This window comes from Pinus tabuliformis, chromosome 5_2, assembly GCF_031772625.1.
Source record: "Pinus tabuliformis cultivar Carrire ecotype Pingquan chromosome 5_2, CPIR1, whole genome shotgun sequence".
NCBI classification, from domain to species: domain Eukaryota; kingdom Viridiplantae; phylum Streptophyta; class Pinopsida; order Pinales; family Pinaceae; genus Pinus; species Pinus tabuliformis.
The window spans coordinates 555,687,176-555,759,264 of NC_142306.1; the positions used below are offsets into that span (position 1 = coordinate 555,687,176).

The 72,089-nt window shown below is 39.4% G+C and overlaps 3 protein-coding genes across 4 annotated transcripts; all 3 read left to right on the forward strand.

Moving 5' to 3' along the window:
• The first annotated feature begins 15,639 nt into the window (after positions 1-15,639).
• LOC149160172 (protein DETOXIFICATION 41-like) lies at positions 15,640-22,530 on the forward strand. Of its 2 annotated transcripts, none has more exons than XM_089436649.1 (6): positions 15,640-16,531; positions 20,490-21,427; positions 21,537-21,655; positions 21,848-21,934; positions 22,072-22,128; positions 22,394-22,530. In XM_089436649.1, exon 1 carries the CDS (start codon positions 16,095-16,097, stop codon positions 16,509-16,511), a length of 417 nt encoding a protein of 138 aa, XP_089292775.1. In that variant the 5' UTR covers positions 15,640-16,094; the 3' UTR covers positions 16,512-16,531; positions 20,490-21,427; positions 21,537-21,655; positions 21,848-21,934; positions 22,072-22,128; positions 22,394-22,530. The 2 variants fall into 2 exon arrangements, with proteins under 2 accessions (XP_089292775.1, XP_089292776.1); XM_089436650.1 differs by having other exon boundaries at positions 15,646-16,531.
• On the forward strand, positions 22,097-24,706 carry LOC149160173 (protein DETOXIFICATION 41-like). Its single transcript, XM_089434529.1, has 9 exons — positions 22,097-22,128; positions 22,394-22,632; positions 22,742-22,860; positions 23,093-23,138; positions 23,257-23,332; positions 23,598-23,836; positions 23,946-24,064; positions 24,233-24,319; positions 24,398-24,706. Exons 1-9 carry the CDS (start codon positions 22,097-22,099, stop codon positions 24,476-24,478), a joined length of 1,038 nt encoding a protein of 345 aa, XP_089290655.1. The 3' UTR covers positions 24,479-24,706.
• Positions 24,554-25,665, forward strand: LOC149160174 (protein CYPRO4-like). Its single transcript, XM_089436651.1, has 2 exons — positions 24,554-24,712; positions 25,441-25,665. Exons 1-2 carry the CDS (start codon positions 24,554-24,556, stop codon positions 25,648-25,650), a joined length of 369 nt encoding a protein of 122 aa, XP_089292777.1. The 3' UTR covers positions 25,651-25,665.
• The last annotated feature ends 46,424 nt before the right edge of the window (positions 25,666-72,089 follow it).

Consider the following 72,089-nt stretch of genomic DNA (forward strand, 5'->3'; position numbering starts at 1 on the left):
CTGAATGAATTAAAGGACAAGTTGGTGTCTGCCCCAATCTTGAGAGGTCCAAACTGGGCCCTACCTTTCCACATCCACGCTGATGCTTCGAACAAAGCCATAGGGGCAGCCTTAGGACAAGTTGAACAAAAACTTCCATATGCCATTTACTTTGTTAGCAAAAACTTATCCAAGGCAGAACTGAACTACATTGTAACCGAGAAATAATTCTTGGTCGTGGTCCATGCACTGAACAAGTTCCGACATTATATCACCGGCTATCAAACATTTGTACATACTGATCATGCTGCAATTAGATATTTAATGAATAAACCAGATGTGAATGCTCGTATTATTAGATTGTTACTTTTGTTGCAGTAGTTTGATTTGACTATCGTTGACAAACCAGGTAAAGAAAATGTTGTTGCTGACTTTTTGTCTAGATTGGATTTATCTGCAGATGAGGATGGAACAGTGGATGACCAGATGCCCGATGAACATCTGTTTGCTATTTCAGTACTCTCTCCATGGTTTGCTGATATAGCAAACTACCTTGTTTCAGCACAGTTCCCTCCGCACCTATCCTCAAGAGAGAAGAGCATAATCATTAGAAAAAGTGCCTCATTCACTTGGATCGGGGGCAACCTGTTCAAGCTTGGCCCTGATCAGATCTTAAGGCGTTGTGTAAGGGAGGAGGAAGTCTTTGATATCCTCCTCACCTGTCATGATGGGCCTTGTGGAGGACATTTTGCAGCAAAGAGGACTGCCTTCAAAATCCTGCAGGCAGGCTACTATTGGCCCACGCTTCATCAAGATGTCAGAAGGTATATCAGCTAATGTGACCGATGCCAAAGGATGGGGAAACCGACTCCGAGGGATGAAATGCCTCTCCAACCTCAAGTGACTCTTGAGCCATTTGAGAAGTGGGGTATGGACTTTGTGGGTCCAATCAATCCTCCTTCGAGGCAGAGATCTTACATCATTGTGTGCACAGACTACCTGATAAAGTGGGTAGAAACCAAGGCAATCAAAGCAGCAACAGACGAAAAGGTGGTTGAGTTCTTAAGAGAAAACATCTTCTACAAATTTGGCTACCCAAGAGAGCTAGTCACTGATCAAGGAAGCCAGTTCACCTCCAACTTAATTGAAGACCTACTAGCTCATCACAAAATCAAGCATAGGACTTCCACCCCCTATCATCCTCAAGAAAATGGGCAGGTGGAAGTCACCAATAGAGCATTGGAAGGGATCTTGACTAAGGTGGTGAGCAACAGCAGGAAAAATTGGGCAGATCGCCTGGTTGAGGCCACATGGGCTTACAACACCACTTGGAAGACCACAACCGGCTTCACACCTTATGAGCTGGTCTATGGGAAGAGAGCTTTGCTGTCAATTGAATTCGAGTACAACACTTTGAGGATGGCAGCTCAGCTGGACCTAGATCTTAGCCATGCCCAACAAGAAAAATTATTGCAGCTGAATGGATTGGACGAGCACCGAATGCAGGCCCTTCTTCACTCAGAAGTGGTTCAACTTCAGAGGAAGGTGTGGCATGACCAACACCTCAATGACAAGAAATTTCAGCCGGGAGATTGAGCACTGTTGTATGACTCTAGGCATAAATATTTCAAGGGAAAGTTGAGAACCAGATGGCTAGGACCATATGCAGTGGAAAAATGTAATGACAATGGATCTGTACTTATTCGGACCATTTATGAGGAGGCCATCCCTATGCTTGTCAATGGACATCGGTTGAAGATCTACAGAAAGCCTTTGTCAAGACAAGAATTCATCAAAACGGTGGAAAAATCAGTGCTGGTCATAGAGAAGGGTTTTGCCTCTGTTTTGGGCACACCCTAAAGATCTTAAAAAAAAAAAAAAAAAGAGAGAGAGAAAAAATAAATAAATAAAAATAAAGATCCTTGGGTGAAAACCTTTCTAAGGCGCCCAAGGCAGATGGTAGGGGTGAAAACCTCATTGAGGCGCCCAAGGCAGATGGTAGGGGTGAAAACCTCATTGAGGCGCCCCTGCTGTTTTAAAAAAAAAAAAAAAGGTTTGAAAAAGACCCTTGAGTGAAAACCTCTCTAAGGCGCTCAAGGCAGATAGTAAGGGTGAAAACCTCATCAAGGCGCCCCTGCTCTCTTCCAAAAAAAAAAAAAAAGAGAAAAAAAACAATAAACAATAAAAACATGGACAGCAAGTTCACAATGTGGCAATGCATGCAGGTTGTAGGTATTCTATGAAGGAAGAGAGGTCCCTCAACTCAAAGACAAGGGTCCTTATTATGCTACCAGGTGACCTCACGAGCACCTCCTCCGGAAACACTCATCTTCTCCAAGGTATGGGCACGATTTGATCACAGTTTAGTCTTCTACAGGAAGCTACAGAATTTCTACAGGAAGTTCTGTATTTCTACAGGAAACTTCCTGTAGGAGTTTTGGACGGCCCAGAACTGATTATGTGGGGAAATCTAACGACCGAGGTCCGGCATGGAGGCATGCAAGCTACTATTTTCTCCATCACACACTGCTGTCACCTCCTTCTACCACCCCAGTCGCCATGCAATGGAGATACCTGCACAATCAAAACAGATCATTGAATTATCAGAGGAAGCGCTTCTCAAATGAAGAAAGATGCAGGGATACCATGCAATACTTATCCAAGGGCCCTGCGTTTATGGCTGAGATGCCACCGTCTCCACTGTTCAGCATGCACCCGAGGAGGAAAAACTGCTACAGGACTTCCTACAGGAATCCCGTAGCAGTTCATCCAGCTAGAGTATACACCATTAAATCGTCTGCAACATGCAATAATAGAGCAGGCACATGCACCACCCGCAGCCAGGTAAAAAGCATCGTAACCATCAGCAGCCTGCGGAAAGGAAGGACCTCCGGGCCTGTGCAAATAGCAGCAGCAAGCAAATCTAATCATCATCGTCCTGAAGCCTGGAAAATCATGTCGCGGCCGCACAGGTAAGTGCCTCGCCCTTTCTTTCGTCGAATTACATGAATAATACTTTGAAATGTTTGCAAGTGTGAAATGAATGGGTTGAGCAGTCGTATGGCCATTCGACTGGCTACGTCGACCAGTTAGATGGTCTAGTCGGATGGTAAAATAGTGGTCGTGGCAAGAAGAACGGGTAGTGGACACGTGAGAACCCTCTAGTTGGGGAGAAGCGCGTTGTAACAGAAATGACGGCGGCGGATCTGCGGAGAATGATGCGGCAGTCAGGGAACTCGCAGTAGAATGATTATGTGACGTCGTCCAACGGTCCGGCAGGGACAGCTCACCCCCGCGCCACGAATTCCGCCGGATTCAAATCTATCGGCTAGATCGCCACCCCACGCATTTATCATCAGCCGTTTAGAAGTCGAGTGAGAGTCTGAATTTATCTGAAGCTCGTCACTCCAAGTCTTCGGCTTGTTCGAGCATCTGGTAGCGGCACAGAAGGAGCAGAACCACTGCAGTGCTCTTCAGAACCCGTGCGTTGTTTCTACAGGAAAGCTACGCTACAGGAAGCTCACTGCCACAAGGAAAATTGGGCTCTTCACGTCAAAGGTGGCGAATTGGAAAAGGTAAGCCTGACCTGTGCCTCCCATGCAATTGGTTTCGAGGGTGGTGGAGTCGACGTGCTACAGTCTGATCATAAAAATTGCAAGTATTGTCTTCCGTTTGCATGAATTGTCGTCGAAGTGTATGTAAGGTTTTCTACAGGAGGTGATTTTTAAGGCTCATCTGTAGATAGTCTTCGCGAATTGTGTGCGTGGCTCTGTCCCAAAAGGCTAGTTTTTGAATACGCACCCGCCACCTCCAGCTAACAGAGCAGGTTTTCACCATGCCGGGTGGATTCATCAGAAAAGAACCGACCGACTCAAAGAAACTAAGGGAGAACCCTGAAGTGGTAGAGTTGTTCACTCGCGCGCAATGGATGTCGTTTTGCGACAAATTGCAAGGATATGATGATGAGGTGGCAGAGGAGTTCTTGCGAGCTCTGAAACCAAAATCCAAAACACTGGCCACTGTCAATTTTAGGGGTTTGAGTCTCAGACTCACCCCACAATTCATCAGCCAAGTCACTGAGCTCCCAATGGGAGTACCGTGGGACAAGGAGGAGAGGAAATTAGGCCAGAAAGCTAAGAAGGAATTCTTTCCACCAGAAGAGCAATTCTCAGAGGATAAAAACGAGGTTCGCAGAACTAGCTTACTGCCACTTTGGAGCGAGGTCAGCCTCCAAATTATGAAATACATCACATGCGAAGGTCGGTTCAGCATTGTGTATGGGTACCATTTCCGGCTACTCACTGAATTGAGACATCAGATGGACCTACCTGCAGAAAACAAACTAAGTATTCCCTAATTTCTACTGCAGTCTATGACAGAATGTGCCACCAAGTTGAGAGAAGGCACACCAGACCAGGTAGCCCACCATGGGCTCATTAAGCTCCTCGTGGAGGATGCACTTCACACATACAAAGTCCCCCTCTCGTGGGAAGCCTTCCGAAATCTGACTAAGGATGGCGATATAAAAATGTTGACCGAAGAGCTTGGTTCCTCCAGCAGCGAGGAGAAGGATTCAGTACCCACAGAGAAGAAAGAAAAAGGCCAAAGACCCACGGCCAAAGTACCGAAGAAAGAGCAAAAGGAGAAACAAGAAAAAAAGGTTGCCAACGAGAAGGATGACACACCCATATTAACGCCAAGAGAGAAAAGATTACAAAATAGGGTGGATAGGACTGAGCCAGTCCATGTCAGTAAAGACACCTCGACAGCAGCCTCGACCAAGTCAAAAAGCAAAACACACTCAGCAAAACAAACTAAAACGGTGCCACCTGTTTCTACAGGAAAACCAAAATCGGCTTCTACAGGAAGCCAGAAATCAGCTGATAAAGGGCCTTCTACAAGAAGCCCTGAAAAAAGAAAATCCAAGGAAAAGAAAGCCGACATTCTTGCAAGGGAGGCAGCAGCTGTGCTGGCCGCCCTCAGTACACCTCCTAAGCCGAAGGAAAAGAGAAAGTGGGAGATCCCTCTGTATTTTAAAGCCCGGAGAAGTGTAAGAATAAAAACAGGCAGGCCACAACCTCCGTCCAGCAGCCCAATTACTATAGAGGATACCCCTACTTCGCCCAGGGAGAAGTCCCCCTCAAAAATATCAGTCACCTATGAGAGGGGGAGCCCGAAAACAACTACTTGGAAAGAGAGGTTAGACCAGTTGGCTTCAAAAGCCCGGCTACAGGATGTTGAGGCTGCTCTATAGGAAACCTTAGCCCGGCTTAAGGAGACAGAGAGGATGGAGGGAGAAGCACCCTCATCATCACCGAGGGAAGACGAAGTAGAGCCACCAAGAGAAGAAGAGAAAGAGCATATTCCGGAGCCTAGTCCTCAGCCAAGTCTGAGATCATATTATAATTTCTTGGAAGCTGGAAAAATTATACCACAGAAATTCACTGTGCCACTTTTCTTTGCGTTGGAGGAAGAAAGAGTGAGAACGCACACGTGGATGAAAATAGCTAAGTCAAAAGGCGTGGCAGATATAGGCCCCTTGGAGGAACAACTCAAGGAGGCACAGAAGGAGTTAGCTATGGCCAAACACGTGGCAAATTGCCAGCGGGTGTTCCTATAGGAAGAGAACGAAAAACTTAGACTGCAGCTACAGGATCTGAGGAAAGGAACGGGCACATCCTCAGGGGACATCACAGCAGAACAGCAAGGTAGAGAAAGACTGCAAGTCGGTCTTGGGGAGCCAACCTCGCATCTACAGGAAACAGAACTGCAAGCACAAATTGAGATACAAGCTCTCAAACAACAGTTGCAGCAGAAAGAGGCAAAATTTTCCTGCATGGCCAGTTGGGCCATGGATGCTATACAATGCAGACAGCCGGCCAAATCCTATGGGCTGTACCTGAGAGACCAATGGCTAAAATTTCAGATTAATACATTAGCACAAAGGGGTATCTCTCAGCTCTAAGATCCGCAGCAGTTCACTGAATTATGCAATACCAGTTCATCAGAGGATAAGGCCAAACTATCGGAGTTATATCTCCATAATTTGGCCCTTCCTAATGTGACTTCATGGGATCCCAACACGGTCTTAGGGGATATGCAGTTAATGGAATTTGCCTCATGGTTGAACCATGAAGACAAAAGAGCAGCAGAAGTCAAAGAGGTCATGAACCGAGAGCTGAACGAGCCATTACTAATTAGAGCAGAGCCAGGGGATCCAACTGCATTAATATCGACACACCAACACTTATCCACTGACCCTCAAGCTTCACTGAAATATATGGATCAGCAGGCCCAGGCCATAGCGCATTTCGAGGATATGGAGAGACTGTTAGGGGACAACTGTGTTCAAGCTTGCACCCGCCGATGGAACACATTGGCCCACAGTCTAAATATCAGAGAATATCACACTCCAACTCGAAAGAGGGAAGCTCTAGTACGGGTGCCCCTCTATAAGAAATCCATGCAGAACCTCCAAGCTAGCTGGATTGGCCTCAAGCTAAGCCCACCTCTGCTGTTAGGATTGATGGAAGGCAGCACAGAGAAAGATGAGCATGAACAGTGGGAAGAGGTGGAAAGAAAGGCTGGGTTCCATGTCAGGAAGGAGGACACTACTGCAGAAGCTTGGGATGTGAGGGTGGCAGTAAAGGCAATGAAGGACGAGGAGCTGGATTAGTTTCTCAAGGATGAGTAATCATTTTCGCTAGGGGGTGATGATGAGCCCCAAATTTGGTAACATTTTGGGCTCATTTGGCCTAACTACCCTTGCTCAGCCCTTCATTTTTCATGAATTATGCATCATTTTTAGGTATATTTATGTCATTTGTACGAATGAGGACAGTCACTATTCGTAGGTGGCTAACACGTGCTTATTTCAGGTTTTTTGACATTTAATGGAGCAAAACCACGCAGATGAGGGCTAGGAGACAGCCAAGATGGGATTGAGATTTTGTAGGAAGGTTGTCCATAGCATTGAATGGCCTTCCTCGTGATCTTCACCCCCAACTCTGAGCTCCAACAGCCACCACCACCGAGTTAGAAGGCAGCCAAATGGATTTTGAGGAAGCAGCAGATCACTCTTAGTTTGGTCAGCCAAATCCCACTAATTTAGGAGGCCAGCTTGGCCCTCGTAATGTATAAATGATGAGGCTGTAGTCTTTGAAAAGGACTTTTGAAACCTTGTTGCATATTCTGGATTATGAGCTGTTAGCTCTGTTTTGCTCTTTTGTAAGCCATTTTTGGCATGTTATTGGACTTATGATTATTATATTTTAATGGAAAGCAGGCACATTTGAGTTCCGTTTTGACTTCTTAAAGGAGCCATAGCTCTCGGGGTTGGGCCCAACCTGAGAGCCTAAGGCCTCCTTCCTTTGTATCGTATTGCTTTTCCTTTAGATGCATCTGGAAACGCAGTTAGCTGAGTTGAATTTCTTGGTGTGGTTAAGTAGGTTAGTTTTATGAACAAGAGTTGCTTCAGTAGTTTAGAATAGAGTAAGGAGATTGGAGTTAATAATAGTTTTAAAAAGGGTTGACTGCACACTCCTTTTCACCTCTGCTTAGGGGTTGGAATTGCAGACAGTGCCACCCACCAAAAACAGTGTTTTACATGTTCATGCAATCTTTGATACAATGTTTTCGCTGTAATAGTTGTCCATGCGTTCAGATCTTGTGGAGTGATTCTTTGCTTCAGTACCATGCATGATTTTCCTTAGCAATAACGTTGTTGTTCATTGGTTTTATTAAACAGTTAGAATAGGATCATGATATTTCGGTTATGTTCAAGACGTGGATGATTTGTTTCGTTTACACTGTGCAGTACTACTCCCTCACTCCCTTATCCTTCTAAGCCGTGCCTAGGCCATCTACTCATCTCCCAGTTAGACCACTTACCTCCCAACTCTTCTATTACCCTCGTTATTCTACCTTTTTCGACCTTCCATTCCCTCTACCCTCCTTTAGACCAACCAGCTTTGCACACCCCCTCTTCATCTCATCTCTCTGTCACTGAGTCACTACAAACTCCTCCCCTACCTCCCTATACATCCATGCAGCCTCTTCCACTCATCCATCACCCAAAAATCCGATTATAGGACATCCTGTAGGAATTATTGAACTTCCTGAAGAAATTCTGAACATCATGTAGAACCCCTGCAGACTTCCTGTAGAAGCTCATAAACACGGTTGCCTGGCATCCAGACTTCGTGAAACTCTCTGGAAGGATGTTAGGGACTCCTTAGACCCTCTTTGAGCCTTCCTGACCTCTTCCAAGCATTTCTCCCCTTGACCGACCCCTGCACAGTAAAGACCCAGTTATAAGCACATGCATAATAATTCCAACAACTTGAGCAAAAATACAAAAATATGTTCTCTTCAGATGAAAGTAGTCTAGACACATGCTTCTCACCTTAATAGAAGTAATGGCATCACTTTCATTAGTTTGCGTTCTCACCGTTGCATCAGTAGGACTAGCTGGTAGAATTAGGGTTTGCTAGGGTTTTCATTTCTTGTTAGCTTTCAGTTCATTTTTGCAAAGTAGGTTAATTTCCTTTGAGTTAGCTTTCGTTCATCGGTTAAAAAGCTTCTTCTGAGAGCTCATAGAAGTTGGCTTGAGCCCTAGCGGACTTGTGCCAGCTGACCAAGTGACAGCTACGACAAGAGCTAGTACTTGTGCATACAGCACTGTCGCTTCCAAGTTTGTTACGAACTACCGGGTTGATAAAATTAGAGAAGGAAGCTCCAGGAGTTGTAGCATTATTGCTACAATACTGGTGCTCACCAGCGGTGCGGGCAGCTGGTGGGTGGTTGATTCCAGCCCGGCTGGTGGCTGGTTGATTCCGGGAATCAAACGGAATCAACTAGCTACAAGATGGCCGCCCGAGTGGTGGCTGATTGATTCTGGGAATCAACCAGTCACCAGCTGGCCGCCCGGGTGGTGGCTGGTTGATTTCGGGAATTAACCAACCACCAGCCGGGCGGGTGGCTGGTGGCTGGTTGATTCCGGAAATCAACCAGCCACCAGCTTGCCGCCCGACTGGTGGCTAGTTGATTCCGGGAATCAACGAGCCACTAGCCGCCCGCCCGGCTTCACCCAGCCACTAGCTGGGCGGGCGGTTGGTGGCTGGGTGAAGCCGGGTGGGTGGCTGGTGGCTGGTTGATTCCGGGAATCAACCAGCCACCAGCCACCCACCCGGCTAGTGACTGGTTGATTTTGAGAATCAACCAGCCACCAGCGGGGTGGCTAGCTGGTGACTGGTTGATTCCGGGAATCAACCAGTCGGCGGCCACCAGTTGGTGGATGGTTGAATCCGAAAATCAACCAGCCACTAGCTAGCCACCCAGCCACCAGCTGGCCACCCTGCTGGTGGCTGGTTGATTCCGGAAATCAACTAGTCACCAACCGCCCACCTGGGTGGTGGCCCGCCCGGCTGGTGGCTGGGTGAAGCCGAGTCGGCGGCTGGTGGCTGGTTGATTCCCGGAATCAACTAGCCACCAGCCGGGCGACCAGATGGTGGCTGGTTAATTTTTGGAATCAACCATCCACCAATCGGTGGCCGCCGACTGGTTGATTCCCGGAATCAACCAGCCACCAGCTAGCCACCCCGCTGGTGGCTAGTTGATTCTCGAAATCAACTAGTCACTAGCCGGGCGGGTGGCTGGTTGATTTCCGGAATCAACTAGCCACCAGCCGGGCGGCTCGCTGGTGGCTTGTTGATTCCCGGAATCAACCAGCCACCACCCGGTCGGCCAGCTGGTGGCTAGTTGATTCACGAAATCAACCAGTCACCATTCGGGCGGCCATCTGGTGGCTGGTTGATTTCGGGAATCAACCAAGCACCCGCTGGGCAGGCGGCTAGTGGCTGGTTGATTCCCGGAATCAACCAACCCCCAGCCGGGGGGGAATAAACCAGTCGTCCGCCCGGCTGGTGCCTGGTTGATTCCCGAAATCACCCAGCCACCACATGGCCGCCCGGCTGGTGCCTGGTCGATTCCGGGAATCAACCAGCCACCAGCCGGGCGGGCAGCCGGGCCGACGGCTAGCTGGTGGTTGGTTGATTCCCCGAATAAACCAGTGGCCGGCTGGTTGATTCCCGGAATCAACCAGCGGCCGGTTATTGCTAGTTGATTCTCAGAATCAACCAGTCACCTACCGGGCGGGCGACTAGTGGTTGGTTGATTCTCGAAATCAACCAGTCACCACAGGGGGGGCAGCTCATGGCTGGTTGATTCCCGAAATCAACCAGCCACCAACCGCATCAACCCGGAATCACCCAGCCACCAGCCGGGCGGTCGGCTGCTGGCTTGGTGATTCCGGGAATCAACTAGCCAGCAGCTGGCCGCCCAGCTGGTGGCTGGGTGAAGTCGGGCAGGCGGCTGGTTGATTGTCGGAATCAACCAGCCACTAGCTAGGCGCCATCGGACGGCTGGTTGATTTCGGGAATCAATGAGCCACTAGCCGCTTAGTTGATTCTGAGAATCAACCAGCCACCAGCCGGGCGGGCCGCCGGCTAGTGGCTGGTTGATTCCGGAATCAACCAGCCACCAGCCGGGAGGGCGGTTGGTGGCTGGTTGATTCCCAGAATCAACCAGCTAGGTGGCCGGCTGGTGGCTGGTTGATTCCAGGCGGCTGGTGGCTGGTTGATTCACCGACCGGCTGGTGGCTGGTTGATTCCCGGAATCACCCAACCACCAGTCGGCCGCCCGGATGGTGGCTGGTTGATTTCTGGAATCAACCAGCCACCAGCCGCCCGTCCGGCTTCACCAAGCCACTAGCCGGGCAGTGAAGCCGCGTGAGCGGCTGGTGGCTGGTCGATTCCGAGAATCAACCAGCCACCAACTGTCCTCCCGGCTGGTGACTGGTTGATTCTGAGAAGCAACCAGCGACCAGTCGGCCACTTGGCTGGTTGATTCCAGAAATCAATCAGCCGGCCACTTGGCTGGTCCATTCTGGGAATCAACCATCCGGCCACTTGGCTGGTTGATTCCGGGAATCAACCAGCCACCAACCGCCCACCCGGCTGTTGGCTGGGTGAAGTAAGGCGGGCGGCTGGTGGCTAGTTGATTCTGGAAATCACCTAGCCACCAGCCGAGCCGCTGGTTGGTGGCTGGTTGATCCCGGAATCAACCAGCTACCACCCGGGGGCCCGGCCAGTGGCTGGGTGATTCCGAGAATCAACCAGCCACCAGCTGGCCGCAAAGCTGGTGGCTGGTTGATTCTCGGAATCAACCAGCCACCAGCCGAGCGGGCGGTTAATGGCTCATTAATTCCCGGAATCAACCAGCCACCAGCCGAGCGGGCGGTTAGTGGCTCATTAATTCCCGGAATCAACCAGCCACCAGTTGAGCTAGCTAGTGGCAGGTTGATTCCGGGAATCAACCAGCCGCCTGCTAGCTACCCGGTTAGTCGCTGGTTGATTCCGGGAATCAACCAGCCTCCTGTTGGTCGCCCGGCTGGTGGTTGGTTGATTCCGGGAATCAACCAGCCACCAGCCGCCTGCCCGGCTTCACCCAGCCACCCGCCGCCCGCCCAGCTGGTGGCTAGGTGATTCCGGGTTGATGTGCCAAGTGGCTGGGTGGTTCCGGGAAGCAACCAGCCACCAGCTGCCCACTGGTTGATTCCGGGAAGCAACCAGCTGCCCGCTGGTTGATTCCGGGAATCAACCAGCCGCCCGTTAGTTGATTCCGGGAATCAACCAGCCACCAGCCAGCCGGTAGCCCGGCTGCTCGCCCTGCTGGTGGCTGGTTGATTCCCGAAATCAGCCAGCCACCAGCCGGGCGGCCATCTGGTTGCTGGGTGATTTCGGGAATCAACCAGGCACCAGCCGGGTGGGCGGCTGGTGGCTGGTTGATTCCCGCCCGGCTGGTGGCTAGTTGATTCCTAGAATCAACCAGCCATTAGCCGCCCACCCGGCGGGTGCTTGGTTGATTCCCAGAATCAACCAGTCGCCAGATGGCCGCTCGGGTGGTGGCTGGTTGATTCCGGGAATCAAGCAGCCACTAACTTGGTGGCCATCTGGTGGCTGGGTGATTTCGGGAGTTAACTAGGGACCAGCTGGGCGGGCGGCTGGTGGCTAGTTGATTCCAGCCCGGCTGGTGGCTGGTTGATTCCCAGAATCAACCAGCCACCAAATGGGCGCGCGGGTGGTGGCTGGTTGATTCCGGGAATCAACCAGCCACCAGCTGGCCACCCGGGGGGTGGCTGGTTAATTCCAGGAACCAACCAGCCACTAGCCGGGCGGGCAGCTAGTGGCTGGTTGATTCCGGGAATCAACCAGCTACAAGCTGGCCCCCGGCTGGTGGCTAGTTGATTCCGGGAATCAACCAGCCACTAGCCGCCTGCCCGGCTTCACCCAGCCACCAGCCGGGCAGGCGGCTGTTGGCTGGTTGATTCCTGGAATCAACCAGGAATCAACCAGCCACCAGCCGGGTGGTGGCTGGGTGAAGCCTGGCGGGCGGCTGGTTGATTCCCGAAATCAACCAGCCACCAGCCGGGCGGCCAGCTGGTGGCTGGTTGATTCTCGGAATCAACCATCCACCATCCGGTGGCCGCCCACTGGTTGATTCTTGAAATCAACCAGCCACCAGCGCCTGCTAGTGGCTAGTTGATTCCGGGAATAAACCAGCCAGCAGCTGACCGCCCGGCTGGTGGGAATCAACCTGCCACCAGCCGGGTGGAGCCACCAGCCGGGCAGGCAGCTGGTGGCTGGGTGATTCCCGGAATCGAGCAGCCACCACCCGCCCGCTTGGCATTGTGGCTGGGTGATTTCGGGAATCAACCAGTCACCGGCCGCCCGTGGCTGCTGCACCACCCTGGCGGCCTGCCTGCCCAACCGGCTAGTGGCTCGGTGATTCTGGGAATCACCCAGCCACAAGCCGGGCGGAGGGAATCACCCAGCCACCAGCTAGGCGGCCGCGCTGGCCGCTGGGGTGGCGCGGCCTAGGCTGGCGCCACCCCGATGGCCCGCTTGCCTGCTTCGCTAGTGGCTGGGCCGGGTGGGCTGCTGGTGGCTGGGTGATTCCCGGAATCACCCAGCCACCAATCGGATGGGTGCGAGCAACTGGTTCCTGGGCGATTCGCGAAATCACCCAGCGACCAACCAACCGGGCAGGCAAGGTGGCACGAATCACCCAGCCACCAGCCGGGCGGGCAGGCGGGCCGCCGAGGTGGCCCGGCCTTGGCTGGCACCACCTTGGTGGCCCGCCCGCCTGCCCAGCTAATGGCTGGGCGATTCCGGGAATCACCCAACCAGCAGTTGAGCGGGCGGCTAGGCCGCCGGGGTGGCACAGCTTTGGCTAGCGCCACCCCGACCGTCCACTCGGCTGGTGGCTGGGCGATTTCGGGAATTGCCCAGCCACCAGCCTCCCGCCCGGCTGGTGGATGGGCGATTCCGGAAACCCAGCCACCAGCCTCCCGCCCGGCTGGTGGATGGGCGATTCCGGAAATCACCCAGCCATCAGGCGGGCAGGCCGTCGTGGTGGCGCGGCCTAGGCTGGCACTACACTGACTGCCCGCCTGGTGGCTGGTCGATTTCGGGAATCACTCAGTCACCAATCGTGCCACCCCGGCGGCCTGCCCGCCCGCCCAGCTAGTGGCTGGTCGATTCTCAGAATTTCCTAGCCAGCAGCCGGGTGGGCAGGCTGGCCACTCGGGTGGCGCGGTCTGGGTTGGCGCCACCCTGGTGGCCCGCCCACCCAACCAGATGGTGGCTGGGTAATTCCTGGAATCATTTTTCTTTTCTATCTAGCATGTTATGGTTGAAAACATGTTTAATTTATACTTAAGAAAGAAAAATGATATCCTACCAAAAACATTAATGCGTTTTTTTTCCTCATAAACAACTTTCATGGAAGCCTCGATGAGCTGAGGTGTCAATATTGTTGATCTTGTAATGTTTATCAATGATGGTCAGATGCAGTTACGTTTTAAATGGAGGTCAAGTGACAACTGAAAGATGTAGTGGTGAGAGAGCGGTGCTTGTGAGATTCCAGAGTGGATGTGAGCATTGATGAAGACCAGTCATACATAGATTATTCTTCTTGTTGTAATATGTGTTTTCATTGTTTTCCATGTAAGCATTAATAGAGGGTGTTGGAGGTAATGCTTCCATGTGTTGTTGTGAGTTGTCATTGTGAGTTCCCAAACGTCAATTTAGATGATGTTGTTTCCTATGTCTAAGTTGTAGTTGTGTCATTTCTTAGTGATAGATCCACTTTCTTAGGATCTAGATTCGTCGAAGTCTGTGATCTATGTCCTATATATTTGTAACAATTTTGATAAATAAAAATATAAAGTGATTTGTGTGTCATAATGTGCTCTATATTTTTCTGAAAATAGATGAAACCAGATTGTTTTTAATGGATTTCTTCAAAATGTAAACTTTAAGAGTAATTAGGCATTTGGCCAAAGAGATTTGCACCAAAGATTTTAATAACAAGTCTATAATTCGAATCTAATGGACAATCAAAAGAAATTCTCAGTCATTGAGCGATGAGTCATGTTAGTTTTCAAGAGTGTCGGTTGAAATGAGTACGGCGGGAATTGAAATGAAACAAGACAACCGTTCAATTCCAATTGGCCTAATGAATTTGCTTGAAATCAAATCAAATCAAATCTTATTTATTCATCTATTAAAATTCCAAAATTCCTCAAACTTATTTCCATGAAATAGTTACCTCTGTAATTATTTGAATAGTAATGAAAAGCATATATTTTAATTTATTAACATACCATTTTTAAGTATGATTTTTTTTCCAAAAATATAAACAAATCATTTTAAATATTTTGTTGGTCATTTGTAAAGGTAATAAGAATAATTTTGAAATACCTATTTTAAAATGACTAGTTGTTTATTGTTTGTTATCCAATTTAAGAGTCGCGACCAAGCCAAACACTAAATTGGTGTATGAGGCCCTCTTGTTTGTGGGCCAAGGGACCCACCAAATTGGTGTATGAGACCCTCTTCTTTGTGGGACAAGGGACCCACCTCTGGCAATGATTTGACCACTAAGTGTACAAAGGCATACATACTCTACCCCTTTGGTTTTGAACTTGTAACCTCTTAAGAGGAGATACATGCTCTTAACTATTAGACCAACTCAAGCTGTATAAGCTGTATAAATATTGTGAGCCTAAATATAAGTAATAAAGTTATTATATTAATTATAAAAGTTAAATTATAAGTTATATATATTGTGATGTTGTAAGTTATTATATTAATTATAAAAGTTAAATTATAAGTTATATATATTGTGATGTTGTAAGTTATTATATTAATTATAAAAGTTAAATTATAAGTTATATATATTGTGATGTTGTATATGAAGTAATATTTAAATGATATTATTTATTTAATATTTTTTTAAATGAGCAATTATTGTTAGTTCTTAATTAATTTTTAAAATTAATGTTATTGTGATATATAAATTAAAATTAAGTAAAAATAATTTTAATAACTGGTATAAAATAAAAATTTTAAATAAGCGGCTTAAAATAAATTTTTTAGGCTACTTCTTGTTAGGCCGATAGGCCTTCCTTTGGAAGGGACCTTTCGTCGTCCTTCTCTTTCTGAGGCTGACACCTGGCGAAAACTTCGTCTTTGTTCAGGTTTCATTGTCATTTGACACCTGGCGGAGTTCCCGTAATTGTTCAGGAAACGACTACCTCATTACACACACTCTTCTCTACGCCATTTTCCCCGACTTCGCATTACCAGACTCTTCAGCATTACCGGACTTCGCATTACCAGCAAGTCAAGATTCACAGTCAGGTATTCGTAGGGTTTCAAACGAAAACATAGGCAGAACATCGCCAAAACAAGCTGAGAAGGCAAACCCTCCGCCATATTTCCAGAAGCTTGTTGGCATTCTGGGACTAGGTTCTGGAACTTCTGTTACCGAGGCAACCAATAATTTTGACAAACAGGCCTTAATCGCAATCCATAGCAAAGGTCTCAGGTATTTCACACAAGTAGCCATGGAGAATATTTTTGTATGCATCACAGTGTTGAAGAAGAATCCCAACCCGTTCAAAATGTTCAAAATGAATGTAGAGATTTAGAGGCCGCACAAGAACTCGTTCCAGTGCATCTGAGAGATTTAATTGTTGGAAAGCTCAATGAATGCGCGGTTTGTTGCGGAGAACTCTGCGTCGTTCCGTTCAAATTTGGGAAAATTCAGACTGTAATGAAAGAGGCCGCACGGGTGGTTTTGTGCAAACCAGAGCTAGCGATGTTGTTCAGAACGCTCTAAACAGTCGTATTAAAGGTCATCCCGATAAAGCTAGGGTTAACATGCATAGGGTCAGGGTTCGAGTTTCTCTAAGCATGGCTCAGGTTTTGAAGCACGATGAGCACTTGATTTCTAAGGCGGTGGAGGACTTTTATGAACGGGACGTGGATTCCATGAGGGCGGCGTCTCGGATGGAGAAGTTTAGTCATCTGCCAGAGGTCCATGATAATAATGACTGGAACTGCAATACTCCTGGGCATCCTCTACTATTTTGCAGATCCAGTATTGATTGCCATAGGGCAGAGTAAAGAAATCTTTGCTGCAGGAGGTATTTTTGCCAAAGGTCTTATTCCTCAGTTGTTTGCTTTTGCGGGTTCTTTTAGTCTCCTCAACCTACATTATGCAACAATGCGCGTTTTTTGTTCTGTATTTTAGAACAGAGGCTACATAACACTAGATTTGCAATTTCGATTTGTTTCATGTGTTCACAACTGTTATTTTTATTGCATTTTGTGCTTTTTTATTCATTTATAGGTGAAGCATAAAATGATACTAGACAGATATTGTATTGATCTTTTAGACAAACAAAAGCTACAGTGGGGAAACCTTTGCTACTGCTAATAGAGGGTTTCTAACAACAAGAAATCCGAGCTAATAACACGATTATATGATGCTTTGATAAAACTGTAAGTGGAGATTACATTACAACATTCAAACGGCAAACAGGTTTATGAAGAAGCCCAGAAACATGGAACTGTCCGTTTTTATTTATTTAATTTTCAGTATACCATGCTCCAGAAATAAGGAGCAGCAAATCAAAGCACGAACAGTAACATCTATTGTAAAGTGAAAAATTGTTGATTGCTTTATCGAGAGGGATGGTACAGAGTGTTTCACAGATTTACAGTCCTTGCTCTCTGCCACTGGCAGCAAGGTTTTAGTGCTCCGTCTGTGTCTGCAGTTCTGTGCGACTGCAGCTTTATCTGCTCTTCGTCCCCACTCTCTTCCCTCCAGGGAACAGACATTATCAAAATCAAAGACGGAAATTTTCGACCCATTTCCTTCAAACTGTCTTTTGATGACTCATTTTGCCAATGTGGCTTCAGTGATTAGGTGGCTACAATTTTTGGACAGATCATCTATGGTGTGGATTTTTTTAGGTTGTTACTGAAAAAATACTAGCATATTAAAAAGGTCAAGTACTGTACGAGGCATGGCTCTCTTTCCATCCAAGCTGGAATAGGCAACATATTTAACCGGGTACCATATTCCAAATGTCTGATGTTCTTGTAAAGGAAAAATCCATTGCAGCTACCTGAATCAATGTCGGTTTTTATTTTCATTGTCTTCTCTTTTTAGACTCTGGCTAGAATGTGGGTTATGCCCAATTGAATCTGTGAGATTGTTCATCTCTCTCCATTGTTCTGTCATCCCATACACATTGACTGAATGGGGTATGGATTAGTGTACTTGCGGTACTACTTATTTGGGCCTTTTTCTCTCTTTTGGAGGTGTTAGCGAGCTGACCCGGAGGCTTGCAATGTTGGATATTTGTCCCTCTTCCATTCAAAAAATGACTTAGCTTGGCACTCTAAACTGAAAAATGATAAAATTAGTGTATGCTTAAAACTCTAAACTGAAAAATGATAAAATTAGTGTATGCTTAACTGAAAAATAATTGAGTTAGTGTCCAGTCAGTGTCTGAGGTGTATTCTATGCCTCATACTGCTCACAAGTTATGTTGCAGTAAATATGATCCAGTGTTGTTTCAAAAATTTGCTTTATCTTGTTTTGATTATCAATGTTTCAATGTTTCTGACCATTTTTTTCCGCTTCTAATTCAATGAAGTTACAAAACTCACATATTGTGTTTGAAGACTGTTACTGAGTTTATGATTGACCTCTTTTTTTTTTTTTTTTTTCAGATGTGTTGCTAAAACATAAGTTGATTCTATCTAGTGTCTACATATGGGAGATGGTGTAAACATGTAATTGTTGTGAGTACTAGGTTCTGATTGTTAGATATTGTATTTTTCCTGTTAAAACTGGTTCTGGTCTTCCTTAAATCTATCTACAGATGCGGGAGGATGGAAAATTGATTATGTATACCTTTTGTCACTCCCAAGTTCTGGTCTTTAGATCCCGTGATTCTTCTTCTGATGTCTAGTTGTTGTTGGTACTTGGTTTACTGTCTTTAGATCCTGTAATCTTTTCTTTTAAATGTGTGATTTTGATAACACTTGGGGTTCTAGTGACAAAGCCACATAGATTTTTATTGACTTAGTCAATAACTTGTAGATTGGATCTTAAAAGACCTAGAAAATAATGGTCCGCCTAGGAGAATTTTCAAATAATATACTTCCATGGTCAATCTACAAGCATACTGTTTGTGAAGTCACTACCTTGTTTGGTTATTGGTATCGATTTTAGATTGGCCTCGGATGTTAGGAGTATCCCTCGCTTCTACATCCCTCCCAGGATCATGCAGCCAGAGTCCTTGTTGGATCCAGGGGACTGTGATAGCGAGCCAGTGCCACTGTTGCCGTAAGAGGAAACAGAGTCTAATCAGCAGAATCTGAATCAATCCCGATACTCCAAAAACATCACACTACGTACCTGCATTAGCTAACCAATGCCCATTGCTAATTTTCCTGTACATTTGTCTCTTAAATTATATGGTTAGCGGGCTTATACCTAAGGTTTCCTCTTTGGGTTCAGTAGCTTTCATTTGGATTCGAAGCTTGACACGCCAACAGTGCCAAAGGCATTCTTCATTTCTTTTAAAGAATCTTTTTGATGTAAGGGCTGCTTCACACAGACTCCATGTTTACAGAAATGGGAAACAACAGCGTAACTAAAAATGGGGACCAGAGTGTTTTGGGATGAGTAGTTCTTCTTGCACACTGTGTATTATCAATGTAATAGATAATTTAGTGAATTCAAATCCATACAAGACTGAAAAATAATCTACCATATCTAATTTTCTAGGTTTTGGTGTTATAAATCATACCACATTCATTTCTTAATGCTCAGTTATTTTTTAATAAAATATGGTTCTTTTTTTTATCAAGTGCCAATCCTGTGCAGAGAGATCCCCAAGAAACAACATTTCCGTATCATTTCTGTTCCGTTTCTGTTCCTTAGATAAAGTAGGACACAACACCATTTGTTGTAACTTGTAACATAGCACAGACCTATATTTCCAAGAAAATTACATGAAATAGTTCCAGTTAGGTTCTGTTTTCTCTAATGCTTGGGCTACTTTGCTTACCCATGTTTCCTCTCTGATGCTAGGGCTACTTTGCTTACCTATGTTTCCAAGAAAATTACATTGAATAGTTCTGACAAGTTTCTATTCTTTCTGATGACAGAGTTACTTTACTTTCTGGTGTTAAGGCCACTTTGCATAGACCAGTCTCTTCAATTTTAATAGATTGAAGGTCTTCACATAGAGATTGAATTAGTAGGCTCACTAAAAATTATAAAGCAAATCATTAGCTAAATTTTGAATGGTTAGTAGTTTCAAGTTTCAACTAACTCCAATGTCCAGTAAGCTACTTTCTGTCAACATTAGCTAAAATAAGTTTCGTTGTTTTATTTAAAGTAGGTCTTAACCTTCTTTAGTATTTGGGAAAACTCGGTTAAACTTTGGCAAACCTATTGGAACTAACATAACTCACTAACAGATGAAATGACAGGTTTTGACTGACGGCTATTTTAATTTAAGTTTAACTAATATATAAGTCTGAAATGGCCCTTAGTGCAACCAAACGGATTTTTTCAACAGAATCATGTATAATGTTGAACCTTCTTAAAGGAAATGCTGGGCAGATTCTTGATTAACGCATAAAGTGGTGTGATTCATCTCATTATGATCCGCAGTACATAGTTTTTTATGTTCAATTTTTTTGGTCTATTTATGTTCATTTTTTTGGTTTATTTGATTAAAGAATTTGAGGACTTAAGTATGTAAAACAAAATACTTTGAAAAATACAATACATGAATTTAAAATCGGTTTCAAAATTTTAATAATGTTAATGTTTTACTTCTACTGTCAACCAGTAATGTAAGTGATTTGTTTTAACATTTGCAAATCACAAATTTCTCCACTTTTCATTTACCATGTACAACGTTGTAATTTACTTTTTATTTAGAAAAAAACCGTGCTGCCAATAATCTATTGAACCTATTGAGCTTTAAGTATGAACGCGCTCTACACTTACTATATTAATATGAATGGTTTGGTTTTGGTTCTGTTCTTCTAATATCAAATGTACTGGTACAGGATGGTCAACGTGGTTATTGCCTATATTGCTGTTGGGACATGTCTATTCCATACATTGATCACCTGGGTGGCAGTAGACAAGCTAGGATTTGGCCTGCTAGGGATAGCCCTAATAGTGAGTTTGACGTGGTGGGTTCTGGTCATTACTACTGCCTTGTATATATTCTATAGCCCATACTGCAGGCATACATGGACGGGCTTCACCTTGAAGGCCTTCACAAGACTCTGGTCATACTTCAAGTTAACTCTGGCATCGGCTGTTATGCTAACATATGCCTTAATACTCTTTGGAAGATACACAAACTATCTAAATTATATCTGGGTGTTTACATTTTTTTTGATGTAATGGGGGGAACGCTGGGAGAGACTTTGAAAATGGGTACACCAGTGCAGTTCAGGTAATTCTTTCACTTTGTAAGAAAGAGAGGTTAAATATAGTTGGTATGCAGGTTTCACTGGGACAAATTGGTGCCACATTTTTTAGTTCACTATCAAGTAAAAGCTTTACAAGAGCAAACAATTGTCCATTTTCTGCAGCGTCCTGATTTCATGCTATACTCCATAGTTTTCGGAATTAAGAATTTAATTAACAAACTTTGGCAGCAGAATAGCTCTGCAGTTGTCCTGCCTCATGAGTGTCTGGATGTGAGCGCTATGTGGCAACAACTATTTATTTCAGTTGCATCTTCCTGTGCGTTGGAACATTGTGGGTAATGAGCTGGGAGCCAGGAGACCTAAAACTGCAAGATTTTCAGTTATAGTTGTGGTGGTCACTTGCTTCATAATAAGTGTCATACTTGCCATTGGGATTCTGATACTGAAGAAAGAACTCGCCATGGCATTCACAAGCACCACTGTGGTTATACGCGCAGTCTATGCATTGATACCTCTACTTGCAATATCTATTCTCTTGAATGGCACCCAACCTATTCTCTCAGGTTGGAATTTTCAGTATCAACAATTTATTTGCAGCAGAAAGCTGGTAGTTGATGTTTGCTATATTTAGGTTATATTTTCGTTGACATCATAAAGGTATTGTGATTGCAGGGGTGGCAATTGGATGTGGATGGCAAGCTGTGGTGGCATATGTGAATTTAGTGACATACTATTTTGTTGGCTTACCAGTTGGAATTGCTTTAGGATTGAAGACCAGTCTTGGAATCGATGTAATTATTTGAAATACATAGCTAGCTTTTTCTACTTTTATTTGTTTTTTTCAATATAATTAGATTGTCCATGCGCAAAGATGCAAAATTAAAAGATAACAGAGGAATAACCTTATCCTTATATCTGGGTGTTTACATAATAGCTTAGCCTGTTTTCACAAGTTTTGTTTTGTTCCACACCTGATTTTGCAGTTTGGAAATATGGTACATTGAAGTATTGGTGCTTGTATCGGGTTGGCTGCCAAATGCAGAGGTCGCTCTGGATTCCATTTCTGTTTGGTATGAGACTTTCCCATTTAAAGCTAACTAATTTAAAGCCAAATACAAGCTCCATGCCTATGCATTGTCCCAACTTTGTTAGATAGCTATGCCAGTTAATATATCTCTAACGTGCCAGGTTTTGAACATATATGCAGCATGAATTATTACAACTGGGAGTTGATGGCAATGTTGGGTCTCAGTACAGCTGCAAGGTATACATTTATGATTTATAGTAATATATTGTTTTATTGGGGCATTTTTATGGCTATTGCAGATTTTGGGAATATCTTTAGATCTGACCATCGCCAGAGGGGTCAAACAATTGACCCCTCTCCTGGAGGTAGGATTCTCGAATATTGGGAAAAACTGCAATTCACATAAATTCAGCAGTTTTATATAGCATGGTATACCTTTTTTTTCCCATTTGCTGTATCTAGAAATTGGTTTTCTTTATTGTGGTATTTATATTATTTGCAGTATAAGAGTGGGTAATGAGCTGGGAGCCAGGAGACCTAAAACTGCAATATTTTCAGTTATAGTTGTGGTGGTCACTTGCTTCATAATAAGTGTCATACTTGCCATTGGGATTCTGATACTGAAGAAAGAACTCGCCATGGCATTCACAAGCACCACTGTGGTTATACGCGCAGTCTATGCATTGATACCTCTACTTGCAATATCTGTTCTCTTGAATGGCACCCAACCTATTCTCTCAGGTTGGAATTTTCAATATCAACAATTTATTTGCAGCAGAAAGCTGGTAGTTGATGTTTGCTATATTTAGGTTATATTTTCGTTGACATCATAAAGGTATTGTGATTGCAGGGGTGGCAATTGGATGTGGATGGCAAGCTGTGGTGGCATATGTGAATTTAGTGACATACTATCTTGTTGGCTTACCAGTTGGAATTGCTTTAGGATTGAAGACCAGTCTTGGAATCGATGTAATTATTTGAAATACATAGCTAGCTTTTCTACTCTTATTTATTTTTTTCAATATAATTAGATTGTCCATGCTCAAAGATGCAAAATTAAAAGATAACAGAGGAATAACCTTATCCTTATATCTGGGTGTTTACATAATAGCTTAGCCTGTTTTGACGAGTTTTGTTTTGTTCCACACCTGATTTTGCAGTTTGTAAATATGGTACATTGAAGTATTGGTGCCTGTATCAGGTTGGCTGCCAAATGCAGAGGTCGCTCTGGATTCCATTTCTGTTTGGTATGAGACTTTCCCATTTAAAGCTAACTAATTTAAAGCCAAATACAAGCTCCATGCCTATGCATTGTCCCAAATTTGTTAGATAGCTATGCCAGTTAATATATCTCTAACGTGCCAGGTTTTGAACATATATGCAGCATGAATTATTACAACTGGGAGTTGATGGCAATGTTGGGTCTCAGTACAGCTGCAAGGTATACATTTATGATTTATAGTAATATATTGTTTTATTGGGGCATTTTTATGGCTATTGCAGATTTTGGGAATATCTTTAAATCTGACCATCGCCAGAGGGGTCAAACAATTGACCCCTCTCCTGGAGGTAGGATTCTCCAATATTGGGCAAAACTGCAATTCACATAAATTCAGCGGTTTTATATAGCATGGTATACCTTTTTTTTCCCATTCGCTGTATCTAGAAATTGGTTTTCTTTATTGTGGTATTTATATTATTTCAAGTATAAGAGTGGGTAATGAGCTGGGAGCCAGGAGACCTAAAACTGCAAGATTTTCAGTTATAGTTGTGGTGGTCACTTGCTTCATAATAAGTGTCATACTTGCCATTGGGATTCTGATACTGAAGAAAGAACTCGCCATGGCATTCACAAGCACCACTGTGGTTATACGCGCAGTCTATGGATTGATACCTCTACTTGCAATATCTGTCCTCTTGAATGGCACCCAACCTATTCTCTCAGGTTGGAATTTTCAATATCAACAATTTATTTGCAGCAGAAAGCTGGTAGTTGATGTTTGCTATATTTAGGTTATATTTTCGTTGACATCATAAAGGTATTGTGATTGCAGGGGTGGCAATTGGATGTGGATGGCAAGCTGTGGTGGCATATGTGAATTTAGTGACATACTATCTTGTTGGCTTACCAGTTGGCATTGCTTTAGGATTGAAGACCAGTCTTGGAATCGATGTAATTATTTGAAATACATAGCTAGCTTTTTCTACTTTTATTTGTTTTTTTCAATATAATTAGATTGTCCATGCTCAAAGATGCAAAATTAAAAGATAACAGAGGAATAACCTTATCCTGTTTCTGAGTATATTGTAGTATGTTTCTTTCTGACATTGGCAATGGCAGGGAATCTGGTGGGGATTAATCCTGGGAGTGGCACTGCAGACGTTAGTACTCATTATTCTTACAGCACGTACTAATTGGAACAAAGAGGTTTGTTGCATTTTCACTTCCTGAACATTTATAGAAAATAGATAAGAAAATGAATGAGCTAACGAGGTTTAGTTGCAGGTCCAATCGGCGTCGGAGAGAGTTGAGCGTTCCCAATACGGGGAGTCTGCAGATAACTCAAACGGAGTGGTGGTTCCATAAGTTGCATTATTGAAATTAAGAGTGAATCGCATTGCAAAGAAAAGGGCACGTGTGCTCGGCTTTGCGTGACATTACATGTTCCCATCCGAACTCCACTGTGGTGAGCTCCACTGTGGTGAGGGAGGGCAGAATATCCATGGATTAGTACCAGGTGGGGTGACCCCTGAGAAGTTCCTTCTGCCTTCTGCTCGCTCGCGCTTCAACATTATCATACATGTTTTGTTGCAATCACAGGTTGGTTAATTCTATTCTGTCATTTATTTGCTATTCATCTGCACAATTGGTCAAAATGATATTTTTTAAACATTTCCCAAACGTTTTATTAAAAGTGGTGTATCATGTGTGTGATCTGTGATCATATTGTTGTAGGATGAAATCCCCGACATTTAATAAGCCACATTGGTAGTTACTAAGCTTGGAAATAATAAGGCTTCACAATGACAACAATCAAAATGGGATTAACAAACATTTCCCTACCAATTTATTAAAACTGATGTATATGTGTGTGAGTGATCATATTATTAATGGCTGAAATTCTCAGCAAATTTCCAATGTTAATATTTATCAAGTTTGTAATTGCTTTTTTTAATATTGCAGAGAACCTTTGTTTGCCCAGTAGATGGTTGCTACATGGCTCATCACCTTTCTTTCAAGAAAAATGAATTCCCCGAACTGTTCCATTAATTTTTAATAGGTCTTGATTCTCCCAAACACAAATTTTAAACATGGCCTTACAGATACACAAAAATTTGGCCATATGCTTTTTCAATATCACCACTATAAACAAATAATAATGTATTAAAAGTTAGCAATTGTCTATGAAGGGATAAGGCACACAAAAAATGACTTCAACTTCATAACATGTAGCAATTGAACTTATAGGACCGTTGGCCTGCAATATAACCTTTATTAGCTCTTCAAGTGTACTAATTTCTGACATCTATTTCTCTTCATCACTGCAGGTTACTGAGAGTGGAAGGCAGGAGCGCCATGTAGTTGCCACTGTTGGTGAATTTTCTGTCATCTGGAACTTCCGTCAAGTAAAAAACAACGATCATGTGTGTTACAAGGGCCAGAATGGGCTAAAAAGCTGCTATTGCTACAAGATTGTTCCAAAAGATGTATCCATTGTGGATAGCAAATTTATGCTTGTTGTAATCTGTGTAAACTGATGAACAGGAGTTATGCTGCTTCTAAGTCTGTGTAAAGTTATGAATTGATTTTGACACCAGATGCTAACTCTGTCACTTAATTCTTATTTCGGTCAGTATTGACATTTTATATAACTATTGACAGTTTATAATGGAGAAATTCGAGGAAATGGAGAGGCTTTTGAATGGTATGCATATTTTTGTCGTGAAAATTCAAAAGAGATGCATTTGATGGCGATCTGTTAGATTGAGTAGCATGCTATTACTAACTATAAAAGCGGGGAGCTATATTTTATTCTATTGATTTTTTTCTGCTTCTTAACCGAAGCCTCCATTCTGCCCGATTTTATAAGAAAATAAGCTTGAGTGGAAGATTTCATTGCTGTGATCGACTCATTTTTATTGAACAGTTTGTTTATACACAATTTATCCTATTAATATATTCATTGTTTTTAAGGTTTTATCTTTTAATTCTATGAGTTTGGTTATGTAATTTTTTATTTCATATTTGTTTGTGTAATTTTTTACTCCATATTTGTTTGTGTAATTTTTTACTCCATATTTGTTTGTATAGGTCTAAGAAATGTGTATGCCAAAAATTCTTAAAGATGCATTTAATTACTTAAGATCTGTTTCTAGTGCTTGTTTTGTCACTGCAGAATGATGATATATATGTGGTAAAAACACATATGATTCATGTATAATGATAGTTTTAAATATAATATTAATAAATTTATATGTTATGAGTAATAGTTTAATTATAATATTAAAATTTTAGAGGTAAGATTGCTATTTTATTTAATAGAATTGACAGGTTTTTTTGGTTGGTTTATTTGTTTTTTAATTATTTTCTGTTGATGATCATTATCACTTTATTATTGTTATTATTACATATTATTATTGCGTTGAGAGACGTTCTACAGTTTAGTATGGGGTAGATTTCAGCATGCTCATCCGTTAGGTTTGAACTAACATTTCTTCTAGAGAAATTCAACAATTTTAATTTAATAATCCTATCGGCCTCTCTTTGTACCTTTTGGGACAATTGCTAGTAAAATAAAACTTTGAAATCAACGCTACCGACTACACTCTTTTCTTCATGTCACATTGTTCCATAACATGATTTTAATAACTAATATTATGCAACCTAAATTCCATAATTCAACGTCAAATAAAAAGTAAATGTCAATTTGTTTATTTTTTAAACATAAAATAATAGTATAACAAAATTATTAAAATAATAACAAATTATAATATATAGAAATAAAATTAAAAAAAAAATAAAAAAGAGGATTTTTTTATTAAATAATTTTCTTTTAAACACAAGTAAAATTTACTTTAAAAATACATTTAAAAAATGTTATAAATTTTAATTATTAAAAATCTAAAAAAAATGATAACCTTTAATAATAATTAAAAAATAAATTATATATATATATAAAAATATAAATATAAAGAGAAGTGAAATATTTATTATTATTATTATTCACACATATAAGAGTTTGGAGATGATGGTAGTGGGAATTCTCACTTGGGAGACATGGTTTGCGAATGTAGTTACTCTTGGAGATGATGGAGGAAGAGGTTATTAGCTTCCTCCTTCATGACATGGCCAAATGTTGATTAGTTGGACAAGGACCTTTCACAGCACATCATGTGAATGATCGAAACAATGGAAACAAATGAGATAATAAATACTTGTGATGGAAACTCAGTAGCCATGAATATGTTCGGTCATCATTTGAGGCACTAGGAAGACGTTTTATGTGTTGTGGAGGAAAAAATCGTTGATTTAGATTTTCGTCTGGTTCAATCTCAGTCGGCTTTGCATGTTTTGGATGGAGCTCTGGGAATTTAGTTCCATCCTCCACTCCCACCTTTGGCTTCCTCCAACTCCCCGTACAACTCGAGCTCCTCTTCTTTGAGTCCATCGTACTTGATCTTTCAAGGTGTAAATTTGCCAATCCTAAGAAATTGGGGTCTCTACAAAGGAGAGAGAAACAAACAGAAAAACTAGGTACATCAAGCTATGAAGTGAAGGAGTGAGCCACTGCCAACATGGTAGCTTTGGCAGAACAATCCAATACTAGAGACACCACAATGAGATGCCAGCATAGGCAGAGGAATGCATGTTCAATGGGAAATACCACCATGGTTGTTCGAAGGTCAAGACGATCCCTTAAGTAATTGTAATTCACAATATAAACTAGCTCGCTATGAAAAGCATTCCTAGTCTATTATTTTATTGATTTTCTTGCACACTAGTATGGTCTTTTGTGTTAAAAGTTGGTCTCACGACACTCAGGGAGACCATCTGGTTTCCCACCTAAGGGCATATCTCTCCCAAGCTCACTCTAGGTAAGAGAGGTTCTTTTTGTTTCCTGAACAAGCTCATTCCCACCTAAGGGCATATCACTCCCAAGCTCGCTTTAGGTTAGAGGTTCTTTTTGTTTCGTGAAAAAGCTCAATTTAGAAACGGTCCACCAATGTTTTTACATGACTATACTCTATGCAAATTTTTGGTAATCTAATGAAATTTAACTTGCCTAATGTATATACCATATGACAAATACATGTTGTTAATACTATCAACATCTATCATGTCACTTTTTAAAATTGAATCTATGTGGGGAAGATTTCATTCCTTCCTCCCAACCACTTTAACATCGTAAAAATTATTATTATTATTATTATTATTTTAATATAATTTATTATGTTCTATTTATTTTTAATTTTTTTCATAGTTATTAATTTAAAATTTAAAATGTATTTTTAATTTGATTTTTTCCTTTTTTAATGTTTTCATCTGTAATAATAATGTTTGTAATAATAATGTTTTTTAAAATTATGATTTTAAAATTAATGTAATTTTAAATTTGTAAAATGAAGGAGGTGGCCTTAATTAATATATGACTCTTGATTCTAGTTGTTAATACTATAGTTTTAAAAAATGTAATTTTAATGTTTAAAAATTTGGATGAAAGGAGTAACTATGAGTAGAACTACTTTTTTTATTTAAAAGTTTTGAAGGGTTTTGGTTATGATTTAATATTATTTTTTAAGACCATGGCGTGAATACGTTTTAATATTGATTCATATGGTGATTGGTGATTTTAGCAACTGTTATGATTAAATATGTTTTATTGGACCTTAATAAAACAGAAATTATTTTAAAATTTTAAAATTTTATTTTTAGGTCAAAAAATATAAATTAAAAGAAACATTTCAAAATCACTATAATTTTGTGAAAATTAAAATTTCTTTGTATCATTCACCTAACAATTTTATATTAAAACTTATTTGTATGATTCACATAACAACTGTATACTAAAATAATGTAGCATGTAGTGTTACTTTTTTATTTGCTAGTTGATTTTAAAATTATAGTTTTAATATTAGAAGAAGGACATTGTTGGTATCCCCACCTTTAGATTAGAGTTTGATGTTACTAATAACATCACTTTTTCATTTATGAGTTAATTTTAGTATTTTTTGGACATCTTAGTTTTAGGTCATAATTTTCATAAACTTAACATCTACAATATAATCTTACTTCCATACATAAAATCAAACCTTGTTTGCAATTTAACCTCATAATTAAATCAAACTTTGTTTGTAATTTAACCTCATAATTAAATCAAACTCTGTTTGTAATTTAACCTCATAATTAAGAAAAAAAAACCATAACTCAATTGTCATCCAACAATGAAAATAACCATAACTAATTACTTTTCATAACCATAACTAATTACTTTCTATAAATATATATTATGTTATCATTTATTAATTAAAAAAACTTTTCCATTTTAAATAGCATATCAATACTTTATAAAGAAAAAGAAAAAATCCCATTATCTATATATATATATATTAATGAACTCTTATTAGCACCAGAGTATATTCAGTGTTTTTCCCAATTTTAATTATTTAAATAATTTTAAAATCAAAGTGTTATTTAATAGAATAAACTATAATTTGAACTTAAAAATTATTCTAATTTATTTAATAATGGAAGATTTTAACTTAAAAGAAATTGAATTTTCCCATTTATTCACTTGCCTTTAAGTTGCTACCTGATCGATAATAATTGATTGCTTCCATTCGGTTGTTGACATCAGACCGCGGTCATATTGTTGACATCATCATTTTGGCATCAGGTCCACAGCCGCCTGATTAGTTCGACCGACAATCACTAGATCAATTATTGGATCTAGAGCGTTGAGTTGTCGAGATAACCAGAGTTTTCGCGGAAACAACCCAAATTTAAAGGCGGTTTTATGGGTTTGTGGATTGTTTCGATAACCTTGGGTAAAGTTCAAACCCCCTCTGCATACCTCGCCTCCGTTTCCGAACAAACCGCGCAAGAATCGAGAATTCGATCAACTTTGATTTGATGGAACAACAAATTCAGAAAAAGGACCAGATAAAAGTTGATCCGTGAGCAGCACAAACTGTTGCATAGTGTACAGAATTTAGAGATGTTTTGGAGTCTAAAAAAATTGACGAGAGATCGCACAAGGACCATTCACGAATCGGTGATCTCCCCATGAAAACTCCGCTGCTTTGGGCTCATTCAAAAGCACACACGTCGAAATTATCAAACTAGTAATTGCTCTTAAAGGTGTAAAGTATATTAAAGAAATAGAAGATTTGGGAAGATCATCTTGTCACGAATATAGTCCATTTTTAAATGCATGCACATAAGGTCTGCCAAATTTTCCATAAAATTTTCATGAGCTTGTTGCCAGAAGAGCTTGATCAGCATTTTGTGTCCATAACAAAGTTCCTCGTCTTATGTTGAGTAATTGAAGTTGGTTTAGTGAAAAGATGAGCACACGAAGGTTCAAGGTGTAATGTCATAAGATTTTCATGGGCTTGACAATAGAAGAGTTGGATAGGATCAAGAACTTGTGTCTAGAGCAAAGCTTATGGTCCTGCATTTTGTAATTCAGGTCGGTTAAGCAAAAGCAGAAGCAGACAATGGCTATAGTCACAAGGCCCTAAGATTTGCTTGAGCTCGGCATAGGAAGTGTTTGTGAAGAAAATCATTGATGTCCAAAGTAAAGCTTGTGGTCCTAATTTATGTAATCCAAAGTTGGTAAACAAAGGTTTGAGTTGCAAGCCCACAAGATTTTCAAGAACTCGGTAGCGAAAGATCTTTTCAAAAAAAAATTGTATCCAGAGCAAATATCCTCGTCTTCAGTTATGTATTTCAAGTTAGTTAAGGGACAGGAGCAACAGACAAAGCTTTGAGTTGCAGGATTTCCACTGTTCAGAGTGCCACGTCGAGAACCCCAACATAAACGTCGATCATGGTTTGTGGCCATTTGAAGCCTCAGTGAATCCAGAGGGCTCCCATCAACAGCGGGATGGTGATCCTGGTCCGGGGATTTCGGTCCAGTAACAGAAAGACGGGACCCAAGCTTGGGAAGAAAACCATGGCGGGCACTATTCAAAGTGCCACATATAAAAAAATGGTTTGATGGTTTGATGGAGGAAGACGAAATAGATGTATCTTATTGATTGGGATGAATAGTGTTTACCCAACCCAACCTTGGAGAGAAACACCTTCAATATAATTACAATGTAGAACAATCAAATATTGATCTATTAATTCCACTTCGATTTTTATTATTTGTCCAGATATATTTTTCATAGTTCAATATAATTTTCATTCCATACACAAACACAACCCAAGACAAAGGCATTTATCAAAAGTTGATCTCTTCTTCCTTATCAAGCATCAATGAGATATTTCATGTGGCTGAATTTTGTTTACATACGATGCCACTGCATGTAAAAATCTCATTCCAATAATTCACTTCAGGTGGCCAATTTTTTTTGGATTCAACAATAATATGGCATAAAAAGTGAAAAAAAAATACTAAACCAATATCTTAAATATTATAAACTTTTCTCATTTTAAAATAATAATATTATTGTAGTTTATAACAAAAAGAAAAAGAAAATTTTAAAACTCCTCAAAACAATAAATAATACACCTACATTATATCATAATTATCCATTAAATCTCCTATTCATTTCCGAAGTCCAAGAAATTATAGATAAAAAATGACATAATAAAAACATATAATCTCTATCTATATATCTATCAGCATTGCTATAGTTTTTATTGATTTTTTTCGATCATATCAAACTCTACATTTCATACATTCAACTACAATTTGTAATTTCCATTTTTCATAATATATTTGATACTATCAATGATTGATTATTCTATTTCATTCAAAGTGTGTATATGAATTCGCCTCAAGTCACTTCCAACTTGTAGCCACTTGGAGATTTAACTCCCACTTGTCTTGTGCATTCTGAATGAGATTCCTCATCATAAATGTAATTGTTATGTGAATTAGTTAATTATCAATTAGTTGGATTTGAGATATCTAGTCCAACTAAAATAGTTCCAAGTTTAATGTTTGGTTGAGAGACTGGATCAATAAAGTGATTGTCTGATTAAGATATAATTTCTATCTTCAACCAATAATTGATATATTTATATGTGTGTTTAACGTAACGTAAACTGAGTTTTCTGGCATGCAATTTGTTCTCCAAATTGGTATCAGAGCCAATGGTTCTATGGGTAACTCCCTTAAGGGAGGGCCCAAGTATCTGTGAGAGAGACGTGAGAGTGATATTAGTGATGTATATTAAATTGGCATATGTGTGAAAACTTGTATGTGCGAGCTATGGATGCATTGAGTTGCTTCAGTTTGCACATCCTGAGAGGATTCCTTTGGAGTTTTTTTTGTGGCTCTGCTTGGTGGGTCGGTGGAAAAGAGGAATTGTGGCTCATTAAGGTTACCTAAATCGCATACGCTCAATCAACTACAATCGTCTATTTTACAACATAGTCTGGTAATGGCTATGTGCAGATCTGGGATTCTAATACACATTTGAGGTCTTTGGCGACAATTAGCCCAAACACAATAGCAGGAAATGTCGACTTCATCAACATCAATATCACAAACTTGAAAGGGAGTAAAGTGGGCTTCAACCTAGAAGCAAACTAGTCAATTCTCTATGTAGGTACATTAAGGTCGTGAGGCTAGAGTCGAGGTTCAAATCAACTCAATCGACATTGAAGCTCGAGGAGGTTGCGAAGCTGTTACGATTCAGGTAACAAAGAAAGGCGACTTCAAGGTGAAGTTGTATGGGTCAAAGTAGGACTGTGAACCCTAGGAATTTCCCTTGAAATCAATGTCATCTACTAAGGAAGTAGCAATAGTGTGTTGACAGAGAAACCCACATGAACAAAGGACCCATGACTCTTTGTGTTTCCAGAATACTAAGGTTACAACACCAAACCATTTGCAAGATGACCGGGGTTATCACTATCATTTCTTAACTATATTTCTAGTCGTATGAATAGATGAGCATCAGTTGAATTGAAATCCTTGAGAACATTCATCATAATCAAAATTGTCACCATTTATTGTTAAAGGTTTGGGTGAGGAGGAGTCAATTTCTTCATGCGCAAGTGCTATGTGACTGGGTTGTGATTTTGCCTAGTGCTAGGAAGGCACTATGACTATGAGAAAGAAGTATGCATGTCTTGTAGGAGCAACGAAGGAAAGTTGGGCATAATTTCCCCTCCAATTTAGTAATACCAGGGTGGATCATGATGATTCAGAGTACATATCATTGCTTCAGTTCGATGCAAGCTTTGTGTCTATTCAAACTCTAAGTTCTTGTTCTATTGATTCATAAGAATGACAAACATGCAATATCCATTAACAGCTTGGTGGTGGTGTAGTAAAATTACTTTTAGTACTAAAATTTTGTACTATTTTTTGTAAATTAAGTGATGATGAACTCTTAAAATTAGATAAAGAGATAATTTTGTAAAAGTGGCTCTAGATACATTCAATATCTAGATGAATTTCCTATACAACTAGTGATTACAACAGTTGACACCCATGTGTCTCAATAGATGGAAGCTCTTCCATGGAATGACTAGAAGTTTAGTTTTGCAAATAAGTAATTGATTGTGTCTAAAACTATTATTTAAAGAGATTGAGTGGAAGTAAAACTTGATATGGATTGTTGTCCAAATAGTTTTCTAGTTATGGATCTAGGGAAGGATCCCTCATTTGTTGAAGACATGAGAGTGGTCGTCTAGTGATATTCTGCGACAGCTTGGGACTTTGTTCAGTAATTGACTTTGGGAGATTTGTGATTCGGTAGTCCAAGAGTGGAACTTGGGAATCCAACATTACGAATACACCTTTACGAGGGTTATGAGACAACTTGATGGAGTTCACTCAATGTGATTCTGAAGATATTTAGAGAAGCCAATGAAGACTTTGCAGACAAGAAGATAAAATACAAGTACTCGTTAAGGGAGGAAGATTTAACTCCTATTTTTGTTGTGCACATTGAATGAGATTCCTCATCATAAATGTAATTGTTATGAGTTTGTTAATTTTTAATTAGTTGGATATGAGATATTTAGTCAAACTAAAATAGTTCCTAGTTTAGTGTTTAGATGAGGTATTTGCTCAACTGAGTGGTTGTGTTGTTAAGATAAAATTTATATCTTCAACTGATAATTGATGTATTTATATGTGTGTTTAACGTAATGTAAAATGGGATTTTTAGTGTGCAATTTAGTTCCCAAATTAGCCTCCCATAATTAACAATTCATTTTCCTTTTCACTTTCGTGAAATTTTATTACAATTATTGGTTATCCCTTTAGTTTTACAAATGAGTTCCAAGACAAGGGTAGTACCCAAATGAAACTCACATGTACATAAGAATGACACAAGATGTTCTGAGACAGAATAACAAAAAACCAATTTTTCAAGCACACGAATGAAAGCATATAGACGCAGTTCTCATCCTGTAAGAAATACATCGAGCATGTATGCCAAAAATTTTAAATATGATGTAAAGAAATTAAAATCCTCTAAAATTTTAACTATTAAAAAATTAGATTTTTGACACACACATATATAATCTTAATTATTAAAAAATAGATTTTTAACACACATATATATCATTTGGAATTTTATATTTATATCTATTAGTACCATGTTGCACACTTACATAGCAATATGAACCCCATAAGGAAAGTTCCTGATCTAATTAAATTGGAAAATAAATTATAGAATAATATTGAATGCAACATTAAGACAAAATAAATATATCATTAACTAAAATAATCACATTTTGCAGAAATATGGTTAAATCCATCCCTCCAATATGTAAACTTGATTTTAAAATAGAATTTATTGATTTGTGAAAATGAAGAAATTACACATTTATGATATATTTAAAAATTTCAATTCACTTTTACAAACCTTGTCATACGCTTTTACATCATAAATGCTAGAGGAAATAACCAAACACAAAACACAATTTAATTTTAAATACAAATGAAGAGTTAATTGGCCCTAAGAGTGAATTGGGTAATCCTAATCCAACTTCAAACTACTCATCCTTACCAACCCCTCCCATATGACCACTATGAGACAAATATCTACTCCTAATGCCAAATTAATCATATTAGAATTAGTTAGCCCAACTAGCCTCACTACCCACCCTAGGCATGCTAGCCCACTTCTTGGCACACACATCTACTTTGAAGTTGGCCCTGCATATTTTCCCATCACTATTAGGCATGCTAGCCCGCTTCTTGGCACACACATCTACTTTGAAGTTGGCCCTGCATATTTTCCCATCACTATTAACAGGAGGCATTGGCATCAACTTAGTCAAAGGATGTTCAAAGCTTTGGAATCCACTTGATGTAGAGAAGTAACAACCTACACAGGGAAATGTAACAGCTAATATTACATCATAAGCTCTATACCTACCATTCAGCTACACTTTGATGTGTCAGATAACTAAAAAAATAGATAAGCTCTAATTCAACAGTCCTATATATTACCCGGGGGAAATGGAGCAAAAGATTCTCCAAATCCTTCTTTAAGGACATTTGGCTCATTAAATAAGACAAGATAATCATTAATTGTAGAGCCCCAAAAGAAAGGCACTGAACCATCAGCATCCTGGCAACACAAATAGTTATTGGTCGAAAGTCAAGAAACCCAGAATTTCAAGGAATGTTTAATATGTTATATGGAACAAAATATGTTCAAATAAATAATCAAGCACCATTTTTTTATTATAAATTTGGAAATGTGGTCTATGATTAATCATATGAACAGACTTTTAAGGGAAACTAGTGCCAATTTCCCATCTTATTATAAGTAACTAATCTTTCCCTTTCCCTCTCCCAAAATAAATAAATTAGATAAAATCTATGAGAAAATAACTTAAATTTATTTGCAAAAGTAGGGATGTGGGAAATTCTTGGAAATTTGATTTAGTACATTTGCTAAGGAATATAACTATTAAACTAGAATTTTAGAAGTTTTCAGCAAAGAGAGATATTTACCAGCCAAACTCCTATATCATGTACTCTATTAGAAAATTGAGTTGAAAATGTTCTACCAAAATAAAGTCAAGATCTCTAGAATTTAGAGCAATCGATTATAACATAATGTCATGCTGAAAGATCGGAATTAAATTTGGATCATTATTCTGTTTGAAGTCATGATGTTCCTATTTTGCTGCATCAAGTTGCAAAAGAAATTGGATTGGCCCTTTATAATTAAGTCATAATGGGTGAAGCATGTATTCTAATGATGGTCATAAGGACAACCACCAAGTAAATATTTCTTTAGGTTACAGTATTGCTTTGTATCAGCCATGATTAGTCAAGGGAAAATTTTAGTTATAAGGAAAATTTCATATGATCTTACCAAGCGTAGAAATTTTCCAAGGAACTATGATACCTGATTGAAAGTCATGAATTTAGTAGGTTCGTTCACAAAAGTCCATAATCTAACAATAGATATGACACTCATCACATGAAAAAAGAATAAGTAATATATAAATTAAAGGAGGTGACATATACCTCTACTTTCTCCAATTGAAAAACAGAGTATAGAAGTTCAACTGTCACTACATTTTAAAAATATTCAAAATCAAAGGGAGTTTGCAGTGTGAGCAGGACACATGTACAGTCTATTGAAATGGAAAATCTATGAACTAAATCAAACAAACAAGGGATTATATTTTTTTAAAGAAATTCATGTAGGATGAAGAAAATTGATTCCCTGGAAAAGATTACGAAAGGAGAAATATTTGAAACCCTCAAATTATTGAGAGGGTAAAAAATTTGAAATGTGTGCAAATTATTGTGTTGTTTATAAAGGTAATATGGATAATTTTGAAATATTTATAAATTATATAGTTTAATTAAAAAATAAACATTTTTTTGTCTAAATATGGTAATACAATTTATAGCAAGATTGTGATTTCTTGTTATTTAAAATACACTTTTGAATTTATAAATGGATTTAATGCTTTGAATAACCTTTGAGGCGCTCGTTTTTTTCCAGTTAAACAACTTAAAATAATCATTTCTAAAAATATACTCTGGATTTTGAACAAAATTAACAATGCTTGTAAAATGGTCATTGTGTCTATTACTTAGATTATGTCGTTATAATCTAGCATAGTTATATAAATTAAATATTTGGTAAATTCCAACGAGCATTAGTGCATAATAAATATCAAACACTTCCTTCGTTCTAAATCTCAAATTGCTAAAACTTAAAAAAAACATACTTGAATTAACTAAATTATAATTTTATTAAAATAATAATAATAATTATCATTAATGATAACAAGATTTAATATAAAAGTTAAATATATATACATTTTCTTTTAAAAAGACATGTAACAAAAATCTTAACCATGGAGATTCTTAAGTTATAATTAGACTTTGTTAGAATACCATGGATCAACGCCATGGCTTATCAATTTCACTATGCCCAAAAAAACATGACTCATTTCATATGACAATTATTCATATACATTTTTTAATTAATGAATTTAATTAAATGTGCAAAAAATGCATAACTAGTTTGGAAATAAATCTTAGCCTTTGATTTGTGTTTATTACTAAAAATATCTAGAATATTCTATGATGTTAAATCCTTACCATCCATCTAATATTTATTGATAATCAAATTAAAATTTTGGAATGCCTATTTCAAAATAGAAATATGTATAGGTATAATGAATGGTTGTTTGTAAAAGTAATACAACTCAGGTATAGGTAGTAGGCTTAATATCTTTTATTAACTTTATTTAAATTAAAGTGTGGGTTATGTATTTGATGTGATATTTAAAATAATGTTATTTATTTATTTTTAAATAATTTTTTTGAAGTTATTTTTTAGTGATGGTTATTTTTTATTATTTTGAAAAGTTATATTATTGAATTAAAATTTTATATATATATATATATATATATATATATATAAATAAGATCTTAACATTTTTGTAATGTTGTGAAACAAAACTTTAAAATCATCTATAAAACCAAAAAAATAATCCTATCAAAAAGATTCATTCAATTTTTTAATGTTTTTTAAACTAAGATTAAAATTGTAATTTATTTATTAAAATCAATTATAAAATAAAAACTAAAATAAGATTTTTTTTCCAATAATGTTATTAATAAATAACATTATTGTAATAAAAAAATCCTAAATTCAATTCTCTCATTAAAAATTGGAATCATTATTTCTATTTTTTAAAATTAATTTTGAAAACCAAAATTCTATCATCAAATATTAAATCAAAAATAAATAATATTATTGTAATAAAAAATCTTAAATTCAATTCTCTGATTAAAAATTGGAATCATCATTATTTCTATTTTTTATGATTAATCTGGAAAACTAAAATTCTATAATCAAAAATAAATTTTATTTTTCCAAAATTCTATAATCAAATATTAAATCAAAAATAAATCTTATTTTTTTTAATCAAAAATAAATTTTATTTTTCCAAAATTCTAAATCTTATTTTTTTTTCAAATTTAAAATTGTATTATTATTTTTATAACGAAAACATAATAATAATAATAGACAAAAAAAAAAAAAATTAAAATATAAAGGAAAGAAGCGTTTTTTTTAAATAATTTGAAATATATATATATATATTTTTCAGAACGAAAAAGCATCATAAAAATTATATTGAGAGAATATAAGTTCCAGATTGTACATATAACAACATTTAGAAGCTGTATGATCCTAATTTTTAGGATGCAAAACATATGAAAAAATTCCCAAAAAGAGTATCATACATAATTTAATACCATGCTTATGCAACACATACTAGATCTATTCAGATAAGAGAAACTAGATCAGGGATGCCACTGGGCATCAATATATCATGACATGATCAAAACATATAGAGGCAAAAGATGATAATAAGGAAAAGTCATAGAAAGGGTCAGCAGCCAGGAATGGAGAAATCCTGGATGAGCCAGGAATTCTCGTCGAGAGTAACCTTCAGGGACCAGGATCCTGTCCCGAGAAGCAAACCCTCCTTTGACAGAGAGTCCGCTTGTTGATTTTGATCGCGACAGATGTGCTGAATTGAGCTGTCTTTCATGAGACCCCAGTAAAACTTGATCATGTCCAACCAGCCTGCTAGGTGGGGGCATCTGATGTGGCTAGAACCCATGACATGATCGATCACAGATTTTGAATCACCAAAGGTAGAAATAGATTGGATATCAAAAAAAGTGCAAAAAGCAAGAAGACCTGCAAGGGCTCGCACCTCCGCTAAGCTATTCGAGCCCCTTCCTCCATTCCATGAAATACAGTGTTGCATATTCTTGTCCATAATGGTGTGGACCCCGCACCCACAAATTTTTTGTTGTTCTGCACCGCCAAAAAATGCCCTTGGAGTCTCTAAGCGGGAGCATATATCCGCAGTACTGTGGCCTTTCTGCATTTTGGGCGGATTTTTTGGAATAGAATCATAGACCGAGATGATATGCTGCAATATAGACATGAGAGGGGACTTTGATTCCTTGAAGATCTTGTTGTTTCGTCATTTCCAAGCACACCACATAAAGATAATAATCAAAGGTCTCCATGCTTATTTTTGTGTGCTCCACCACTCAAACGTTGCCTGAGTGGAACTAAAAGCAATGAGAGGGAAACCAAATAGGTTTTCCAAAACTTGCCAGATTTGTAGCACAGACTGACATTGGAAAAACATGTGAGAGTCACACATCGCGCATCTGCTCGGCCCGTGCCAGTTCCTCTTTCTCAAATTCTCCCATGTCAAATTTTTTTTTGTAGAACACAAGCCACGAGAAAAAAATTGATTTCAGAGGGCAGCCTGACTTCCACAAGAGCGGAGGAAAAATCGAACTGCAGCATAGGGCCTTAGGAATAATCAAGTTAGAGTAGATGTCTTTTACTTGTACAACCAATTTTGCATTAAGAACTGTGAAATATATATATATGAGAAGTGTTTTTGAAATAATTGGTTTTTAAACGCATTTTAAACTTAATTGGATTAAATTTAATAAAAATTCTATAATTAAATATTAAATAAACAATAATTCCTACGCATAACAAATCGTTCCTTTTTAAATTTAAAATTGTATTATTGTCTTTATAAACAAAATCACAATAATGGATATATATTAAATACGCAAGTTCCCAAATTTTTACAATATTGTTTAAATTTTATCTTAATTAGATAAAATTTAATAAAAAATCTATAAGTAAATATTAAATAAACAATAATTCCTACCTATAACAAATGTTTCCTTTTTAAATTTAAAATTGTATTATTTTCTTTATAAACAAAATCACAATATGTATATATATTAAATACCTAAGTTCTCAAACTTTTACAATATTGTTTAAATTTTATTTTATTTTTTTTAATGTGTTGGTTATGTATTTGTTTTTTTAAATGATGATTATAAAGCTTTATAAATATTGATGTGATTTATTGTTAAAGGAGAATAGTTTGAGTGGTAGTTAATATGTTTAATTTTCTTTTTACATGAGTTTTATTTTTGTGAGAATAGTTTGAGTGGGAGTTAATATGTTTAATCATTTTTGTGTGTGGTAAAAATTTGAAGATGTTGAAAATAGTGACAAGTAATTCCTATAAGTCTAAAAGGGTAAGAAAATTTGAATATCTTAGATATTGAGGTGAATAGTGGCATCCATTGTTATTTAATTTGGAACCTTACTGAGAACAATCATCCAAAGTTACTAATTCACCAGTTACTATTAAAAAAAAAAAAATTGCTCTATTGGACCTTAAGAATGTAAGAGGTTACTTGGAATTCTTTCAAATTTTATTTTTACCCTTGAAAAGTAATAAGAGAAGCCTTCCAAAATCACCATAGCGTTGTTGGCTTAAAAGATCAAGAAGGTTGGTATTGTGACAAATATTATGAAAATTAGATCAAATGCAAGTAATAATAAGATGGACAATCTAAAAAGTAGTTCATTTCATATTCAACCTTCTTAGTGTTGCAAAGATGGAAAACTCTTTCATTCCATGGTGTTTTGGGAATTGAACAACACCCAGTTCCACTCTTACTCTTAGCTCATGAGACTTTGTTCTTATTTTAACAATGTTTATTTTCTTCTTAGGATTAGTCAAGATAAAGATATATTTTTTATTTTCAATATTGGTGTCAATAACCTCTTTATAATATCCCAGTTTCCTTTTTCTCTCTAAGTCTTTATCACCTCACTATTTTTTCTTAAACTTTGGTGTAATAATATTTTTAATATTACCTTGTTCTACAAAATGATTCCCTCTTTATAGTATCTCAGTTTCCTTTTTCTCTCTAAGTCTTTATCACCTCATTATTTTTTCTTAAACTTCGGTGTAATAATATTTTTAATATTATCCTTGTTCTACAAAATGATTCCCTCTTTATAGTATCCCAGTTTCCTTTTTCTCTCTAAGTCTTTATCACCTCATTATTTTTTCTTAAACTTCAGTGTAATAATATTTTTAATATTATCCTTGTTCTACAAAATGATTTCCTCTTTTACCCCTCAATGGTCGAGATAGCACTAGGCATAATTATACCATTCATACTTGAGCTTTGTGTTCTTCAACTTCGTGTTCTTCAACTTTGTCTTATACATAAGATATGTGGTAATATTCATTCTTTGAAAAGGGGGAAATGACTTCTTCAAATAGGAGGATAAGATATGGTGTTTCTATTTAATATTGAGATTGTATGTTATAAATTATTTTTAGATTTGTTGTATCTCCATTCATGACTTTCTTGAGATGTTGCAACCCTAATCCTCACATCCATATAAATAATATGAATGACAGGAGTTTCAAAGCGGAGTTTTCTTAATCCCATATCCAAATATTTGTTAAGTTACAATGGTTTTCAAGCCCATAATAATCTTTCTCATTTCCATTTATTTTTTTTCTGAATGCTATAATTTCAATTGAGCTTGTGATGAATATTGATTCCAAAATATTTGTATGAAGTAACTTCCTCCAAGTTATTTTTGTCATATATAAAGGTATCATATGTGATCTTTCTAGATTTAGTTATCATGGCTTTAAGTTGTTAGTATTAACAGATATACCTATCTTGGAGGATTCTTGGTTGTTTTCCAAGATCATAATGACTCCTTGCCAAAAATATTTAGCATAAAAAAGAAGAGTTACAACTATACCAGTGAGGGCAGGCCTAACACAATCAACCTACTCCAAAAACTCTTTTAGCTTATAAAATATATGCCTAAAAAGGTAGGGAGATAAAGGACACACTTTACTTTTGATTTAATTTTTCAATTACTTTTAAAATTTTGATATTAATTTTTTATGGTTTTCAATTTCAATTTTCCTTTATTTTTATCTTTTTTAACTTAAAATTTGTGTTTTTTATTTTTATTTCAATTTATTTTTATATTTTAAATTTATTGTCTTATTTTTTCTTTTCTTGTTATGATTTTGTTTACAACAACAAGAATATTTTATATCAATTTTAAAACTATTATAATTTAAAATCCAAAAAAATAGAAGACCTCTTTTTGATGAATTGAAGAGTTAGGGGTGACAGAAGCAAGGGGGTGTGGGTGATTATTCATCTTGAGAATAATATGGAAATCAACTTTTCTTGGGAATTGGGAGAGGTGACAAATAATGGCATTGAAGCTTGTGCTCTCTATCATGAAATAAGAAAGAAGTGAAATTAGACATCCAACAGATAATAGTGATTGGGGATTCACTTATCATTATATCTAGGATTCTAAATAGATCTCTTCTTAACGATCTCAAAGTTGCTCAAATTATCAAAAGGATATTTAACATGCTCTGCCTCATCCCTAAAAAGCAATACTTCCATGTCTTAAGAGGGAACAACTTGGTAGCATATGAAATGGCCAATCTTGGAGCTACTCTCCCCAAAGGAGAATTAGTCTACCAAGGGAAGATCCAAAGGGTCCCTCTTCCCTAATGAAATATATGAATCATATTGGGTGCTATTTTGTAACTACAAGTGAGCCTAATAAGGAGGGAATCCCTTGACACCTCATAGCTCTACATGAGGCATGCATGTGGCATATATTGTACAAGTCATCTCATATATTCTTAAGCTTGCAATATAAACAACATAATCACAATCGGGTTAAAGGTGGAAACTGTGTGTATAATCCCACTTGCTCATTCATGATGGATAGTCACCCCCAATCACCTCACTAGACTTCGAACAAGAAAAAATGGAAGAATGATCAATAGAAGTGGAATGGTACTCCTCAGGAGACAACTACCCCTAGAATAATTTTAGAAACAAAGGAAAGTATTGGCGCCTTTGATTCATATAGGTGGTGGATGAAGTTCGAAGGAAGTGCTCATAAAAAAGGTATGGTTTATAAAAAAGAAATCGGATTTCCTTCTCCCTTTCTTTGTTAGTTTGAATCGACACCCCCTCTAGAGCAATCATATTAAAGTTCTCGTCTTGTTCTTATCAACTTAGTACTCTATATCTTTATGCTCTTGTCTTTGTATTCTCAAGTTCTCCTACGCCATGTAGAGGCTCAAAATGGTTAACAATTTCCTTTAGTTTGTCTTGGTCCTCTTCATAAATTCTGTTTCCCTTCTTGATGGTCTAGAAACTGACTCTCTGGGTCTCATTCTCTTCTCATCGTGCCACTAGGAAGTTTTTCTTCTGTCTTCCCCTCGGGTGGCTAACTTCTCTTTCCCTATCTTAAGCCTCTCTGGATCCAAAATTGAAATGGTCAACTGAAAATTATTGTTGTTTCTTATCACATTAATGTTTATAATCTTTACAACTAATGGAGGGACAGTGCTCAAGCTACCCTCACCAAAATTCAATACTCTTATACACATGGTTGAGTCTCCTATGAACATTAGAATCTGTGTGCCCTCTAACTGTTTGCAAGTAACTATAATGACTTAGAAATTTCTCTAGATGACCACAATAAAGATCATTGTTCTAGATCAGTTATCCAGGAAACGTCTTTCACTCTGGAAGGAATCCATTTCTATCAATTATGGTCTTATGGATTGATGCTTAATGTTAAATTCTGGCTTTCCCCTTTGGATGATCTCTATAGTTAGTTGGAGAAGAATCACCAAGAAACATGAAGACAAAATCATCCCCAAATATCGATAGTCATATAACCAGACTTTGCCAACTTCATGAACTATAAATTTTGTTTCCTAGTTGATCATTTTTGGTGTGTTTACAAGGGTTGTAAGGATATTAACAAATCAGAAGGCTTAAATATGATGTATGTAGAAAATAGATATTGGGTACAATAAAAAATTGTATCTTTGAGACCAATCTCACTAAATAAATATGACATGTGACTCACATGAGTCTTATGCTTAGGCTTCTTTTAATAAAATATCGTTGGTTATTGTTAAAAAAAAACTAAGAGTTGATTTTTGAATTTTAGTTGCAATGATACTAATTGTCAAGGCTATGGTTTAAAAATATGCATTTTCAACCTTTAAAAAAAGGGAGGGAAGGAGTCACTATTAGTAGCACCAATTTTTCTTTGGCGGGGTTTATTTGAAGATTTTGGTTACAACAATACTAGGTTTTTGTTGTTGTCGTTGTTGTTTTTTCCTCAAGAAAAAATTGTAACTTTCATTAAAAGATGAAAATTACATTATGTATGTGCCCATATGTGCACTCAAAAAGTTTCCATTAAGCTGGCCATGACCTATCAATAAGTAAGGATTGTTAAGCCCTTATATGTACATCATACAACGTATGAAAAGTAATAAGTATCTATTGAAGATATATACCCAAAAATATATAGTTGTCCATCATTAGTTTAAATTGTTCCATGCATTTTACAATAGATACAAAATATCAAAACCAAAACAAAACAACATCATTATGGATCCATTTGCATGCCCTCTATGAAGGATCAATGGTAAAACTCATGCAACTGTCCATTTATCTACTCTGTGATTTTCCAAGTTCCAATATGTTGAAGAAAGTGTAACTAGGTTCAGTCTTCATAATGACACATTTCAATGTAAATGATGTAAATTGTATCTAGAAAAAATATTTTGTGAATTTAAGTCATGGGTTTCATGCTAAAAAAATGTATTTGTTTTAGTAGCTCTCATTATGAGCTCTAGGTTAGGTGATAAGTTTGTGTCATTGATGTAAATATTTACACTTAAAGATGTACAATGTATGACTCCAAGATCAAGGGCAAAATCATGGTGCAAGACTCCTTCCAAGTTAAGATTAAAAGGCTAGCAATTACCCCCTCCACACGAATATGGAAGAAGCAATGTGTTTTCGGCATAAATATATATATTTATATTTGAGTGTTCACGTCGGCTTAGAGGCATGTTATGTTGGCCTAATGAACAACCCTCATATGCTATAAATATAGACCTCTTCTCATCTATTCAAGCACATCATCACAAGATCAATTGAGTCTCACTCCATGTGAAGAAGTCTATACAAGAGTGCGAAGTAAGGGAGTTGTAGAAGAAGTCTATCCACAATCGTAGAGAAGCCTGTCCATCACCACAGAAGTCTGTCACATGTGCAAGGGTAGGGCATCACTCAATCTACCCTCATCATCAAGGAAAACAATCGGTCTTGGGTCTATCTTAAAGGCAGATTTATGGGAAGAATAATGATTGTCGAAGCAAGGGTTAGGAGGGCTAGAAGAGCCCTAAACCCTCCGCATGTGCGAAGGTACTGGTCACCATTAGGGTTGTGTTACAGTCCCATGACATCTTCATGATTAGAGCAGATTTGAAGCCTAAAGGATTCGGTTGTATGCCTAGAATAAATCTACTAGCATAGTGAAGCAAGGAGAAGGTTTCTAGACCAAGTGGATCACCCACACTTGGGAAGGAAAGTGTCATCTTCAGATCTGCTGCTAGGGTTTCTAAATAGTCTTCTTGAAGAGAGTAGATCATATTGTTGAAAGAAAGCATTGAAGAGATATACTAGGCTAGTGAATTAATTTTGGACAAAGGAAGATTGGAAGGAGATCCACAGGAAGGAGGAAGGAAGTCAGATCATCCATCCATGAGAGCAAATCTAATCCATGGGACAACATGTCAAAGAATTGCAGTAGCAGAATGATCTAGCCTTGATCTTGGAGTCACATTGGTAAGAAGGGTCATGTATTGGTCTTGGAAATTTTGTCAAGTGAAGATATCATAAGAAGAATTACCGTGGCTTTTTCCTCTCAAATTTGGAGAGGTTTTGCCCTGGATGCTGCCTATATCTTATGTTACTATTATTTTATTTATCATGCATGATAGTTGGTTGATGAAATTAATAATCAGATTATATCCTCAAGGATAAGGCAAGCAGATCTCAAGTTCCCTAGCATTCAAGGGTAGTCAAGCTTCCTCAAGCTCCTTCAAGGCAACCATCTAATGTTAAGCTTCAAGGATCATTACATCAAGTAAGTATCTTATTGATTTGAACAAATCTAATCTTGAAAAAGGATGTCTTCTTGCAAGAAAAGCAATAAGTTAGTTGGAGTTTCCAACTTCCTTGCTTGGAAGAAGAGAATTAATCTCACTTTGAAAGAACAAGAAGTTATTGATTATGTACAAAAGAAAATTGATGCTCCTTCTAATGTCAAGAACTAGCTAAGCATAACAAGAATGAAGTGAGAGCTCAAAATATTCTCATAGAATCTATCAAGGACTCTTTGATTCCTTATGTAGCCAAGCTTGAAACAGCCAAAGAGATCTATGACAAACTGATAGATTTATTATCCTTCAGCACCACAGGAGAAGGGATATCTCTCAAGAATGAGTTATACAAAATGAATAGCAGCAAAGAAGAAGGTATAACTTCATATTTCATGAGGGTATCTGAAATAAGAGATTAGTTGCAAGAATAAGGAGAAACCATGTCTGATCAAGAGATGACTACGATAGTGTTGAATGCATTACCTGAGGAGTGGGGAAACTTTACAGCAAGCATATGTGCCAAGAAGGAGGCATCCTCACTCAATGATCTATGGGAAATATGCAAAGTGGAAGAAGCTTGATTAAAGGCCAAGAAATATATTTTAGTTGGATCCAAAGAGCAAGCATTTGCTGTCATGTTTAAAAGAAAAGGGAAGTTCGGAAAGTTTGAGAGATCTAATCACCAACAACATCCCAAGAAAGACATGTCAAAGATTCAATGCTTTGAATGTCACGAATATGGACACTACCAACGAGATTGTCCCATGCGAAAGAAGAATGGAAAGAGGAAATATGAAGCATCTCATGTCGCTCAGGAAACAAAAGAAAATGATAAGAAGTCAAAGAAGGAGGAGCTTGAGGATCTTTACTATCATTAAAAGGTAACCTCATGTTTTCTTTTATAGGTCTTAGTTAGCATAGCATGTTGTGATTCATGAACATTATTATGTGTTGTTTAAGTAACTCTTTTAAAGAATGAACTGATTATGGATTTGGTAACATCCATGGATGAACTATTGATGAACATTTGATGAATAATGATATGTTGAATCCTCTGGAAATATTGTTAATGGTTATGATTAATGTACATTGTTTTTATTTATGTAAGGATTCTAGGTAGAAATGAAATTGTTATGTGTAGGAAATTCTAAGATGAGAACATCTTGGTTCTCCTAACCTTTGAAGAATTTCTACAGGCAAATATCCTCTATAAATAATCCGGGTCAATGGTACTTATCAACTACATTGCAGGTCAAAGATCCCTCAAGAAGTCCACTGTAAGAATCATGATACGATTCAAGACAAATGAGGTATGTGTATATTTTTTAATATTATAATATCATGTCACATGGTTGTAGGTAGCATGGATCAAGCATGATCAAGAGAAAAAGGATCTCCTCCTCTAAAAGGTTTAAAGATGAAATCAACATAATATGTCCTCATATGGAGTATGAGGCAGTTGACTACATTTAAGGAACTCTAATTGGAAGCCCCTGGGAATGAAATGTGTAAGGATGATAGAGATCGTGAGATATGTAACCATGATGGAAGCAGTCAACATCCAGAGAATATTGGAGACTTGGATAGAAGTATGAAAAGTTGAAGAACCTTGACTACTATATCTATGTATGTTGGTTTATGGAGTCCTAACACAGGTTCATAGTTAGTTGCGCTAACCAACAAAACCCTACACTACTGGCCTTTTCAGCAACAACACGTGTAGCATAGGCTGCAGTCTCACCTGAAACAGTATGGGGGGATGCTATAACCACATTTCTGCATCCAGAGAGGAGTGTGATGTATTTTAGTGCCCTAGATCTGCCTTCGTACAGATCTATAAGCCCCTAGGGCTCGGTACTATAACTCTATTCAAACAGCCTTCAGACCTTCACGGAAGTCTATGATTGGATTTTGTATACCTTTATCAATTGATTTATCTACTTACACACATTAGAGAACAATCCTAGATTAGTGCTCACGTAGATCTACTTAAGTTCTTGTTGAGGGCCCTGAAATCGAGTCAACAACAAGGGGGATACCCACCCGGTCGGGAACCTGGTTGGCGGCTCCTTACCCGTTTGGTGTAGCGGGTCCGACTGGGGATAACGGGACCAGCTTCCTGATCTAAGGTGTGTGTGTGTGTGTAGGGTTTGATTATGCTCTTTCTTTGAGAACTTTTGAGAACTAATTTGAATCTAACTCATGATTTGACTATAAGCTGCTGAAATCTAATGAAAACAACATATGAAATCTACGCTAACCCGGGGTATGTCTTTTCCATCACGCGATCTAAAAAGATTTCGTATAATAACTGGTAATGAAGATTATTCAGCTACTATAAGAATATAAACCATTTAAGATAAACCATTCTGCATAAGTAGTTAAACAGGACAGTTGTGGACTACATATCGCATGATAAATCATTCATATGTCAAGCATGAACAAATGGCTCCATTGTACAAAAGTGCCAAATGGTAACCACACATTTATACATTAACATATAAATAACATCGGCTGTATATCACTCTAAGCAAATAAGTAGAAATTCATCAAGAGATAAAAGTACCATTTATGACTGATTTTTACTCACAAACTTCAAGCAATAATGATTTACTTCTACTTACTTCTAACACCTACTAAGAGTACAAAAATGAAACATCAGTAGCAGACATTAAAATGCAAATATCAATAAATTCGATCCTTCCATTCATCAAAACCCCCTCTGAGGTGCAGAAGTGCATGTTCTGAGGACAAGTTTTTTGACAAATTTCTGGACCCTTCTCCAATGCAACGAGAAGGGTTAAATACTACTAACCGGCTAATTTTAATTACACAAATTTAGGGAACGGCTTCAAATGACCGCCCTTTTACTAAAACGAATTTATTTCTAAAAACTGAATCTAATTTCTAACCATTTCTGTATCTGCTCCTTAGTGCTGTAAGCGATGCGCTGTTCGCCGTGAAAGAGTCGGCTGCTTGTCCTTTCCTTTTGTTCAAGCTTGAAAATTAGAAATAACAAGAGTTGGCACCTCTTTCTGACAAACTAGAAGATATTTTGGAAAGTGTTCTTCTGGAGGAGTGTCTTCACGGCGTGTATTCTTAGTACAACTCATATTTCTTTCAAACTGATTGTGTTGTTGCTATTTCGGTTTCCGGCCGTGCGAATGACTCAATGAGCTGGGGATTTTGTTGCTTGAACGATTTTCTCAATTGAAACTTGTTTCCATTCTTTGTTCCAGGCTTTTCTGAGACGTCTTTCCCCTTAAGCGTTTTTCTTTTTGCTTTACCCAATTTGGGACTCAGGATCTTTCATAAACGCTTTGCTTTTGTGCGCCTTTGACTCTGAGTCCTAGATAGCCTATTTCCATCAGCATTTGTTGAGTGATACTCTGGGATCCGCGGTCCTGCTGTATGTGGTATTCATCTGCGACGTCATCTCCTCTATTTTCTTCTAGTTCTGGCGCTTTTCCTTGGATGTTTCCTGCATATAGATTTATATCAGTTGCTGACTTACAGTTCACGTAAATGAAAAGAGACAGAAGAAAAGATTGACATGAAAGCAATTAAGTTCTAATGAATGCATAATCATGTTAGCCATTATGACTTGACTCTTCGAAAAACGCAACATAATCATCCTTGGATACACAGGCGTACAATCATTAATTTCCCGTAAGGTGCGCGCCTAACTTTAGGCTCCTGGATCATGCTGAGGAATGCCTGCGACGGTTGCCTTCTGCGATTTGCATCGCAGCATCGAAGATTGCGAGGTAAATAGGTGGCATCGCAGCGATTGATAGTCTCATTTGTCGCACACCATAGATCGCAGGTCACAGCTTTGCATGGTCGCATATCGCATATCGCAATATCGCAAGGTCGCAAGGTTTTTCGCCTTGTCACTTTGTGCTGCTCATGCGACATTGCGACGTGCGACGTCGCATATCGGCCGTCGGCAGCTCTTTAGGTTCTCCTCTTTTGAGTGCCTTTATTGCACGCGATGTGATGAGTTCTTGCGTTGCTCTTCCTTGGTGTGTTTGTGTGCTTTGGGAAAGCGCTCCTTTTTCCTTTGCGACGCGATATAACTCTTAGGGAGTTGATACAAAAGATTTTTTTCAAACAAAAATAATTTTTGGATTTTTTGGTTAAGGGTCCCCCTTTTCTTGATGTTATTACTAATATCAAACAAAGAAGGGGGGTTGTTGCTGGCCACAACAATTGGCGATTCACTTGGGAGAACCAGTTATCTCTGTTATTTCTATTGACGCTTTTAAAAACTTCTGAAAATTTTAAAAATTTTGAACTTTATTATAAAAAGATAAGACAAATGAGACTTCAAACTGCCTATGATGTTTTGTTTCAAACTCTTTCCATTTCAATTATTTGTACACCCAATTCGTCTTTGCATCTAAATCAGCTGTTACTTGGTCTTTGTAAAAGATAAAATAAAGTCTTCTCTGTTTATCAGTCCTTTAGTCTGCTCCTTAGTCACAGGTAGAGCCTCTGCTACCAGCAGGCGTCCATAGCCTCGACAGGGTTACCTTTTGACGAGCAATGATCCTTTATCCTGCTTGAGGTTACTCGCAACATTCCAGAGAAAAATCCTTTTTACACACTTTTCCTTTTTTAATTCTCTAAAGAACAATGTCTTGGTTTGGTGGCCAATTTATGACACAGTCATTCACTTGATTTACACTTTTACTGAACAAGCCGGCTCGTGATGAGACCTCTTGTCTTTTGATTGCAACAATCTTAAGTCGTTGCCCTGTTTTGATAGACAGTATTGGCAAAGTCAGCAAGTTATAATATTTGTGATCATGATAAGCCGGCTCGTGATGAGACCTCTTATTCTTTGAGATATAGTGTTTTTCTTGGGTTGTTTCTCTGAATGCTGTAATTTCCTTTTAGCAGGGAGGAAGTCATTGTTTTTCCTTAAGAAAGTTTTGGACGACAATGATAGGGCGATAAAGGCTGTTTTGACAGAGAATACTTATCTTAAGACTGATACCTTTCATTGTGCTGACCCAAAACAAATCCTACACTGGGATAGCTTTCTTTAAAATTTTGGAGTTTGAAACTATCATCATATATGGGTTGAATTTCTAATGATAATAAAGATCAAATTTTCTTAAAAGATTCGTTGTTGATAGTAGCAGAAGTTCCAAATTTTAAACAGAGACAAGGTATCTTCAGAAAATGTCAAATGTCGTTGGACCAGAACAAACATTTATTATGGAGGAAATTAAAAAGGAATGATAGGCAATTGTTTTCTGAGGTTATGAAGAAAATATGTATAGCTTTGCCTATCAGTTATTAAAAACAAAAAACCTAACTAAACTACCCCTACTCCTACTCTAACCATATACAGGAAATAACTATGTGAAATGATATTTCAAATGGAACCATCTATTCATTTTTATCCCTAGCCGAATGAATCTTCCAAGCATTAGTAAAAAGAATCGATTTTTTCTTGGATCGTACTTGTTGGCTAAGAAATAAAAACACAGAACTTCAATTGGAATTCTGGCTGATTTTATTTTCTTATGCAAAGTTGTTTCCAACTGGGTACCTATTGGATCATAAAAATCAGAATGAATCTCAGTTGTGAATTGATGATGTCGCAATAGGAAAGACAGCAAGTCAAATTGTGGACAAGATTTTTTGATTTTGATGACTTGTAACCTTTTATCTGTTAGTTTCGAATTTTTTGTGATTTTGTTTGAGAAGAAAATTCTCATATGTGAGTCGCTAAAACATAATCTATCCAAAGTTTGAAGATTTGAAAAGAAATCTGATTTTGTACATAATGAGTTTGAGTGAGAAAGGGATGATTGGGAATTTATACAAATAGTGTTACAGCACGACTGGGTTTTACTTGTAACATCTTGTTTTTCACAAAAACTGGCCAGGCTTTGTGAATAGGGAACTAGGTCATGATTACAAACAGGGATGGAGCTTTCCTCATGATATGAATCATAGATCGGGGTATTACCTGGGATAGTAAAATCATTTAAGTGATCTTCTACTTCGAGATGAGGGTGGATTGACATGATTTCTGTTTTAAAATGTGCCCTGTCCTCTGACCCTAATTGAGTTATCTGAGAAAACTCAACAACATTATCATCGTCAAAGTAATTATCATAAAAGACTCTACAGATTTCCCTAGGTTCCTCCTTTTCATTGTATGTTTCCTGACAAGGGAGTTCAGGCAATCCCTTTTTATCCTTGATCGAAAGTTGTGTTAATGCAATCTCTTTAACTTGAAAACCTAATGATGAGTCGTTTAAATAACCCTCTGTAGTTTTTGAGATATCTTGAATATTAAGAGGGGAAAGGTTGTCATCATTAAAAACATCAGGATAAAGAGAAAAATGTAAATCTGGAACAATACATTTAAAAACATCATAAAAGAAACTTTGTTCATCAGATCTATCACAAATGTCGGGCTTTAGATCATACCTTTTTGCGCTGATACTAAGAGAAACATTTGATTGATCTAACCTTGGCATCTGCATTTGTTGACTTGCAATGATATTGTCAGAGTCATCTTCTGTTTCTAAGGTAATTTTGCTTTTAGCATCTTCATCTCTCTTTACTGGTAGTAGAGCATGCATGACTCCCAGGCTTTGTAGGTTTTCTTCATTATGGATGCTTTGTGTATTTAACTTAGAATGATCATTCATATTAGAAGAAAAGCTAACAAAGGTAGAATTAATTTCTGATTGGTCAGACACAGGAGGTAGGAAATACTCATCGTAATCTGAAGATTCTTCGTCTGTGAGCTCATTCCCGAGATTATATTGTAGGCATTTAAGATGAAACCGCATATTGAAATCCCTTACGGGTTCATCTTGTTCTCTAAGATAATCAATTTCATCATATACCTGATCGTAATCATAACAGTCAAATTCCAAGATGAACATCTTAACGAATTGGTCCCAGCTGTGAATTGATGCAACTGGGAGGGTTCTGCACCATTTTGTAGCTTCTGCTGTGAAGGTAAGAGTAAAAATCCTGCACAAAACGCCTTCATCAATCTTTTGAGTATCAGAAGTTGAAACTTTTTGTATGAACTGAAGGGCGTGATTGAATGCAGAAGAGTTTTTCTTACCATTGAACTTTACCTGAGACAATAGCCTTACCACGTTCGGTGGAATGTTGGAAGAGGTATGAACATAGATGCAACTCCAAATAGGAACTTCATGAGTAGTCATCCTGTTTCAAGATTTATAATTCAAAAACAAAACATTCCAACAGGTATTATGCTCAGGCCCTCCTTCTAGCGCCAAATATGTTGAGGGCCCTGAAATCGGGTCAACAACAAGGGGGATACCCACCCGGTCGGGAACCTGGTTGGCGGCTCCTTACCCGTTTGGTGTAGCGGGTCCGACTGGGGATAACGGGACCAGCTTCCCGATCTAAGGGGTGTGTGTGTGTGTAGGGTTTGATTATGTTGTTTCTTAGAGAACTTTTGAGAACTAATTTGAATCTAACTCATGATTTGACTATGAGCTGCTGAAATCTAATGAAAACAACATATGCAATCTACGCTAACCCGGGGTATGTCTTTTCCATCACGCGATCTAAAAAGATTTCATATAATAACTGGTAATGAAGATTATTCAGCTACTATAAGAATATAAACCATTTAAGATAAACCATTCTGCATAAGTAGTTAAACAGGACAGTTGTGGACTACATATCGCATGATAAATCATTCATATGTCAAGCATGAACAAGTGGCTCCATTGTACAAAAGTGCCAAATGGTAACCACACATTTATACATTAACATATAAATAACATCGGCTGTATATCACTCTAAGCAAATAAGTAGAAATTCATCAAGAGATAAAAGTACCATTTATGACTGATTTTTACTCACAAACTTCAAGCAATAATGATTTACTTCTACTTACTTCTAACACCTACTAAGAGTACAGAAATGCAACATCAGTAGCAGACATTAAAATGCAAATATCAATAAATCCGATCCTTCCATTCATCAAAACCCCCTCTGAGGTGCAAAAGTGCATGTTATGAGGACAAGTTTTTTGACAAATTTCTGGACCCTTCTCCAATGCAACGAGAAGGGTTAAATACTACTAACCGGCTAAATTTAATTACACAAATTTAGGGAACGGCTTCAAATGACCGCCCTTTTAATAAAAAGAATTTATTTCTAAAAACTGAATCTAATTTCTAACCATTTTTGTATCTTCTCCTTAGTGCTGTAAGCGATGCGCTGTTCGTCGTGAAAGAGTCGGCTGCTTGTCCTTTCCTTTTGTTCAAGCTTGAAAATTAGAAATAACAAGAGCTGGCACCTCTTTCTGACAAACTAGAAGATATTTTTGAAAGTGTTCTTCTAGAGGAGTGTCTTCACAGCGTGTATTCTTAGTACAACTCAGATTTCTTTCAAACTAACTGTGTTGTTGCTATTTCGGTTTCCAGCCATGTGAATGACTCAATGAGCTGGGGATTTTGTTGCCTGAACGATTTTCTCAATTGAAACTTGTTTCCATTCTTTGTTCCAGGCTTTTCTGAGACGTCTTTCCCCTTAAGCGTTTTTCTTTTTGCTTTACCCAATTTGGGACTCAGGATCTTTCATAAACGCTTTGCTTTTGTGCGCCTTTGACTATGAGTCCTAGATAGCCTATTTCCATCAGCATTTGTTGAGTGATACTCTGGGATCCGCGGTCCTGCTGTATGCGGTATTCATCTGCGACGTCATCTCCTCTCTTTTCTTCTAGTTCTGGCGCTTTTCCTTGGATGTTTCCTGCATATAGATTTATATCAGTTGCTGACTTACAGTTCACGTAAATGAAAAGAGACAGAAGAAAAGATTGACATGAAAGCAATTAAGTTCTAATGAATGCATAATCATGTCACCCATTATGACTTGACACTTCTAAAAATGCAACATAATCATCCTTGGATACACAGGCGTACAATCATTAATTTCCCGTAAGGTGCGCGCCTAACTTTAGGCTCCTGGATCATGCCGAGGAATGCCTGCGACAGTTGGCTTCTGCGATTTGCATCGCAGCATCGAAGATTGCGAGGTAAATAGGTGGCATCGCAGCGATTGATAGTCTCATTTGTCGCACACCATAGATCGCAGGTCGCAGCTTTGCATGGTCGCAGATCGCATATCGCAATATCACAAGGTCGCAAGGTTTTTCGCCTTGTCACTTTGTGCTGCTCATGCGACATTGCGACATGCGACGTCGCATATAGGCCGTCGGCTGCTCTTTAGGTTCTCCTCTTTTGAGCGCCTTTAATGCACGCGATGCGATGAGTTCTCGCGTCGCTCTTCCTTGGTGTGTTTGTGTGCTTTGGGAAAGCGCTCCTTTTTCCTTTGCGACGCGATATAGCTCTTAGGGAGTTGATACAAAAGATTTTTTTCAAACAAAAATAATTTTTGGATTTTTTGGTTAAGGGTCCCCCTTTGCTTGATGTTATTACTAATATCAAACAAAGAAGGGGGGTTGTTGTTGGCCACAATAGTTCTTTAGAAAACATAATCGAATTCAACACAGTCTTCGTGAAAGTACTTAACGTGCATTGTGTTCATCTATTAAGACCTATTCAAGTGGATCACGCATCATTAGAAAAATATTTCATAAACACATTATTTATCCACAACATATATCGTAAACAAAAGTAAAAAGAGATAAAAAGATATACATAGTGTTTCCTTAGTGATCTTCTTTATTGACCTTCAGTTCAACTTTAGAGACTCAAAACTACCCCGCGCACTCAGCTGCAGGGGTCCGCGCACTTAGTTGCGGACTCTACCTAAGCCTCTGCACACTCAGTTGCAGAGCCTTCCTTTTCCTATCTGACCTACTTCCTTGCGCTGACACTCCTCTTCTTTTGACCCATTACATCCATCATTATCTTCGATCATGCCTTAGAATCTCTAAGACACACCTATTTATACCTTTCTTCATACAATCCTGTGGTTTGTGGACCATGGGTGAGTCTCAAAGCCGAATCAAACTTTACACAAAAAAGGGGCTAAAACCCCTTTGACTCCTAATCATCTACGCTCTCCACATCCACCAATAATGGAGACTTTACATCATTTATAGAAAAAAAATCAAAACTTGAGTTTTTAACCCCAAAACTGACCCAGGGGATCCCATCCCAACATGCCCCCAACATAAAGATTGTGACTCACCCTCGAGTCACTCAGTTGGCGTTGCAATCTTGCTGCAAAGATCCCCCAGCTCCACCTAAACTACTGCAACCTCGGCATCACTCTGCGTGGCTGCTTGCTTGACCTCTTCGACTAATTTCTCTATAGCTGGGCCTTCCGCGACCAACCTCGTTGATGCAGGAGCATCCAAGCACCCTTCATTAAAATTGGAATTCAAAGTTGTGAAAGGGAAAACATGAACAATCATCGTAAACCAGGGCAAATTCTATTAAAACAAAGCTAAATTGATGGAATTGATAAGTTTATAGAAGGCTTAATTAAATGTAATTAACTGCCATGTATGCGTATAGAGAGATTTAGGGGATTTGAATGAGCGATTATGGGAGAAACTCATGGATTGTAAACGATCCCTCCATTTGTAATTTCTTATATAAAGACAGATTGTCTTGTGTGTGAGAGAGAAAGAGATATAGGATACAATGTAGCTGAAAGGGAATTTTTGAATCGCACTGTGAGGCCTTAGCCTGTAATCGAGTTCTATACATATTTGAAATATATGTGGTATTATACATCTGCATGTTATCTGAGTTTTGTGTGTCTATGCCTTTGTATATACGTTCTTTACTGTAAGTTAATAGATATATGTGTGTGCGAGTGTAAAGGATGAAGTTCTATGAACTTCACCTTAAACAGAGTATGGCAGAGATAAAGTGTGTTGAACATGAATTCCATCAATAAGCGAATGATGATCGTTGCATTAGAGAACTGATCAATAGAGGAAAAGAGTTTCAATTGAAACTGGAGTTAATGGAGTAACACAGTGGCACCATCAGATTGTCTAGATCGATGGATAATATTGGTGGAACAAGAGAACACTGACAAAAATCGTGGGAACCTGGAGGAATCATCATAGACGTCAGATCAACAGATCCAATGGATCTAGCGGTCATTGTGTGGTAACAAGCGCTGAAGTTTAATTCTAAAACAAACCCGAGAAAGTCATACAAAAGAGTTTAAGTTTCTGAAGGATCGGACCGTTTGTTTAATGGCGATCAGATGCATATCGCGTCGGGAAATGCACGAGACTTAATTCCAAAATCGGACACGATGAGGTCTTATACAATGGGGTTAAAACCTTGTTGAGTTCCGGCCATCCAGAACGTCCGTTGGTTGATTGAAGGGACGGTAATCACGCTCGAATGTGCGCACATGTTAACACACTGGGCAAACCTGATATGTTATTAAAGAGGGTTTAATTTTATTTGGGTTCCAGCCATTTGCATTTATAGAAGGACTGATCGTGATTGGTCGAGTTTATTTGAAATACGTTGATTGATAAGGCTTTCGATATATATATATATATATGTAGGCCCATAACCCATAGGTCCACGCACTAATTTTCTAAAGATGTAGCTTTGTTGTGTCAAAGCAGCTGAGCTGTCATCATTTTGGTATCAGAGCAGAATAAGATTTTGCATGCAAAGGAGGTACATTTATGTTAAATATTCGAGAGTTTGTGGTCTTATTCTTGTCGTACAGATAGCGACAGAAGAAGGTGAGAAGATTTCAACAACCTAGAGCAAGGAGTGCTCATATGGTTCCAGAGAAGAGAACCAGAGAGATGCCAAAACACTGAGCTTAAAGGAGAGAAGCTTGGTGAGGTATCGTGTAGCAAGAAGGAGTCTTGTTACCACAAAGGTTTTGTTGCAGCACACGAATGTTTTTACGAAAGATCATAAAGGTAATTCCACAGAGGATGTGGGTAGAATTGCTAAGGGATGGAGAAGCATATGACCAGGAGGTCATAAATTTTTGTAACTCGAGAGTCTGATGCAGGAGCGTCTGAGCACCCTTCATTAAAATTGGAATCCAAAGTTGTGAAAGGGAAAACGTGGACAATCATTGTAAATCGGGGCAAATTCTGTTAAAACAGAGCTAAATTGATGGAATTGATAAGTCTCTAGAAGGCTTAATTAAATGTAATTAACTGCCATGTATGCGTATAGAGAGATTTAGGGGATTTGAATGAGCGATTGTGGGAGAAACTCATGGATTGTAAGTGATCCCTCCCTTTGTAATTTCTTATATAAAGAGAGTATGTGTTGTGTGTGAGAGAGAGAAAGATATAGGATACAATGTAGCCGAAAGGGAATTTGTGAATTGAGCCGTGAGGCCTTAGCCTATAATCGAGTTCTGTATATATTTGAAATATACGTGTTATTATACATCTGTGTGTTATCTGATTTTTGTGTGTCTGTGTCTTTATATATACGTTCTTTACTGTAAGTTAATAGATATATGTGTGTGCGAGTGTAAAGGACGAAATTCTATGAACTTCACCTTAAACAGAGTATGGCAAAGATAAAGTGTGTTGAATACGAATTCCATCAATAAGCGAATGATAACCATTGGATTAGAGAACTGATCAATGGAGGAAAAGAGTTTTAATCGAAACTGGAGTCAATGGAGTAACGCAATGGCACCATCGGATCATCTAGATCGACGGATAATATTGGTGGAACGAGAGAACCCTGACAAAAATCATGAGAACCTGGAGGAACCATCAAAGCCGTCAGATCGACAGATCTGACGGATCTAACTGTCATCGTGTGGTAACAAGCGCTAAAGTTTAATTCTAAAAACAGACCCGAGAAAATCATCCAAAAGAGTTTAAGGTTCTGAAGGATCGGACTGTCTGTTTAATGGTGATCAGACGCATATCACGTCAGGGAATGCACTGGACTTAATTCCAAAATCGGGTGCAATGAGATATTATACAACGGGGTTAAAATCTCGTTGAGTTTTGGTCATCCATATTGTTCGTTGGTTGATTGATCGTACGGTAATCGCGCTCGAATGTGGGCACTGGTTAACACACTGGGCGGACCCAATATTTTATCAAAGAGGGTTTAATTTTATTTGGGTTACAGCTATTTGTGTTGATAGAAGGACCGACCGTGATTGGTCAGGATTATTTGAAATCCGTTGATTGATAAGGCTTCTGATATATATATGTGGGCCCATAACCCACAGATCCACGCACCAATTTTGTAAAGATGTAGCTTTGTTGTGTCAAAGCAACTGAGCTGTCATCACTCATTTTCTGTTGCGTCTATTGCAAGCCCGTTAGATTCTCCTGAATATTGGGCATGACCTAGTAAGCCTCTTGTAACCAAGGTTGCAACTTGGACTTAAGAAAGGACACCTTCTTCCATGTCGCCTCTACTTGTGCGAGAAGTTTCTTCCCCTCCTGCAATTTAGCTAGGTTTTGCACTGGTGCAATGAACCACGTTGTTTCCCTAACTTCGTCATACTGCCTCTGTAGCTCCCAGACCTCTGTATTCAATGTTTGCAGGTTTGGATCTTCCTGCAGAGTTGTCACTAATTCCATTTATTGTTCAAATAATGCTGAATAGTCAGCGACTGTGGCATCCAGAGTGGCCATTCCTTCTTTGATGGCAGCTCCGCACTACTCTCAAACCTCGGGTGGAGTCATGGGCTGCAACTTTAACTGTAGCTTGATAATTTTCATATTGAGTTCAAATTGAACTTGGCCAACCTCTGCCTTAGCTTCACGCACATCAGTGGCTAACTTCCTGATCTTCACTTCTGGCTATGCATCTTCTGGGATGTGAAGCTCAAGCACTATTATGCATGCCTCTATGACTGCGGGCTCCAGTTGAAAACTCTGTGCCTGCAATGTCTCCTTTTCTTTTAAGGCCTATGTCTTCTCAGCGAAAATCTGCTCATTTTTCACTTGGTATTTATCAATAAGATTGAGAGCGCGTTGCTCCTAAGCTCTCAATTCCTCTACCACTCCTACATGGAGCGTGTGGAGGATCTCGTTGGGGAGCACTGCTATGTTTAGCCTGAAGTTCTTAATTATGCTTAGGATGACGCGATCATCGAGTATCTCCACACGAATGGACCCATCTGGTAATGCAATTGTTCTAAGGTCTAGGGTCCTTACCAATTCCACCACTTGACTAATTCCAGGTGCCACGCTCACATGTTTTATGCTTGCTTGACCAATGCCCACCTATATTTTGTTAGCCTGGATCTGCAGCTTGCACAAATCCTCTTAGACACTCCCCAATGTCTGCATATATTGTTGTCTGAAATGTTGCAGTACTTCGGTTATAGTGTCCCTTATTTTATCCCTGATCTCATCGAGATTTCCCTCTATCAAGACCATGGGATCACCGTATGACTTGTCTGATTTTTTCTTTTCCCGAGGAGCTTCCTGCTGCCGCTTTTCGCGCTTCTTCAAAATAAAAGGGGTGCTCTGCCCCTCATCTCGTCTGCCACCGTGTTCGGATAGTTCTTCCTCCTCGATCTTTGCGAAGGTGATGTTCCACTTCTTTCTCACGCGTGCTCCTCCTATTATGCTTGCTCCTTGGCAGCGCACTTTTTCTCCATTCGATCCTTCTCTACGACTTCTTTCTTTCTTTGTGTGACGAGGTTCTGCACAGCCTGCTTAGTTGCTTCCTTTCTCTTTTGTGTTGTCAAACTATCCGCGCCCTTACTGGTTCCAGCATCTATGTCTAAGGGGGCATGCCACTATGCTGGCCATCGCGCGATCACCTCTTGTAAATCTGTCTTCGTCACCAAATATGGCAAGTCAAGTCATTTTTGTTGTGGATCCTTCCGTTCTCGAATGTAAACTCTGTGGAAGTCAACTTTGAATGTTGCGTAGGCTGACAGCTGTGTATACAAGGTCGGTGAAAACCTTGGTTGCTGATTGATGGCCATGCAAAGACTCATTTCCATCAGGACCCAAAATATATTTGTCTCTGTGATCCATGCGGGGTCCTTTGTAGCCCACAAGGAGGTGAACTGTGCTGCCTCCGGTAATCCTTCTTCCAGCGGAGGAAACTAGCTATCCTCCGGCAGTTCCCACGCAACCAACATGATAAACAACATCAACCAAGCATAATGAAATGACTTGGTTTCATCCTAGGTCTCGCGGAAATTCACAAGGAATTCCTAGCACAGGTACCTGGACTAGTTTAACTGCACGCCCTTCGCGCACTGTGTAGCTAGGGAGACTATGGGCATCAGAAATTCATCCACGTGACGCTTCCTCATCACCTTCCCTGCTAAAATTTGGGTGGCAATTTGAACCGTGGGGTCGTTGATAAAGGTGATAGAATATCTTCATGCCTTCTTTACGAGGTCAAATTCCTTCTTCATTCTTTCTGCTAGATCTTTTTCTCATATCTTTCCGCCAAACTCCTTGGCCAGATTCAATCCCTCGTATGGCAGATGCATGATTCTGTGGATAAGCATGTCAGTGATGGGGATAGGCCCTCCTAGCCATAAGAACCCATCATGCACCAGAGTGAGAAGTTGGCGCATACAAATTGTGTTGATAGGGGTGCAGTGATAATGGGGCACCCACAATGGATTCAATAATCCTAAATTCTCCACACCATGGATCCATTCCACCATCTCTAGCACGGTGACACCCAACTCTACATAGTAGACGTGCTTCATATATTTATCTGTTGCTAAGTGAGGAAACCTAGCATGATCTACGAGGTCCCAATCTTCCATTTTTAGTAGTGGGATCTGCACAAGCTGCGGACCTTCAAAGGGAACCTACTCAGGCAGCAGGGGCATAGAAATGGAAAATTTGTCTAAATCTAGGTCCTTTGTGACCTTCACCTTCCCTTTGCATGGAGGGATATAGTCAAGTAGCTTTGTGATGGGCTCCACTCCCTCAGCATCTATGTCTTATGTGCCCTAGCCTTCCTCTGCCTCTAGGTCAACTACCTTCTCAGGCTGCTTGTCTTTCTTTTGCTTCTGTGCTGCAGAATGCTTCTGGGGGGACTCACGCACTAGTACTGACTTTTTCTACTTATCCTTCTTTGGTTTAACTGTCTGGGTTTCTCTTACAGGGGTAGGCTTCGGCCTAGGCGACCTCGGCGTCGTAGGCATAGGAGCCAGAGCTTCCATACTCACCACTTCCGGGATGGATCCCTCAGAGGCAACATCGCCACCAGTGTTCATGGTTTGTGCAGGGATTGGTTCAAGCATTTTCTCGAGGTTTAACTTATGATTCAACTTCGACAGCTTAGAAAATGCAGGGCTCACAACTAAATCCTCCCAATACGATCGGTTCATAGGAGACAAACAAAAAATCTCAACAAAAACTCTAAGGGCACAAAGTGTTCTATGTTAGACCAGCGTGTGTAATTTATAGGGGTTTTTGAATTCAAATCTGACCGTTCCCCCCAAATTCTAACAATTAATGTTGTTTTAGCGACAGATCTTCAAAGATTTTGGCCTTAAATACCACCAGCCCGCTCCTCTTAACCGTTTTCTAGCTGTCAAATCATGAACAGTGACTCCAACAGTCACTTTTATGTTGTGTTGCACGACACGTCCCTCCATAGCGCAGCTTCCTGTGTGCAACTTCATAGGGTGTATCTTCATCATTTTCTACGTAGTTTGCTTGTTGTGTAATCCTTCAATCTTGACAGTGTAGTTTATAGTCCCGTGCTCCCTTGCAACTACATGGAGTAATAAGACTGTCTTGCTGACAGTCATCACACAGGATTCCCTGTATATGGCTTCAATCATCTTCCATTCACTCTTCTCGGCAAAGGTTCTTCATTCAGCTTCGCGAGCTTAATTGCACCTCCATTTATAATTTCTTTGATAATATAAGGACCCAGCCAATGAATCTGAAATTTACCCAGAAACTTAGTGAATTTATTATCGTATAACAAGACAAGATCATTTACTTTGAATCTTGATATGTCAATCATGCCATGATTTCTCACATTCCTTTTGTACTTGTTGATGGAATCCAGCCAAGAATCAATCCTCTTCAAGCTCCATCAGTTGCGCGAGCCATTCCTCCAAGGCTTCGTGATCTGCCATACCTATGAGAGCTGCTATGCACAGACTAGGCACAATATACTCCATTTCCATTATAGCTTCTACCCCATAAACCAACCTGAACGGTGTTTGTCCCATTAGCTTCTTGCAAGTAGTCTTATACGCCCATAGTACTGTAGGTATGCAGACATCCCAATCATTTTGTTACGCGTTGCATATCTTCGTTAGTGTGTTCCCCAAAATCTTGTTGAAGGCTTCAAAAGTTCCATTGGCATGTGGGTGATATGGTGTACTCTTCTAATGGTAGACATGGAATTCCTCTATTAACACATTGATTGTTTCATTCAAAACGTGCGTACCTCAGTCGCTCATCAACACTTCCAGGTAGCCAAATCTAGTTAATACATACTCAAACAATTTTTTTTTTGTTGTAGCTCATGTACAATCCTTAACCGGTTGTGCCTCTGCCCATCTGGTTAGATATTCTGTCGTGGTGATGATGTAGTGCACACCAGTTTTCTTCCCTGGGGGCTGAATTGGCCCAACAAAATCAATTGCCCATTTTTCAAATGGCTACAATGATACTTGAGGTTGTAATGGTGATTCATCCCTTCATTATGGTATGCCCATTCTCTGACACACATCGCATGCCTTACAATATGCTTTGGAATCCTTATGCAACGTTGGCCACCATAGACGTGCGCGCAAAACCTTCTACGCAGTCACTTTTCCTGCATACTGTCCTTCCATAGCCCCTCCATGAGCTTCAAAGAGAATGTTATTTCTCTCAATATCTGGCACATATCTTCACAATATCTCATCTGCACCCATATTATATAGATGTCCCACAATTACTGAAAAGTCTACCGCATGCACTACGAGTTCCTTATTCTGCTGACCTGTATACCCTTCTGGTGACATCCCCGTAGTTAAAAAGTGAATAATATCATAAAAAGTGATTGTCTGCTTTTAACCTTCCTGGCTTCACAATTACTTCAAATTCATACTCCTGGAATAGTAGCAACCATATGCAGATCTTCCCCCCCAACACAAGCTTATTGACTAGGTATTTCAAGGCAGAATGATCTGTGTACATCTTGAAATTCCCTCCTAACAGATAGTGCCTAAATTTCTGTAGTGTGTACACCATGACCAATTCGTCACACTCAGTCATTGAATAATTCTTCTCAGCCTTCGATAATTTCCTACTCGTCAAGGCGATAGGGTGGTCCATTTCTCCTTCACCGGCCTACGTTAACACTGCACCCAACATAATGCAAGAGGCCTCCACATGTACATTAATTTTTTTTTCCAATCACGGAATACCAAGATCGAAGCAGTGACCATATTTTCTTTCAATACATCCAAGTTGTGCTGACATTCTTCATCCCAACAGAATGTTGCATCCTTCTTTAGCAATTTCTCCATGGGCATGATAATATGAGCATATGCTTTGATAAATTTTCTGTAATATCCTGTATGTCCTAGCATCGCGCACAGCTTTTGTACGCTCCTCGGGGCCTCCAGATTCACTATCACTGCAATTTTTGCAAGGTCCACCATCAGCCCTTGCTTGCACACCACATGACCTAGCAAAATTCCAAAGGGAACACAGAATAGGCATTTCTTCAAATTCAACACAATCTGATATCTGTGACACGTATCCAACATCAGGCACAAACTTGCTACATGGCACTTCACTAAACCAAACATCGTCCAATCATCAAAGTATACTTCCAAGAACTTATGGATGAACTCCTTAAACACTACTATAACTACGCGAGAGAATATTGCAGGTGCATTCTTGAGTCCAAACGGCATCACAGTATACTGGAAACAACCCCATTCTATTGTGAAGGTTGTTTTTCTCCTATCCCCTGGCATGATATTGATCTGATGATACCCTGAAAACTCATCAGTGAATGAGTAAGCCTCCTTCCCTCCAAAATTGTCTAATAATTCATCAGTAAACGACATCGGGAATAGATCATGGAAATAGGCATCATTAAGCTTCCTTAGATCTACGCAAATCCTTATTTCACCTTTCTGTTTCTTCTCCTGAACCACCATCGAGCTCACCTAATCAGATTCCTCCAGAGGTTCTATGATGCTCGCCTCCAACATTTTATCCAACTCATGACAAACCTTTTCCTTGTATTTTGGATTAAGATGATACGTCCTCTGCTTAATAAGCTTCGCGTCCAGCTTCAATGTAATCTTCATGACACCCAAGTCATCTATTATGCCCTTTAGGTCCGAAAACTTGGTAGGAAAAATATCTTGGTACTCGCGGAGTAGCTCAGCAACTTTATCCACAGTGGCATCATCCTAGTAATCCCCAATCTTTACAAACTTCAGTTCTACTTCAGTACCAATTTTTACTTGCTTTGTCTTCAACGACGCAGTGATGTCCAGGATTTCTATTTGCGGACCTTCGACTTTGCGGTACCCTTCTACTTCTAGGATATTAATATTCCTTGGATCGTCATCGTCTTCTTCAGAAGTCACATTATAGCATTCTAGCGCATGGTGTAGTTGGGTGCTCCAATCTGGCTGGACCCACTCCAATGGTTCTTGCAACGTGCTGAAGATAACTACCTTAATCTCTTGTAGGGATTCATTGATGCTCGTGAAGCCATATTCAAAGCTAAAGGTTAATAAGAACCCTTCCCTCATATATCTCACTCCGTGGTGCCATGGTGGAGCTCTGTCTCCAAATACCAGTTCATGGGAATTGTATCCAAAGTATGGAAAAATAAGTGTACCCACTCTGGCTGCAGCTCTGTGCCATAAGGTTTAGTCCACTTTGCTAGGTGATTGAACATCATACCTCCCATCATATTTCTCAGTCAATTGAGTGTTAGGAAAACCAAACCGCAACCTCATCATCCTTCTGTACTCCCTCCATCCATTAAAGTTATCCTTGTGCGTATCCCACCATCGTGCGGGCGTAATGCACAGTGCCAAATCTAATGCTTGGAAGCGGTGATGCTCAGGGACTTCACGTTCAAATGCATCCAAAAACTTATCCACGTCAGTTAAACCATCATAATAAGGTAAGTTCCTTACCTTCAACGAAATGTAACGCAATGATTTAGTCATCATATTGCATCGCAACGTAGATACTTCATGCAACCAATTCTGCCAATGCTCCAACTCTTCATCTGATGATCTGGGCGGATGTTGGTGGCCACCCACCTATCCCATTTGGACCCCCACAACTGTCTCTTTCAGCTTTTTCAGTTTCCTAAATTGTAGGACAGTTTACTATTTTTAGCAGTTTTTCGGGTCCTGAACTTCCGGAGCCGTTTTGAGGCCCTAAACGACGTTTTTTGGGAAATATAGGGAAACATGGGTCTATGGAACCTGGACCCATGTTGCCCCCCAAAGTGGTAGTGCTCGTATAGATCTTTCTAACGAGCTATTGTACGCATCAAACGGAGATCGTATGCCAAAGTTACGACCCTGGGAAATTGATGTACCAATTTACCCAAACAGAGCTCACAATTTGGCGTTTCATCTTCTAGGGTTAGGTTTCGGGATGTGAAAGGTTTTCCATTGTTTCTCAACAATAAATAGGCCTTTGAGCCTCATTTTAACACAGTCCAGAGGCATGTAGCCACCACATCTCTTCTCAGAGATAAGCTACCATCGCTCTAGCTTGTTTATTTCCATTTCTGGTGGTAAGCATATTTCAGTATTTTCCATTAATGAAATGAAGTATTATTTCCCCTGCATCTTTGTGTATATGGTTATCTCTGTAATTTGTTGCATTCCTGTTTAAATCTGGATCAGTGGTATCAGAGCAGTCTACTTTTTCTTTGTTTTTCTTTGCATGTCCCCAACGAGGTCGGGATATAAGGAGTTAGGGCTTGAACTGGTCGAACCTTTGCAGGACTAGCCTCGCAAATCTCGACGACCTCCCATGGCAGATGAGAAGAAAGACGAGGGAGCAGGAGATCCTATCAAAATCTTGCTTGAAGAAGCCCTCAAGCGGCAAAGGAACGCAATGATGGATAGCTTTGCGCAGATCCTTCAGTGGCTACCCAGAGGCGACGCATCGGCTTCCAACAGCTACTCTGGAAACGCCACACCGTTTAAGGTACAAGTTAATTTTGAAATCCCCATATTCGAGGGTCAGGTAGACGCAGATTCGTAGATAAATGGTTAAATCTGATAGAGGGTTATTTTTCTGTTCATGAATTTTCGAGTCGGGAAAATATTGTTTTCACTCTTCTCAAAGCAGCTCCCCACATCAAGGACTGGTGGGAAACCTACTGCGAGCAGAAGGATGAAAGTATAGGCTCATTGTTTTCAGTTGCACCCACTTGGAATGACTTCCGGGATGCCATCAAGGAGCAGTACTACCCTGTCAAAAGCTATGAGGACAAATACATCAAATGGACCACACTGCGGCAGGGACGAGACCAAGATGTGCCAAAGTTCACAAACATTTTTCATACCCTTCACACACAATTGGGTATCAAAGATTCTGAGTTGCATCTGGTACTCAAATACTGCGGCTACCTACACAGATACATCCAGGAAGAGATGGAGTTCTTGAACATATCCTCACTCGGCACAGCATACCGATACGCTGTCAAAATCTAGCAAAAGTTCAAACAGAAGAAGTGAGACTTTGGATTTGCAAATCCGAAGCCCAAAGGAGAAAGCCAAGGCGGGGTGACCCAAGACAACCCCTCGAAGCCGCAAGAAAAGAACAACACCACGAAGCCGAAGAAGGACACAGGAAAGTGGTGTGAGTTCCACAAGAGCCCCACTCATAACACAAGTGAGTGTTGGATCAAGCAGTCGTTGGTGGCCGAGTTGAAGGCTTCCGAATCAGATGCATGTTCCGACCCTGAGCCAGAACCTGACAAGGGGAATGGCAAAGGGAAGCAGATCATTGATGCGGAGCCCAGCGCCACTGTTTCCACCGCCAAGATCCAGAAAAATGAGCCCGAAGATCTAGAGGAGGGGGAACGTCTTTTCCGCTCACAGATGTGGGTGAAGGGTTCGTCGCTGCAATTCATTGTCGATAGTGGCAGCCAAAAGAACCTCATTTCAGCAGAGGTCATGAAGTGGTTGGGCCTAGTGACTACACCACACCCGTAGCCGTACAGTATCGGGTGGCTTCACGAAGGACGAGATCTCAAAGTTCGCCAGCAGTGTCACCTTCCCTATAGCATCAAGCCCTTCACAGACGAATTATTGTGTGATGTTACACCTCTGGATGTTTGCGATGTACTATTAGGCCAGCCATACTTGTGGAGGCGACATGCTGTGTATGAGTCAAGGCCTCGCACTGTCATTATTTCTTTGGATAATTCATTATACAGGATACCGAAGGTAGCCCCACCTACCGCCACCTCTTTGATCACTACTAAGAAAGGCAGCAAGCTCATCTCATAGACTAGGAAATTTATTTTCTGTCTGGTTTGCTCCCAAAGTAAGGGGAAGATCATTGCTACATCCATGACCCCCGTAAAGGGTTCCTCGATGCAGCAGCAGCAGCAAAGGGATACAATCATGACAAGACAAATGAACAACTTCTCCTCACCCACAGGGGTACCACACAAGTTTCAGGTGGGCGACAAAGTTTGGTTACATCTGCAGAGAGAACGCCTTACCAGAACCCATCAGAAACTCAGGCGACTCCGACATGGTCCTTACACCAGTAGTAAGGCTACGGGAAACAATGCTTTGAAGCACAACATTCCTCCATTCCTTGGCTTGCACCGAGTGTTCAATGTGGACCGTCGTCGACCATGCTTCCCACCATTTCTGGACACATCAGAGAGTGCAGAACAACTCAGCAGAGACCCAGCTCAGCAAAAGCTTCCACATCTTAGGGAGGAACTCAATGCATTGGGGACCATTGCTTCCTAAGGGGGCAGGAATGATCCAGGTGGATGTTGGTGGCCACCCACCTATCCCATTTGGACCCCCACAATTGTCTCTTTTAACATTTTTAGTTTACTAAATTGTAGCACAGTTTACTATTTTTAGTAATTTTTCAGGTCCTGAACTTCCGGAGCCGTTTTGAGGCCCTAAACGATGTTTTTTGGGAAATATAGGGAAACATGGGTCCATGGACCGATGTTGCCTCCCAAAGTGGTAGTGCTCGGATAGATCTTTCTAACGAGCTATTGTACACGTCAAACGGAGATCGTATGCCAAAGTTACGACCCCAGGAAATTGATGTACCAATTTACCCAATAGGGGCCCACAATTTGGCGTTTCATCTTCTAGGGTTAGGTTTTGGGATGTGAAAGGTTTTCCATTGTTTATCAACAATAAATAGGCCTTCGAGCCTCATTGTAACACAATTCAGAGGCATGTAGCCACCACATCTCTTCTCAGAGATAAGCTACCATCGCCCTAGCTGGTTTATTTCCATTTCTGGTTGTAAGCATATTTCAGTATTTTCCATTAATGAAATGAAGTATTATTTTCGCTGCATCTTTGTGTATATGGTTATCTTTGTAATTTGTTGCGTTCCTGTTTAAATCTGGATCATCTGAATCAAAGGTGAAAGAAATTTCACGATCCCATGTGATCCTACCATTTGTCGTTAGATTGATCTAGTCCTCGTCTCGCATTGTTATTTTATAGATCTGGTCCAGTTCAACCTCACTTTCTTCATAGTCGCAGGTTGGTTCAGTGTAGCACACCCCTTCTGCAGGGTCCAACGGCACTACAACCCGAAGCGATTTCATTTCAAACAACATTGTCCTCTTCTTCAAGTTGATGACCCCATTCATGTCAATGGTCCAATCAATTCTCAGGAGCGTAGGGTAAGGATTACTGTCATCAATGATCTCTATCACTTCAAAGTCATCCATTGCGCTCGCACCTTCTATTTCAACTGTGACTCTGTAAAATCATCCCATAGGGATGATCTTTTGCTGGTTCGCCATTTCGAGCTAGATTGGAGACCACTGCAGCGCAGGTCTCCCCATTCTTTCCCATGTTTGTTTTGGCAGAACGTTCGGATCGAACCCCAGACCCAAGATGACCTAGTCCTTTTCATAATGTTCGATCTGCCCGATGAGCCTCATCTCGCGCCCTGTCATTGCCTTATGTTTGCCAAATTTTCTAACTACGCGGTGTCCATCAAGGGAGTTATCTTTGCTAGCGCACTTCTTTATTAGCCCCTGCAGGCCTTTCACAACTTTGCTGTCGCTTAACAGCTTCATGCAAGTCTCCAAGAATGTGGTAAGGATAGAGGGATCAACCTCTGAAGGTGTGCTGGTTTCTTGTACTTTCTTATAACTTCCTGAGGTGGATGCTTCAGTGTTATAGACATTTTTGTGCCTTACAGCATGAAGCATGAAATGTCCATAATCTAAGGGATCCAAAGTCCCTAAACATGTTGTTCCTACCCCTAGAGGAACAAGGTCAGCAAACCACAGCACTGAATATCAGTTCTCCACCTGAAAACACTAAAAAACAAGCTAATTCTGGATCATGTCAACTGCTCCACTGAGCATCTGTGTTGAATGTCAACTGCTCCACTGTGTACCTGCGCTGAATGTCAACTGCAAAGAAGGCTACCTGCGCTGGGCGAGTTTGGCCAAGTGGCACAGTCATTCCTCAAGGTGTCAATGCCCAGGAAGCTTCCAAAATGACACTTGGATCAGAGAATTCGACTGGTGATGAGTAAGAGGGTCTAGATCTCCAAGTGGAAGCAAGAACCTCCAAGTGGACTCAAGAACTGAAGAATAACTGAAGTGGGAGAGGACACTAGTCAGCTTCATGCCAGCCTCAAGCTGACTCATCCTTTCTCCAAAACTCCTATATATAGAGCTCTCTCATGAGGTCTAAGGAGGCTGGAATCTTGTGAATGTAAGGAAGTGCTGTTGGTTTGAGTTTAGAACTATTGGGTGATTTGCTTTGAAGGAGGTGAAGAGGAGATTTCTTTCTGCTGGGAGGTGATGTTGGATTGGGCCTTTTATGGTTGTATCACTTCCTGAACTTTACTTCTTCCATTAATAAAGCATTTGAGGTTCTTCTATATGCATGTGTCTCAATAGTGTATTGTTATACTTGTATATTTGATTTATTCTAATCCTTGAATCAATTATGAATGTATGCTTCTTGTAGTTTCCCTTTCTTGTTATTTTGCAGGATCTTGGTGTAGCTGGGCCAGTGAAAGAGCAAGGAGCTGGGAACAAGCAGCAAGGAGAGAAGATTGGATCAACCATTAGTGGAAGACATCGGTTAGTGGATCTCTTTCTCCCCTCTTGTACATCTCATAAAGAAGTAATCTTGAATAGCTTTGCTTTGATTGTTGTTGAGGTACTATCACCCTTAGAGTGGGATAGGGTCATTCCGTATTGGATACTTTTCCCAACAAAAAATTGGCGAATCCACTGGGGATCGTATCTTGTTGGTTGTTTGTGTTTTTTCTATTCATTTCATAAACACAGGGAGTACCGAATCGAACTGCATTTGGAGCTTTCAAATGCAAAGTAGAGGGCAGCTACTCTAGCTCAGTTTCTGGGCATGTTTATGATTTGAAGAGCTGATCCACAAGGACTCTGAACAGCTCTTAGTGATAGATTTTCATCCTCCTTTTCATCCCTTAGTGTGTACTTGATTGATAGCTTCTGATTTGGCCAAA

Bases quoted from the DNA above. Each gene is read 5' to 3' on its own strand.
- LOC149160172 (XM_089436649.1), top strand. From the start codon at position 16,095: ATGCGCGGTTTGTTGCGGAGAACTCTGCGTCGTTCCGTTCAAATTTGG.
- LOC149160174 (XM_089436651.1), top strand. From the start codon at position 24,554: ATGTTCCCATCCGAACTCCACTGTGGTGAGCTCCACTGTGGTGAGGGA. The intron at 24,713-25,440 runs GTTGGTTAATTC...TCATCACTGCAG, and splicing joins ATGTTTTGTTGCAATCACAG to GTTACTGAGAGTGGAAGGCA.
- LOC149160173 (XM_089434529.1), top strand. From the start codon at position 22,097: ATGGCAATGTTGGGTCTCAGTACAGCTGCAAG. The intron at 22,633-22,741 runs GTTGGAATTTTC...TTGTGATTGCAG, and splicing joins CACCCAACCTATTCTCTCAG to GGGTGGCAATTGGATGTGGA. The intron at 23,837-23,945 runs GTTGGAATTTTC...TTGTGATTGCAG, and splicing joins CACCCAACCTATTCTCTCAG to GGGTGGCAATTGGATGTGGA.